Genomic DNA, 72,089 nt, shown 5'->3' on the forward strand with positions numbered 1-72,089 from the left:
TAGCCCAGTCGGGGTTGAGGTGCATGAGTCCAGTTGGCGCACTGGCTCTAGGGCGATGCTGACAGAGAGAAGGGGTGGGGGTAGGAACCAGAAATTGTATTTCTTGGAGAAAATTTTTTTCTGAAATGGCCCCCGCCTGCCTTTGTATGCTGATTCGCTTTGGCTGACCCCCTATCTTCTCTTTGACTTTGCCTGCCTGCTAGCTAGAAAGGAGAGAAGGTGGCATTGCCAGGTTGCTCAGGCAACAAAGGAAGCGTTGTGACTTCTCTCAGCGAGGGAGCTAATTGCAGACCCTCAACTGGAGACAGATGAGATGTAGTGCTGCTCAGCTTCTTTCAGTCATCTCATCAGCTTGGGAATTTACCTTGGAGTGAACGTTCTTAGGAACATCCTGGTTGCTCCTTCCCTTTACAGGGAAAGAGACATCTGCATCCCACCACACAGAAACACGGTTAGAAAGTAAACAACCATTTTTCAATGAGCTTTCAACTGTCCTCTCGAAGTGTTGCCAATTTTTAATTTGAGACTCAGATACTAATCACAGCTCAGAAAGAGCTGCGGAAATGCTCCCAAGGGCTCATTTTCAAGGCTTGGGGGGAATGCCTAGTCCCAAAGCCATTAGTCCACATGAGCTATTGCTTTGGAAAGCTTCTGAACCTTGGGAGTTCCTGAGCTATGCAATTCCTGAGCTCATCCAATTAAGCTGCAGGAAGCTCCCTGAACTAAATAAGCTACAACACAGACAGTAGGGCCAGCCGATAGCTTGGGGAGGCCCTAGGCAAGGTGGGCCCCTGATGGGCTTACCTGGAAGCATTGGCAGGTGGAAGCAAATAGTGGCAACAGAGCCTTGAGCAAAGCTAGCAGAATGGATCTAGCTTTCATTTTGCATTCCTATCATGTTAAGTATAGCAATTTAATTCACTGAAATTGTAAATGCTTGTATGCATTACTGCGTGTTTAGATTTGATTGGTTGGTAACTGAGAGTTCTCTCGAAGTTCTAATGTGATTCTCTAATGTTGGTCACATGGGAGGTATCTCGTGAAGGAGAGACCCTATTTTATGTGAAGCGAGATGACTGTGTTTTAGAATCCACTGTGAACACTGCTAAGATGAATAGAGTGTTGGAGCGCTGCTTCTCGGCTTGAAAGAAAGAGAGCAAAGCTGCAGGGGAAGGTAAAAGTGGAAATCTCTCATAGGAGCTGCAAGGCATGGCCTAACTGAGATACAGAAGACTGAGTGCTAAGCTCTGGAAAGAGAGGAATATACAGTTTGTTTGGAAGTTGGAAGAAGAGACTGTAAGCCCATGCTTGGAGAAGTATGTGAGTGCAAGTATTATGTTTTCATTCATCTATATAAGTTTCGGCAAGTAACGTTTTTGAATGTTAAAGTCTGGACATTGGTTTAATTTCCAAAGAAGGGTGTCCGTCACATACATTATTTTAGCTTCTTAGCTGCGTTTTTGCTACGCTTACTTCAACATACCATGCTAAGGAGTTATGTTAGATCAAGGACACTGTGGGAAATTTAAATGGCAACTTGTGCCAGCCCAAAAAAAAGAGAGGAAGGCTCTCTGCACCAGCCTAAGCCCCCCAGCTCTGGTCCTGTCCTGGCCATGTTCCTATCACATCCCTTTTTGGAGACTTACACCAGCATATCTTTGGCTGAGCCAAGATTGGGAACATAATGCTGACTGAGAGAAGAATCAGTCAACTGAGCTAGAGATCCACTGCATCCTAAGCTGCTCATCTGAGAGGATATTTCCATAGGATCCCCCCCCCCCCAATAGTTATACTTTCATCCAGGAAAGGATAGCGGCAGGCCCAGACAAGAAACCTGTTCAATTGGTAGGATTACAGTGAAAAGGGCCCTTTTCTGAAAGGCACAAAATGAGATGAGAATTTCTCATTCATCACAAGCAGAGCAGGAAGTCTCTTTGTGATGTTGATTCTCAACTTCGACAATAATAAGTAACTGATGTTCAGGTGGAAAATAAATCTCTCCTGAATCTATCTTGTTCTCATTTCTTTGCCAGGCTGTGGATTACTACTTTGCTGCATGCACTGCATGCAAAATAAAACATTAGAATATTTCACATAGCTGGGTACAGTGTTACTGAATGGAGCTGACTAACAATGTGTTGGGGCGAGAAATCTGTTCCAGGGAGCCGTTGACAACGGCAGGTCCCTGAGGACAATATATGACTTAGAATCCTGTATCATGCATCAGGTCTGCTAACATTTCATGTAAAGATGCCACTAATATCTGAGCCTTTATGCTTCTCAGTGCGAAAGCTGAATAGGCAGCAGGTCTGAAAATATTATTGTCAGATCCGTATGAGAGCCAAAATGTAATGACTGGCTATGCAAACTGTTGGGAACATGCCATGTGTAACAGTCCCAGTCTGTGCTATGATGCTTACAGAGACATCTGTACATTTGAATGGGGGACATGAGGTGCAGTCAAGAGTGTATAGCTATGTACATGCATTTCACAGGATAGTAATGACTGCACATCCATTTCTGTTGATAAATGTCCCAAATGCCAGTGTATGGGAAGGGCAAAATTAGGCTTTGAAGAACCCTAATTCCATAGTGGCAGGCTTCCATTAATTTGGAAGACCTACAAAATGCTTGCAAATTTTCATACCTCGAACTGAATGTGTGGTGCTTCAACTAACCCAGTCTTTTGAAATCCTTTCACTCCGAAAGTGAGTTTTTACTTCTAAAGTGTGCATTTCACCCCCAATCAAAGCTTAAGTTTTGTGCTTAAGTCTCATCCAAATGAATAGGGCATAAGTTATTTGCAACAATCTTGGTCCATTGATTTTAATGGCATTTCAACATATTCCCCCCCCCCCCCCGGATCAGGGCCAAAATTAGAAACATTTGCAATTGACCATTTATATATCTCCTGATATATATTTTTTACTGAATATCATGCACATTGCAACTCTGATAGGAAGGTGAAACTTTGGACATAGTGTAGCTGCCACTGACAAGATGATAGGAAAAGAATTGAGACCTTGTTAGTTGGTAGTTCCATATCAGAAACCTTGAAGAGCCTATGATAAATCAATTGCTGCCTGTTTCTTTGTGTGATAGAATATGCCTAACAGCCCTTGCTCAGTTAGCTCAAGTAATGGATTCCCCCCCTCCTTGACATATTGATGTGATCTAATAGCCAAATTTTAATCATCCTTAAAAGGTTCACAGTGGGGAGGTGAGGGAGATTCTGCACATCATTCAAGGAGTTGGTTCCACTGTTCATATCCAGGTACCTTTCACAAGCTATGCCCAAACATCCTTCAAGTGTTATATATCCTATCTGGCCGATGTGAGACAGATCATATACACCTGGCAGCCTTCTGGCCATTAATTGCCATGTCAAGGAGCCAACAGTGTCCCTGCCTTCCTATCATATTGACAGCATGCCATATGTGCCCTTGTGTAACATTGCTTCAAAGGTAACTGCTGGTGCATCATTCTAGGAAATACATAATTAGTATGGATGTCTTCGAGTTTTGTAAAGGTTCCATTTTGGGATGCAAAATCAACACACATACAAAATACTTAATAGGTCGCCCACACCCCGTTCTTCCCTAGCTCAGATTCTAATCCAAATCGCAAAAGAATTCACATCATACTCACTTCTCCCTCCAACAATGGAGGGAACTATTATTGTGACCTGGGGGAATCACATTTCACAGTATCCGTGGCACTGGCAATCATTGTCATACTAGCATCCTCCTGCTCTAGTTTGGGGCCAGGTGGGTGGCATAACAAAGTTCTCTGCAGGCAAATGCTTGAAGCAGAAAGCTTCTCACTCCAGACACTCTGCTGCAAGGTGTTTGGTTAGATGGAGCAGGAAGATGAGGAAGAAACTGTGATGGGACAGACCTGGAGACCCTGTAGTCAGTCATGGCAGGGTGGAGAAACAATCAGAGTGGAGAGTAAAAAGGTAGAGTACTACAGTTTAACTTCCAGATAGGACCTATCTAGGGAAGCAGTTGTGTGGTTAGAGGTTTTTTAGGCAAACAGTGTCTCAGCAGGGACTCAATACATTTCTGGTTTTGCTAACCTGATTAGGATGGCAAAACCTCTGGAAGGAAGGCAGCCCCAAGCACCTGAAAAGTAGGGATGGGGAAATCTGATAATTTTGGGTTTTTTCAGCCGAAGAAAGATGATCAATCTGCCATCTTACCTTCCTGGAAGTCTCGAACAAAGTAGTTTCAAAGGGGAGGCTCCAGCATAAAATTGCTGAATTATAATTTCTGAAGATACAGTGGTACCTCGGGTTACAGACGCTTCAGCTTACAGATGCTTCAGGTTACAGACTCCGCTAACTCAGAAATAGTACCTTGGGTTAAGAACTTTGCTTCAGGATGAGAACAGAAATCATGCAGGAGGCCCCATTAGCTAAAGTGGTGCTTCAGGTTAAGAACAGTTTCAGGTTAAGAACGGACCTCCAGAACGAATTAAGTTCTTAACCCGAGGTACTACTGTATTCAGCTCTGTCCATTTGGGTCAGAATTGAGACAATGGTTTTTCCTCTCTCACTTAACAACATTGCCAAGTTGACTGTATCACTGCTCCCTCTCCAGGAGAAGTGGTTTAAGATGTCTCGGGGGGGGGGGGGATATTTCACTTGGAGGAAGCACTTTGAATTCAGTTATCTCCAACCCCCTAGACTGCACTGTTGTTGTTGTTTAGTCGTTTAGTCGTGTCCGACTCTTCGTGACCCCATGGACCAGAGCACGTCAGGCACTTCTGTCTTCCACTGCCTCCCACAGTTTGGTCAAACTCATGCTGGTAGCTTCGCGAACACTATCCAACCATCTCCTCCTCTGACGTCCCCTTCTCCTTGTGCTTCTTGTGATCCTTGTGATCTTTCCCAACATCAGGGTCTTTTCCAGGGAGTCTTCTCTTCTCATGAGGTGGCCAAAGTATTGGAGTCTCAGCTTCAGAATTTGTCCTTCCAGTGAGCACTCAGGGCTGATTTCCTTCAGAATGGATAGGTTTGATCTTCTTGCAGTCCATGGGACTCTCAAGAGTCTCCTCCAGCACCATAATTCAAAAGCATCAATTCTTCGGCGACCAGCCTTCTTTATGGTCCAGCTTTCACTTCCATACATCACTACTGGGAAAACCATAGCTTTTACTATACGGACCTTTGTTGGCAAGGTGATGTCTCTACTTTTTAAGATGCTGTCATTGCTGTTGGAATTCTGCCTGGGTCAGAGGAATGTGCCACAAGCGTAGGCACCGGCAGATATTCCTGTCGACCTCTCTGCGTCTCCCAACCTCTGCTGATAAGCAGGCGAGGTCCGGCGATTCTTCTCAGATGTGTGAGAGGAACACACCGTTCTTCCTCTCTCCCCTTGGTGTCCCCAGGGAGGGGAAAGAAGCAGACAGAAAACTATTTACATCATTTATTTCTGCCTCTTGCATCAGTACAGAGAATCATGTCTGCACTCAACAACAGCAAGAAGAAAAACTCCTCCCAAGTACATCCAGTACGGGTCATATATATACTCACACTGAGCTAACATCCGGTGCTCAGTACAGAATGGACTGCCCCTTTGTTCCCATGGCAACAGTCACAAACATCCTGTCTGGCTTTCCAGCCACAAGCAGCTGGCTGAGCTGCTAAAGCCTTTGCTTGCTGCAGCATTGGTGCTTTATGGTAACATACTCCCCCTAAAGTATCAATGTGTGCTGCGAGCAAAGCGTCATCCAGAGAAGAAAACAAACAGTTGTTATATTTATAACATTCCCCTGTTGTTTCAGTTCCACCCTTGGAACTACCCGCCACTGGTTTAACCAATGTACCTCTCTGGTTGTGTGACTTCGCATTACCTCGGTTAACAACTCTCTGTTGTGCCTTTGTCTCTGACTCAGACACAGCTTCAATCTGTCCTTGGTCGTTTACAACAGCAACATATGCAAGGTTAGCAAACTCCTTTGAATACCTCTTGGGTGGTACACCCTTCGTTGCTCTCTCAGACCTACGTATGAGGTGCTGATCCTCTGTGCTCACTGGTTCAACCTTTAGACTCTGTCGAGAACCAGTAGCAATCAGTGGTTCTTCCTTCACCTGTGAAGGTCTATCCATTGTGTGAGATTTCCTCTCAATGACTGTGACAACTGAGCTGTCTGAGCTATCGCTGTCATCATCAGTACTACTGAACTCAATAAGATCAAACTCATCATCATCATCATCATCGTCACCTGTGGGAAATGTTTGTACAACTCGCTCTTGCTCTGGAGCACTCTCTAGGAACTTTGTGAGAATCACCTGACCAGATTCAGACAAAATTACTCTGTAGAGACCCTTTTCATAACCCACAAAAATGCCTCTGGCATTCTTTACTCCACCTGGAGCTTCTGTTCTCACATGAGACCCGAAAACCTTAAAATAGGCAACAGAAGGTTTTCTATTGAACAGCTTCTCAAAAGGAGAACATCCCAACTCTGTTGAGACCTTTCTCAGCCACACATGAAGATAGGACGCTAGCGATTCGGCCCAATATTCATGTGGCAAATGTGAACTCAGCAATTGCGCATTCATCCCCTTTTGCAATTCTTTGTTCACTTTTACACAGACCGCCCTGTTCCACGCTTCTTGCGAAACTGCCACTTTGTGGTCTATCCCTTTTCCATCCAGGAACTTCTGAAACTTCTGTAACAGAAAAACTTGTTTCTCATCTGTGAAAAGACAATCAATGTTAGCATCATGCATACTTTTAACCTTGTCACAAAATTCCTGAAACTTTTCTAAAGTTTCTTGCGGTTTCTCCATCATATAAACCCAAGAATAATTAGTGAAACAATCCACACACACAAGGTAAAATCGTGCACCGCCTCTAGATGGTTCTAGAGGACCAATCACATCAGCATACACCCGCTGAAATGCTCTGTCGACCTTCTTGGTGTTGGTCACCTTCCTGGTGCTCACACTGGTCTTGGTCACCCCTGCAAGAGAGATTTCGTTAGAAACAGAAGAATTACATTTCATGTAATCACTTTGATCAAAAGTCAACAAATACAGTCCATCTTTCTCTTTGGCAGTAAGAAACAGTTCTCCATCTTTGTAGATCTTGCAGCTTTTAGCATCATAGGACAGTTTCAGTCCTTTCTTTGCAATCTGCGACACGCTCAGCAGATTAAATCTCAGTTCTGGAACCAGGTAAACATCATTTATAGTCAAGTTCAGACTCTCAAGATACACAGTCCCAATTCCAGTCGCTTCCAGCTCCTGACCGTTGGCCTGTTTCACAGTGAAGCTTTGCTTCTTCAACGTCGAAAACAGTCCTCTGTGCGGGCACATATGAACCGTGGCGCCCGTGTCAATTATGAACGAGTTCCCAACATCTGGCGTGGCTCCTTTCGCCATCATAGCCTTTGCAGGTTTCACCTGGCACTTGGTACGGCTTTTGCCTGACGCCTGAGGCTTCGTAGAGCTGCTCTTTGTTCCTCTTGACTGGCGCGGCTTCTTACAGTTTCGCTGTAGATGCCCAGTCTGTCCACAATTGTAGCATCGGACAGCACTCAATGCTACACCATGCTCTCCAGTAGCATCAGCAGTGGGGGAATTAGAACTCTGTTCTTCCCTCCCCCTGTCCTTTTCTTCCAGTGCAGCAAGTCTGTCGTGTTCATTCAGGACCACAGCACAAACTCTTTCCGCGGTCAGCTGCGCGGCCGGTAGGGAACCAAGCTGACTGGCAACAACCTTGTAGGTGCGGCTAAGGCTGTTTATCATCATGAAGCAAAACACTTCCTCCTGAAGACGGAAATTGCGTTCCACCATCTGTTGACGCAGAAACTTCATTTCTGTCAGGTGCGCTTGAACATCTCCATCAGGCGCAAGTCTCAGATTGGTCAATTTCTCAAAATACAGCAACGCTGAAGAACCAGCATCTCTCTGATGCGTTGTACGCAGCGTGTCCCAAACCTCTTTCGCATTTTTAAATGCTGAACATGCACCAACTGATCATCTGAGACACACAGAATTATAGCAGTCCTGGCCCTTACATTCTGTGACTCCCAACCTCTGGTTGGTGCTGCAGGGATGGGGTTTTCAATTACATCAAAAAGCCTCTGATTCTGCAGCAGGGCCTTCATCTTTACAGACCAAGATGAATAATTGTCATTGGTTAAGGAAGGTGGGCAAGGCAAAGCTCCTTTCTTGGCATCCATCTTGAAGCCAAGCCTCCAGCTCACACTTTCAAACAAGCTATAAAATCCAACAGTCGTTTTTTCCTTTCTCACGCAGCAAAACTGCAAGTTGTTTATGCTTTTTTGCACCTGGCAGCTAAACTCAGGCTGCTATTGAAAAGTCCCTTTCAAGAGCACGTAAACCTTGTAGCCAAAACATTCTCTGGTTTTGTTTCGCTTTCCCAGGCTTACACTCAGAGTCCAGCCCCTTTGCCAGTAACCTTCCAGGACCGTTACCTAGCAACAATGCATTTCAATAGGACTTCTTATCTACCACAAAAATTTGTGGAATGCAGGTTTCAGCCTTCAAGCTGCAGGCCTCTTCCTCCGGAGCTTTTGTTTTCTTTGAAACGCAGCTCCGTGAACCAGGGAATTAATCTTCCTGCGTTCACACTTTTAGCCCGAAATGCAGCATACCTTGAACTTTGTTGCTCTGGAAAACACCTCTTCTTTCCACCAGCTGTCTGTGGAGCCTCTGGCTGCTTTCAGACGCTTTCTCTTCTCCCTTGGAGCAGAGGAGGACAATCCACCAGCCTCTCATGCAGATGTCCGATGAATCGCAACCATCCTCTGCTACCACTGTTGGAATTCTGCCTGGGTCAGAGGAATGTGCCACAAGCGTAGGCACCGGCAGATATTCCTGTCGACCTCTCTGCGTCTCCCAACCTCTGCTGATAAGCAGGCGAGGTCCGGCGATTCTTCTCAGATGTGTGAGAGGAACACACCGTTCTTCCTCTCTCCCCTTGGTGTCCCCAGGGAGGGGAAAGAAGCAGACAGAAAACTATTTACATCATTTATTTCTGCCTCTTGCATCAGTACAGAGAATCATGTCTGCACTCAACAACAGCAAGAAGAAAAACTCCTCCCAAGTACATCCAGTACGGGTCATATATATACTCACACTGAGCTAACATCCGGTGCTCAGTACAGAATGGACTGCCCCTTTGTTCCCATGGCAACAGTCACAAACATCCTGTCTGGCTTTCCAGCCACAAGCAGCTGGCTGAGCTGCTAAAGCCTTTGCTTGCTGCAGCATTGGTGCTTTATGGTAACAATTGCTGCACTAGAGAGATCCTAACATCAAGAAATGTGGATGCTGCAGAATTTGGTGGCATCCCTTATTCTATTAGAAACATTACCTTTGCAAAAGAGTGGTAACTAGCTTCTGCTAGTTGTTAGCCATTATCATGAGCTATCAATTTGCCTCAACATTAATTTCTAATATGCCTCTCTACACTTTAAGATATCACTTCTTGTCTTTAACCGATGTGCCGATTCTGCATTTGTATCCCATTGCACACACCTAAGATTAATAGTAGATCTTCAACCTTTTGTCATCATTGAACAATTTTAAAATAAAGCTGCTGCTTTTAAAGATCATCCTTCACTAGACAGGGAATAAAACCTTAAAACGCCTAAAGCTCCGAATTTTTCTCCAGGAAGAAAGCTGGAGGATTTTGATTTCGAAAAAAAAGTGCTGATATGTGCCAATAGAGGTAAGCTCCCTTCTAATCGCCGCAAGCATTCTTAAAGAGGAACATACTTCATCTACTTCAATAGTCTATTGTAGTCTAGCATTCCACTTTTGTGTGCTCATTAACTTGGTCTTAAATAGCAATTAGAATGGAAGGTGTAATTTGCTTTTGGACACCTGACACTGAAGCCTTAGTTGTTTCATGCCAATAAGACATTCACAAAAAGAAGTAAAAAGTTAATTTATTGTATATTTGACTCTTCTTTTTTCAAAAGCACCCTGCTAGTCATTTAGAAAGAGAAAACCCACAGCAACTCTGGTTGAAAAATGTGTCCCACTGCATGGAAATTCCCCATACAGGGTTGTAATTTGCTAAGGACAGACCACTTGAAATCAATGGACCTAGGTAAAGGTACCCCTGACTGTTAGGTCCAGTCACAGGCGACTGTGGGGGTGCGCGCTCATCTCGCTCTATAGGCCGAGGGAGCCAGCGTTTGTCCACAGACAGCTTCCGGGTCATGTGGCCAGCATGACTAAGCCGCTTCTGGAGAACCAGAGCAGCACATGGAAACACCATTTACCTTCCCGCAGGAGCGGTACCTATTTATCTACTTGCACTTGACGTGCTTTCAAACTGCTGACCTTCCGATCAGCAAACCCTAGGCTCTGTGGTTTAGACCACAGCCACCCACGTCCTATCAATGGACCTATTCATGACTAATTTACATTTTACCATTTCAGTGGGCCTGAGTCTCCTGCATGTGGCCCACAATACCCTTTCCGGTCCAGTCATGCCCATCTGCCCTACATATATGATGGCAGGTAAAAACTGCCAGTTTGCATTTCTTAGTGCAGAAAGTATTGACCTGATGTGTAGAGATCTTTCCTATTCTACGTAATCCAAGAGGGTTCTGGAAACTTCTCTGGGTGAAACAAACAAGCAGATGGTTCATGATGTTTGGGTTATTCCCAGTGCTTTTTTCCTGGGGGAACACAGGGGTACGCATGCCCCCTAAACATATTGTGAATCTTTGTACTTTTGTCCATTTACTGTATTTATTTTTCCCAATTTGAACTATAAAATGGTGATTTTCATTAGTCAAAATGAGAGTACCCCTAAGCATTTTAATTTTTTTTTAGAAAAAAAAGCACTAGTTATTACTTCAGAGAAGCTGAGTACAGCTGGCTTAAACAGGTCCGGTTATCTCTTCTTCAAGGTCATGCTGGCTATAAAAAATAAGCCAGAAGGAGCCTCGGTTTCACTTTCTTCTTCTATCTTGCTTCCTTCTGGTGTGGCATTCTGTAACATAGCATGCTTAGTGTAAGGTTTATACTTATTATAAGTTATTGTAAGTTTAAATTAAGTCTGCTGCAGCTGGATTTCTTATGGACTGTGCCAATCCTGAACGTACTGGATTTTTGACCATTATACTCATTTGCCTTCAATAGCAGTAAAGCTCTGCTGGATGAAATATTAATTGCCTCTGGTCTGTTTTTTGGGAATCCTGCAACGCCTTTATGTTTTTACTCTGCTAACTATACATCAGAATTCTACTCTGGAATCAATATTGAGTGGGGTTTCAATGGTTTCCTGGCAAAACCAGGAGTTCCCTCTTTGGATGAGCTGCTGGGGAATTGCAGAGTTAAGGTGCTTAGGTGCTGTGCTGGAGTTCTTCGGTGTCCTGAGACCCTCATCTTAGAAAACCCATTTGATAATCAGTGCAACCTAAAACATGTCTATTCAGAAATATGTTCTAAAGTTTAGTGTGGTGACAGCCACCCTTTGGAACTCCCTCCTGAGACACATCAGACAGGTGCCAGAGTGGTGTAGTGGTTAAGAGCGGTGGACTCGTAATCTGGTGAACCGGGTTCGCTTCCCCGCTCCTCCACATGCAGCTGCTGGGTGAGCTTGGGCTAGTCACACTTTTCTGAAGTCTCTCAGCCCCACTCACCTCACAGAGTGTTTGTTGTTGGGGAGGAAGGGAAAGGAGAATGTTAGCCGCTTTGAGACTCCTTAGGGTAGAGATAAAGCGGGATATCAAATCCAAACTCTTCTTCTTCTACTACTATCTTTTGAGGCATCTATAGAAGACCTTCCTTTTTCAGCAAGTGGCGTTTGCCTCCTAGGTGGGTCATAAGGAAAGGGTTAAATGAGTGTGAAGTGATTGGCCAGCGGGAACCCAAGGGGAGGAGTTAGTTAGAGTTGGAGTTGTGTGGAAGTCAGTTGAGAGTTGGGAGTTGGAGAAGGAAGAGGGAGGATAAGTCTGTGGGTTGGTCGAGTTGTGTTGTGAGAGAGTGAGAGGAACTGTTAGGTGGAGTCAGATAGATAGTTGGGATAATCAGTTTGAAGTTTTTAGGAACGTATAGGACAGTAAAGAGACAAAGATTAAGAAACTGCCAAGAAAAATTAACTGAAACTTTAAACTTGTTCACGCTTATAAAAATAAACTTGATTATTTGTTAATGTTAACAACTGTCTGGACTCTGTGTGTACCCGAGAGAAACGCGTTGGTGGCAGGGAAGAGTCAATCACAGTGGTGGCACAGGGATCAATAGACTGTCAAACATCCGGGGACCCTGTGTGATCGCCACAGCAAGCTTTTCAAGTGGAGATGCTGATCCCAGCCTGTATCTGTACAGGATTTAAAATAGCTTATAAGTATGTAATTGTTTTTAATTGTTTGCATATATTGAATTGCTTTTACATACACTTTCTACTATTGGGGGATGACCAGGAGCTCACCAAGTTAGTGGCCAAATATATTTATCTGGTATTCTGTTGTCGAAACACATTGCAGACGACTGATCTCCTTGGAGACCTAGAGATGTGACAATAGTCTGCTCTGCCTCTCCTTTATTTTTTTATTTTTATTTTTTGGTAAATGTTTTGTGCCACTGGGAATGTTGGAACTCTGTACTGTTATGTTATGGATGTTTGTATGTGATGCCAATAAAAGGTTTGATGATGATTAAGATTTTGCATTATAATCTAAAACTCAACACAAGGATCTGTTCCTTCTGCCCTCTTTCCTAGTTATCCTCCTTGCCTTAATATTTCTGCTTTCTGCCCTCCCAACCCATATTTTTCTACACATTATAGAAAAAAGGGGATGAACAATAAAGTATGATTTTTTTGTACAAAATCTAAAAACCTGGGTCTATTAATTCTTCCTTTGCTGCTGTACTCAGGAAAAAAGTTTCTGGATCTTTCTTTTTTTAAAATGAAACATAACAAAAAATTAAAATGAAGAGCTATATTCTGAAAGGCAAAATTCACCACTGTACTCACTGTGATAAGACATCTGGATAATCACCAGCTATATCACCGTATATAAATACTTGGCTTTCTCAGTAGTACCACGTTCCAAATGCCATCAAAACAACAGAAAGAGAACGATGCCTTTTAAGTATTTCAAAATGGGCTTTGTCCTGTGCTTATGTTTAACTTTCATGAACATGAAAGATTGGCAACCCCAGTTGGAGAAAGCTGGAGACTGACTGAGTACACCTCAGCTTTAATATCATGCAGCAGTAGCAAACCTCCTCAATATCGCTTATTGCTAATTTGTGATATTTTAAACTACTGGATTTTTCGCTCTATAAGACGCACCAGACCATAAGACACACCTAGTTTTAGGAGGAGGAAAACAAGAAAAAAAATATTCTGAATCTCATAAACCAGAACAACAAGAAGGATCACTGCACAGCGAAAGCAGCGATCCCTCTTGCTGTTCTGGCTTCTGGGATAGCTGCACAGCCTGCATTTGCTCCATGAGACACACACACATTTCCCCATACTTTTTAGGAGGGAAAAAGTGAGTCTTATGGAGCAAAAAATACGGTAGTTCAGTCAATAGTGAAAGAGCAACTGGGGGAGAGAGTGCTCACCTCTTTTCCATTTATTTGCTCAGAATTCCTCATGCTGGTTACCACCCATTAGGCCAGGCTTCCTCCAGATGTTTTGAGACTACAATTCCCATCATCCCTGACCATTGGTCCTGCTAGCTAGGGATCATGGGAGTTGTAGGCCAAAAAACATCTGGAAGACCGAGTTTGAAGAAGCTTGCACTAGGCAATAATGCTCTCCCTCAACCTCTGAATCTTCTTCCCCTGTGGGGAAAACTGCAGCTTAGGGCAATTTTGAACAGGTGAATGGCAAAAAGTGGGAAATAATAAACAACTCCACCTTCTTCCAATCCCATGCTCACAACTGGTAACCTTCCATGGCCGTTTCACAGTGAAAATAAACCATTGGGTGTTTGTTCACACATATTTTGCATCTTGTCGAATTTGGCACCCAAGCTGATATAGTAAAACTTCTGGGCTGGCAGGAATCAGCTGGCAGCTCATTAGAATTTCTCTAAAATGCATCAAAGTCAGTCACTCCTACTTTGTGTTTTAAGGAAAGCTTTAATGTGTCAGGCACTGGTCAATGGCTGAGCTGTTTAACAATGAACTAAGTCTGGCTGTGCATTTTTACCGGTCGATGAATGCAAGCTGAGCATCCACACAGGTCACAAACTATGATGGTAAGTGGCTTTGCCTCACTTCAATTTGTGCTCTTTCAGAGTATACACACGGCATTTGTTGAGCTCAACCAGAAACCGATGGAAAGGGAAGATTAAGTCCTGATATACATTAATTCCTCTCACACTGCATTCATGTTTCCTTCTCACAAACACAGATAATTGTCTACTTGTTACTTATGTTTGAGAGAGGATAATGTGAAGTGTGAGGAGGGTTGGTTCACAGAAGTCTGTTAGCATGACTTCCTCACAAATGACAAACATTTTGCTTTAGTGCGGTGACTTTAATCATGCTATCACAAGCTGTGGTGGTTATGCAGCATTCACAAAACTCTGTATTTATCTGGTATGCTGGCTGAGACCCTACCTGCCCGCAGACTGTCTCATCAGAATGATATATGCTCTAGTTATCTCCTGCTTGGACTACTGCAATGCGCTCTATGTGGGCCTACCTTTGCAGGTGACTCTGAAACTACAACTAATCCAAAATGTTGCAGCTAGACTGGTGACTGGTAGTGGCCGCCGAGACCATATAACACCAGCCCTAAAGGATCTTCACTGGCTCACAGTATGTTTCCGAGCACAATTCAAAGTGTTGGTGCTGACCTTTAAAGCCCTAAACGGCCTCAGCCCAGTATACCTGAAGGAGCGTCTCCACCCCCATTGCTCAGCCAGGAAGCTGAGGTCCAGTGCCAAGGACCTTCTGGCGGTTCCCTCACTGCAAGAAGCAAAGCAGGGAACTAGGCAGAGGGCCTTCTCGGCAGTGGAACCCTCCCTGTGGAACACCCCCCCCAACAGATGTCAGGGAGATAAAGAATTATGCAACTTTAGAAAACATCTGAAGGCAGCCCTGTTCAGGGAAGTTTTTAATGTCTGACATTTTATTGTTTTTTTATATATTTTGATGGAAGCCGCCCAGAGTGACTGGGGAAACCCAACCAGATGAGCGGGGTATAAACAATAAAAAATTTATTACTACTCCTACTGCTCGTACTGTTACTACAAAGTTTTGTCTTCATTCATACCTGCTGTTTCAGGGGCAAATATGTCCAAGCACTAGAACTCAATCTCTACAGAGTTCCTCCTATACAGATCAGAAGTCATGCAACAGCCCCAGCCTAGGAGAGTTTAACTAAAGGCTATGGATGCCATTGGGATGCGGGTGGTGCTGTGGGTTAAACCACAGAGCCTAGGACTTGCCGATCAGAAGGTCTGTGGTTCGAATCCCCACGACGGGGTGAGCTCCCGTTGCTCGGTCCCTGCTCCTGCCAACCTAGCAGTTTGAAAGCACGTCAAAGTGCAAGTAGATAAATTTGTACCACTCCGGTGTGAAGGTAAATGGTGTTTCTGTGTGCTGCTCTGGTTCGCCAGAAGTGGCTTAGTCATGCTGGCCACATGACCCAGAAGGTGTATGCCGGCTGCCTCGGCTTATAAAGCGAGATGAGCGCTGCAACCCCAGAGTCGGCCACGACTGGACCTAATGGTCAGGGGTACCTTTACCTTTATAGATGCCATTGGAGGAGGAGGTTGTGTGAACTAGTCCTTAGGTGGCTCCTGCTGTAATATGACTGGGGAAAGGGACGAGTTTTTAATTTCCCAAAACGTTCAGAATGGTGGCTGAAGGGTGTATGTTTTTATTTCTCAAAGAATCATTGTAGGGTTTTCAGAGAGGGGTAGAGAGGTCTAATGTGTTTGAAGTTTGAAAAGCTTTGAAAGTGCTGTAATAACTGGACCCAATCTAATAGGTTGGGGAGAGGCTGGGCAAAAAGACACATCTTTACAAGACATCTGAAGCAGCTGATGGATAGTATTTTACAAATGGCAGAAAAAAGAGCATTCCACAGAGCAAAGCAATCAGGGAAGATGGCCATGTTCTGGTCACTGCCTTGATATATTGTATATGGTATGGTTTCATGAGAAAAAATTACCAGGTGATCTAAGTAATCTTATAGCTTTACATATGTGCAGAACCCTTTTCATTATCCCCACTTTATCTTGCCTTGGTATGTTACAGTTAACAGCCAGTTTTAGTTAACAGAGTGATCGGCAGGTCAAGTTTATCTTTATTGACACTGGCTCCATTGTGGAGCATTGATTCATCTGATGGCTCAGTTCACGGGCCAAAATGCTGATCTAGCAAGAACTCTGTGGGAATAGCTATTGCAGGGGATAACACCCCAAAAGTGCAAGCTAAGGGTTAATTTAATTTTCGAGTTTTCAAGCAGTTAATGTGTAATAGCAAGCATCATTCACAATGCAGAGCTATTTGGCAGCTTTGGCTGCATCTAGAGAGTCCTGGCTCCAAACAGCAGACCCCCATGTGTCCCTATTTTCCAGGGACAATCCAGGATTCATGGAAGCCATCCCAGTTTTTGATTTGATCCTGGAATGCCCCGCTTTTCCTTAGGATATCCCTAGTTTCATCAGTTGGAGGGTATGGAGTTATCTAACCGCCGAGCCACCTGAAGGCAGCTCTGTACAGTAGAACCTCTACTTACAACCGCCTCCACTCGCGGACGTTCCAAATGGCGACCATGGCAAACCCAGAAGTAACCGGCAGGTTTGCCGCCATTCGCGCCTGCGCAGAAGCGGTGATCGCTGTTCACGCATGCGCAGGAGCAGGCAATTGCCGCCTGCGCCTGCACACAATGGCACCTCTCCCAGCGACCCATTTTGCCATAAGGACGGGCCTCCGGAATGGATTGTGGTCGTGAGTATAAATTCCACTGTATAGGGAAGGTTTTTAATGTTTAATGTTTTATTATGTTTTTATATATGTTGGAAGCTGACCAGAGTGGCTGGTGCAAAGCAGTCACATGGATGGGGTATAAACAGTAAAATTATTATTATTACAGTGGTACCTCGGGTTAAGTACTTAATTCGTTCCGGAGGTCCATTCTTAACCTGAAACTGTTCTTAACCTGAAGCACCACTTTAGCTAATGGGGCCTCCTGCTGCTGCCGCGCTGCCGGAGCACGATTTCTGTTCTTATCCTGAAGCAAAGTTCTTAACCCAAGGTAATATTTCTGGGTACCACTGTATTATTATTATTATGGAATAGGACGTCCCTATTTTCATCAGAGAAATGGTGATGGGTATGAAACAAGTCTCACCAGTGGAGTGAGTGTTGTTTAGCTGCCAGGTGGAAACAAAGAAGTGTTCCTCAGCCTGAGTTTCTGATATAAAAGGGTGAGCATATTTAGTATGTTTTGTGGTAGTGGTTTCATTTTGTTAGTCTGGTCTCACATGCTTTGCTGTCGGGCTTCTTAGTCATAGGGTCTTCTTTTGCAAACAGCTATTTGCAGCAGTCTCTCTGCTTCAGTTTTGTTCAGGCTATCGTTTTATGTCTCACTAAAAAATTTCAAGCCTTTTCCTTTCTGAATTTGGTCTATTTTATTCAACCACTTCTTCTAAGCAGCCTCAGCAAAGCAACTGCTCCCCCAAGCGGGCAGCTTCCAGAAGGTTCCACCTGACCCACTTGCCTTCATGCAGTGTGGGTTGCGCACATTGACCCTCAATGAGGCATATGAATGAAAACGGGGGCTAGTTGATAAACATGTTAATGCTCTCACCAGCTTATTCAACTTCTTTCCATTCAAAGTGATACATCGAGCGAGCAATTTGCATTCAATTAATCTGCTAATGAAGAAGTGGGAATTGCTATGGAGTGAAACTCCGCTTAATTACCTAATAAACAAGTAGGAAAACATTTCAAGTGGACTAAATGCTTCAGTTTGGTGACAGAAAGTGCTAAAGGCAAAAAGGAAATTACTTGCTTTTGTCTTTAGTGGAGAAATTGCCAGTTTTGAGCTTATATCCTTCTCCTTCTCTTTACAGCCATGCTCTTTTCCAGAAGGAGTTTAAGAAATCAGTAACCACTGGGCTGTACTCATGACTAATTTAAAAATGTAGCATCTACTGCCTGTATAAATCAACTGAAACAACACTCTTTCCCTACCTCTGTATAATTATTTGAGGAGCTGATGTATGTGTTCTTTCTAGGGATGGAATTTTCTGAAAATTTTGGTGTCAAGATTATCGACACAGATGTGCTTCTGATTTGCAACTTTCTCCTTGAGCTCTGTGAGAAGGGCTTGTATTTTTGTGTTGGTTTTTCTTTTTTACAGGTTCTGCTAAAAGCACACACACACACCCTTCATATGGTATATATGTCATTGGTGCCAACACACATTCAGGTTATGACTCCTCCCCAGCACTAGACATTAGGCAACTTTTGCATCAGGAAGGATGGAAGAACTAAGTGAAAGTGTTTATTAATTCTATAGGGCACAACCATGCATTCCAACTACCCTTATTCAATAGCTATAATTGGGGGCGTGCAGAACAGAGAAATCTTGATGAAACCCGAAACACTTCCCCCTTTAAATTTCTCCTCGAATAATCAGGGGGCAGCCCTACCACTGGCAGCTGTCTATTTTATTTTATTTTTGCAAAAAAGTTATTAGTTTTTACAATATCAACGACAAACAAAAACATAAAACAAACAAAACATAACAAACATAAATCCTAACCTTATTGAAAATAACAGTTATTTACTTTGTAAAACAACTTCCTCGTTTCCCCTTAGTTGAATTTCATTGCATATCCTTATAACGGCTTTCCAAATCCCAATGTTAATACCCTTTAAATTAAACATTAACATCTTTAAATCTTCTCCTTCTTGTATTAAACATATTATTTTGTCAGTTAACATAAGTACAGTCCTAAGCCCATTGAGTATCTGGACGCTATTTCCAGTTATTTTAGCTTAACAAATTTAGCTAAATAGTCATTAAATTTCTTCCATTCTTCATGGTGTTCCTCCTCCTTCTGGTCGCGGACTCTTCCGGTTAGATCGTCTAGCTCCATAAAATCCATCATCTTCATCTGTCATTCTTCTACTGTTGGTAATTCTTGAGTTTTCCACTTTTTAGCTAACAGAATACGAGCCACAGTTGTGGCATACAAAAATAGATTAACATCTTTCTTGGGCAATTCCGAACCTGTTATTCCAAGAAGAAAGGCCTCTGGTTTCTTTGTAAATGTATATTTCAACATTTTTTTCAATTCATTATAAATCTTTTCCCAGAAGTCTTTCACCTTGGGGCAGGTCCACCACATATGAAAGAATGTTCCTTCCTTTTCTTTGCATTTCCAACATGTATTATCACAGTTATGATACACCTTTGCTAATTTTACAGGAGTCAAATACCATCTATACATCATCTTCATAATATTTTCCTTTAACAAAGTACATGCGGTGAACTTCACCCCTTTCTTCCACAATCTTTCCCAATCCTCAAACATTATATTATGCCCTAAATCTCTTGCCCAATCTATCATCACCGATTTAACTTGTTCATCTTTTGTATGCCACTCCAGCAAAAGCTTGTACATTTTAGATAAGTTTTTACCTTCAGTATCTAACAACTCCATCTCCAACTTGGATTTTTCCAAGGCAAAACCATTTTTCTTATCCAGTTTATACAATTCGTTAATCTGGTGGTAATGTAACCAATTTAGCTTATCTTTAATTTGCTCAAATGGTCTTAATTTATAACCTTCCTCTTCCTACCATTGGCAGCTGTCTAAGGAGAAAGATCCTGAGTGGCTGAAAGTGAGCACACATGTCTGAGTCTCTCCTCCACCACCTAAAGTGCTGCTCCTTCTTCTTGTGAAGGACTTTGTTCCTTCTCCCAGTGTTAAAGTAAGATTTAACTGTCTGTCCAGTCAGCTTTTGGATATTGTGTGTTTGTGTGTGGATGCGGGTGGCGCTGTGGTCTAAACCACTGAGCCTCGTGGGCTTGCCGATTAAAAGGTTGGAGGTTTGAATCCCCGCGATGGGGTGAGCTCCAGTTGATCTGTCCCAGCTCCTGCCAACCTAGCAGTCAAAAGCACGCCAGTGCAAGTAGATAAATAGGTACCACTGTGGCAAGAAGGTAAACGGCATTTCCGTGCACTCTGGCACTCATCATGGTGTCCTGTTGCACAAGAAGCGGTTTAGTCATGCTGGCCACGTGACCCAGAAAGCTGTCTGTGGACAAACGCCAGCTCCCTCAGCCTGAAAGTGAGATAAGCACCGCAACCCCATAGTCACCTTTGACTGGACTTAACCATCCAGGGGTCCTTTACCTTGACCTACCTATTCAGCTAGAATTGGGGACATGCAGAACAGAGAAATCTTGATGAAACCCGAAACGTTTCCCCCTCTAAATTTCTCCTTGAATAATCAGGGCAGCCCTACCATTAGGGAGATTGAGACAGCTGTCTCAAGAGAAAGATGCTGAGTGGCTGAAGGTGAGTGTGCATGTCTAGGTCTCTCCTCCACCACCTAAAATGCTGCTCTTTCTTGTTGTGAAGGACTCTGTTCTACTGCCAGTGTTAAAGTAAGATTCAACTGTCTGTCCTGTCAGCTTTTGTATACTGTGTGTTGGTGTGTGTGTGTGCTACTGCCCAACTTAAGTTGGGCAACCCCCGGTCAATAAAATGCTGACCCACCATAGCCTACCTGCTTCACTGGGTGCTTGGAACCCAGTGCCTAGAGATTTCCTTTGCCATCACAATATTTCCAACAGGATAATCCTGTACTACCCCGGATCCTTGTGTCTTCTACTTCACTAGAGAAAGTTCACACGTTGTCGATTTGTTTTAGCAATGGCTAGATGAAACCAACCCATGTAACTGTTTTCCCTACCCAAACCAGATTGACATTGTGGTTCTCTCGCATCGTTTTGCTTTTCTTTCCTCCGCGTGGAAACTTTGCGTCTGCACACGACCGTCCCTGAAATAAGCTGAGGAAGCACATTCCCTTATTAACGACACATAGCACTTTAAGAGAGTTGAAATTTATAGCCTGTGTATTTATTTGCATGTGTTAGAAACATTCCTTTGGGGACAGGTATTAAGAAGTAGAACAGCTGTGGTTAAACGCACACCCTCCGCTCCATCTGTAAAGGGGGAAAACTTATTTCGAGATCTGGGCAAGTTAACCTTGCCAGGTAAGACATGATTCTGCAGCAGAACTTCTGATGCTTCTCTAACTCGTTAAAAAAGAAGACAGTTTTTGACAGACAGGAGCCCTTCCCAGGGATCCAGGTGAGTGTGTCAGGGCTCAAACTGTATAGGAGACGGGGGCATTTGTGCCTCCCTCACCACAAGGCCCTGTTCATGCTGCCTGTCAGGTGAGGAGTATCCTCTACTCCTCTGTTAGCCTCAGAGGCAAGAAGAACAAACAGTTCATATTTTATGGCTTTTTATTCAGTCATCTGGTTGCAAGATAAAAGATCCATGTCTCTACGCATAGGAGACTTTGGCTACTCTGAGCACTTCCACTTCAGTCCCCAACAACATCCTGAAAATCAACGGGAAGTCCCAGGAGCCATACCCCTTTGCATCCTTTGTTCTTGAATGTGTAGGGACCTACGAGCCCTTGATGAAGGAGGATCTTCCTGTTGGGATACTGCTAGGGAGATGGAGGCATCAGACAGGCCTCCAGTCGTCTCCGGACGATCACCGGTCTCCCGTGGAACAGCATCAGTCAATTAGCGGCACGAGCCTCAGAGACATTCCAAGACCCGTGCACACCCTTTCAGCAGAGTCTCCACAATGAAAGGATGCAGACAGGAGAGCATATTTACTGCTTTATTCAACGTAGTTCAGAACAAAGGAAAAACATGACTGCTTGCCTCCTTGTCCAGGAAAACAGCCAGAACAAAAGCTATATACAAAACGGAAGTTCCCAGCGAGAAGCTGGAAGTAAACAGGCATGTGACACACAACAGCCTGTTCCCTTTTTAAGGTGGAACGGAACTATATCCTAACACTTCCAGACTCTCCAGGGAGGTCTCTGCTGGCTGCTCTCCAGCTTCGTCCCTCCTCCACTATCTCATAGCTAGGCATTTTTTCATGCAGATGTGAAATAGCCCTGCCTCCTTCTCCTTCTGAAACTGCCGGAGACACGGAGGGCAAAACTTCCCACTCCCCCTCTTCTCCCAAGAAGAGCTAAGCAGACTGAGGGGGCCCTTCCATCTCTCCTGCCCAGACCAGTCCCTGACACTGCCCCTCACTTCCCCCTCTCCCAATCCTGGCATGTTCAGCACAAAGGTCTGAAGGAAGAGGCTACTCCCTTTCAGTTGAACACAGTTATAATCCTCACCAGGGCTAGTTTTCTATAACCCACCTTGTTCTCTTATAATGGCAATGGCACCCACCTGAGAGGTGCCAGAACTGAGTTCCGGCGAGTTCCGGCTGAAAAAAGAGCCGTGATCATCACAATGATTTGGAACCCTGCGCAAGATGACCTGTCACTTATCTGTCCGGTCCATGAGGACACATGAGAATATATGTAAGTGGAAATTAGGAGCAAACTTTTGCAAGGAAAATATACTTACATGAATTGGGTAGAACGCAAGCCTTAACTTTTTCCTTTGAAGGCAGTACTGAACGGCTGCATTCATTTCCAATCCAGCAAGCTATAGGAAATGTACATTGCCAAAGCTTGTTAAAAAGCTAATTCTCTAGGAACTCTGAAAGTAGAACTCCTGTGGCTGGAAACTCCTTGCAACACAGTGCACGGCCCAAAATGTATTAATCCTGGCCTTCGTGTTTTGATAAATAGACCAAGGAGCAGCCATTGATTAATTCTCTCCTGCCTCTCCTCCTGAACTAACAGGGCTGGAATTGAAATTCAGGAGGCTCATGCTCATGCAGATGCCTTCCAGGGTGCTGTCAAATATGGAGATTGCACACACTGGGTTTCAGCAGGTAACCAGCATAAACACGATTTTTAAAACTAACACATAATAGCCCAATGAAACCACACATTCAAAAGCCAGCACACCCAAAAATAGACTCTTCCTCACTATACGATGCTTCCCACCCTGCACAATAAGGCCTCCAGGTGCAGCTAAGGCCTTAATCTGTTTGTTTCTTTTGTATAGGGACCTGTATTTGTTTCCTCTCCAAAATGGAGGGACCCTAAACAACCAATAAAACAGGAATAACAGCTTTGTTCAGGTGTTTGGTACCCATGGAAACCAAATGTACAAAAGAAGAATGTATGGGCTAGCCATACACTACAGATGCCAATGCGAATGCCAGGCACACAAACCTGGTGGTATGTGATTGCCATCAATCTGGCAGAGGACCACACAAATATAAATGTACTAGTGTAGGGTACCCTCCATAGAAATCAGAACCCTGGTCCATCAAGGTTCACATCCCCATGGAGAGAAAAGCCCTATGTGAATACATAAATATGGCTTCCTTCAGTCTGACACTGAAACAATATTCAATAAAATACAATAAGCAGCAGTAAGGCACATGATGGCAGAAAGTGAGGAGGAATTAAAGAACCTTTCAATGAGGGTGAAAGAGGAGAGCGCAAAATATGGTCTGAAGCTCAAAATCCAAAAAACGAAGATCATGGCCACTGGTCCCATCACCTCCTGGCAAATAGAAGGGGAAGAACTGGAGGCAGTGAGAGATTTTACTTTCTTGGGCTCCATGATCACTGCAGATGGTGACAGCAGTCACGAAATTAAAAGACGCCTGCTCCTTGGGAGAAAGGCGATGGCAAACCTAGAAAGCATCTTAAAAAGCAGAGACATCACCTTACCAACAAAGGTCCGTATAGTTAAAGCCATGGTTTTCCCAGTAGTGTTGTATGGAAGTGAGAGCTGGACCATAAAGAAGGCTGATTGCCGAAGAATTAATGCTTTTGAATTATGGTGCTGGAGGAGACTCTTGAGAGTCCCATGGACTGCAAGAAGATCAAACCTCTCCATTCTTAAGGAAATCAGCCCTGAGTGCTCACTGGAAGGACAGATCGTGAAGCTGAGGCTCCAATACTTTGGCCACCTCATGAGAAGAGAAGACTCTCTTGAAAAGACACTGATGCTGGGAAAGATGGAGGGCACAAGGAGAAGGGGACGACAGAGGACGAGATGGTTGGACAGTGTTCTCGAAGCTACAAACATGAGTCTGACCAAACTGCGGGAGGGAGTGGAAGACAGAAGTGCCTGGCATGCTCTGGTCCATGGGGTCACGAAGAGTTGGACACGACTAAACGACTAAACAACAAGGCACATGCAAAAATGAAACTAAAGGAGAAGGCCAGGATTATTCAGAAAACCTGTGCAGCAGTTTAAATGAAAGGCTTGCAAGGAAAGGAACCACAGCAGTGAAAGGGTACTGGCGGAGTAACAGACAGCCTGATCAAATGAGAGTAGGGAGTTTTACATACTGGGTGCCAAGACCCTTTCATATGCTCTAAGTAAAGATGGATGAATAATTCTGTTTCCTGTCCATTTCTCTTTCACATGCAATCACCCCCAAATCCACACCATCAGTTTCTGCAGCAATCTGCAATTTTTTTAAAAAAATCTGCTCCAAAATGCCATTTTTAATTATACATTTCTAAGCATACATATTTTCTCTCAAAGTGTGCAATCCTAAGTGTGCATTTCTGAATGTGTTTTTTCTCTGAAAGTAATATTTTTGCAATATGTTTTGAGCCAACAACTGCAGTGGAGCACTGGGGAAGTGCAGAAGTTAGGGGACTTAATGCGTGAACCATCTATAGTGGTACAGTTGCTTGTTTTGTTTTGTTTTGTTTCCCATTATTCAGCTAGTATACAAGAATGGGGGGGGGGGCTCCTTTTTCTTCTACTGCAAAAAATCCAACTTTTGTGAAAGCTCTTGAATGGATTCTCAATATTTTAATTTGTGTGGCATGTATACAACCATCATCCCGGTTTCTGCTTGCAGGGAATCCAGCATTTTTAAGAGTGAATTTGTGGCTGATTGGGACACGGGTGGTGCTGTGGGTTAAACCACAGAGCCTAGGACTTGCCAGTCAGCAGGTCAGCAGTTTGAATCCCACGATGGGGTGAGCTCCCGTTGCTCGGTCCCTGCTCCTGCCAACCTAGCAGTTCGAAAGCACGTCAAAGTGCAAGTAGATAAATAGGTACCGCTCCAGCGGGAAGGTAAATGGCGTTTCTGTGTGCTGCTCTGGTTTGCCAGAAGTGGCTTAGTCATGCTGGCCACATGACCCGGAACCTGTACACCGGCTCCCTCGGCCAATAAAGCGAGATGAGTGCCACAACCCCAGAGTTGGTCACGACTGGACCTAATGGTCAGGGGTCCCTTTATCTTTACCTTGTGGCTGATTGTCTGCACCTTTGATCTTGTATCCCTCTTATAAGTTAGTGAATTTGGGCGTCTTCCTTTCCATGCTAATGGCTGGTTGTGCTCAAACTGAGAAATTATGAGGTTGTCGTCACCCCAGTTATGCACCCTCACATTTCTTCAGCCAGTCAATTTCTGGGTGGTTGTGAAAGATTGCATGTGGAAGAGAAATGGACACAGGGATAGCCCTTTCACTGCTTTCTTTAAATTATATATTTAATGCCCAGTGCTCTGGAATTTAATGCCTAGAATTTCACACATGCTATTGCAAATCTTGTTGTTGTGGCAGAAATTTGTCTGCAGGTGATGATTGTGGCCAGCTCTTTGACTCAGAACCATCATCTCTATCTGCCAATATCTTTCATATCTCTGACAGCTTGCACCACTCAGAGGGCAGTTGTGTGAAACAGACATATCCAAAACCACCTCCACCACCATCTCCATATAGAAACCAGGGTGGTGGTTCTATACATGCCACACAGGTGAAAATACAATAGCTTGGTGAAGAACAGCACAGCTGTTGTCAGACATCAGAGGATCCAACCCACATGGCAGGTTGCCAGGAACGGATAAGACACAGAAAAGTTCTTACCACTTGCTTTTTATTCAATATTCACAGAGAGTGGCTTAGAAGTGCTGCTTCTTGGAATAATGATGTTGCTCTGAGTGAGTTTCCACTCCCTCCCTCTCTCCCTTCATGTGTCATCACTACAGGCGCTGAGAAGTATCCTCTGCCTTTGAGCTCTTTGCACTCCTACTTTCAATGCCTGCCAGGTTCTGGGAGTGGGGATCTGGAATGCTTTCTAAAGACACGGTGTCTGTCAGCTGTCACCCCTCTGGCATTTCTTCTTCCTCCTCTCTCATTATTTCCCAGCTTTTCCCCTCATCCGCCTCTGAGCTGTGATCTCTCTCAAACCCCTGTTGTAATTCTGAACTGTCTTCTTCTTTTCTGGAAGGATCAGGTTGATAGCTATTTGCCCTCAAAACAATGCACTAGACATCTCTCCAAAAGCTGGAGACCTACTGGAACAATATGGAAATGGGACATTTCTACTTCTGCTGGACATAATTTGTGTCATGAAGTTCATGTTAATAAAAACGGCAACCATCCATCCCACACAGAGCAAGCCAAGTTTGATGGAACACTGGGTTTCCGCTGCTTCATAAATTTGAATCAAGCTTTGAGTGTGGGGGTGGAAGGGCTACCAGTAGCAGCCAGGAGGACCAGAATGAAAGCTTTATTTACTTGCACCCATGGGAGTGTCAATCTCCTCCTCTCTCTCTCTGTGTGTGAGTCAAATCAAGACAAAAATATATTAACACAATATTACATATTTTTAAACAACTCAAGATCAGTTTCCAAACCTATGCAAACACATAGAAGCTTTTCGCTCTTCTGAGAGCTAGAAAAAAAGAGAGGTGGGTGGAATGATAATATCAGGACACCTCAAGCAGCAAAGCACCGTTTTTATGCATTCATACCCTTTCAGGGCATTATTTAACCATATTTTGTAGCCCTTTCCAAATGTCAAACTACACCGAGTCTTAGTCCCATGCATGCTTGCTGACAAATAATGCTTTACTCAATGGGACTTAGCATATTTCCATGGAAGACAGCGTAGGACAACTCACTGAATGAGCCCCATTTAATTCCATGGCACTTGTATCTACTCCATAGCATCTAGGATTCTGCTGGAAGGCTCCTAATATGAATATCTCTAAGATACATTGAGGTGGGGGTGGGGAATCCAAGTCAATTTAGTTTCAAAGCATGAAACTTCTCTATTACTAATCTTCTTTATGCATCTGATTACAAAGCAGGAATATTTAGATTACTTTATAGTTCATCTGCATCCTCTTTTCACCACAAATAAAAAGCGTTTCCAACAGAGAAATTGCATTTGGTCATGATTTATTCCCTTTATAAATGGAGCGTATACATTAGTTTGGAAGTTACTGTATTTGTGAGGAGCTTGGTAAGATAGATTGCAAGTAATACAGGCACGGGGGGAAATTACTATGAGAATCACATCATGAACTCATGAAATAAACCCTCACATATTTTATTCAGTAACCAGTTGTTCTGATACCATTTGTAAAGAATGGCATGCAGTCAACCAAATTAAAAATAGTGGGGAAGGGGGTAATGTAGATTTTTGTGAAACTGCTTCCCCTTCATAGATAGGCAGTCCGATAGCAAGGGCAGAATGACATTGAGCGGGAGACGATATTCCTGAAAACCTTGAAGACAAATAATAAACGTTTCAATTCATTCAGCATAGAAGTTTAAATGGCAGGTGCCAAATGAGCATTTATGTATGAAGAAGAAAGCTAATTGTGGCTTTAATACATAGACAGCATAGGAATCCCAGTAAAATATTGGAATGGGGATGGGTAGACCTGCCTTGGGAAATTTTACTAATCTCACTGAAACTCTTTTAGCTTCCCTCAAAATTTCTCAGGCGTTTTGCTTGAAAGTGAAGCTCCACATTGTCATAAAATTTTGTTCTAGGCTGATATGTGACCAACACACAATCTGGCCATTCCCCAGGAAATCCTCTCATAATTCCAACTGGCTTTCCTCAGACCTCCTATTTATGTGAAGAACAACCCAACATCAAATTTCACTTTTGACACAATTGCAAGTAGCAAGTCTTTCCACATTTAAGAAGCGAGGAGGGAGGGGAAAGTATTGATACCTTCAAACAGCTACACTTCTTGGGGTTTCCTTGGAAGAAGCTATTAGAGCGAAGCCACTTTAGCACTGTAAAGGGACAAAAACGTAGCCCATAATGACTAGATTTCCTCAAATTTGATTTGATAATATGCTTTAACAAGAAGCAGGTCTGAAACCTGAAATCAGGAGGAAAGTGTTCCATTGTCCTTTAAACTTGCAAGAGAAACCAGCAATTAGCACAACGTCAATTTCTGGTCTGGAAACAACTCTTGGAATTTCAGGGCAATAGGAGACAGTTCAGGAATCAGCCCCCTTCAGAGGTTAATTGAGTAACTATGTAATTCACCCCCCCCCCTTCCCTTCCCAGAGCACCATTCAAAAGCACTCCAGTTTCATTCCTCTTCATCTGTTACACTGCTAAGAGTTTGCCTTCCGTATTCCAACTCCCTTCCTCTCTCTGTTTAAAACTTCATGCTATAGACACTGAGAAATGGGAGAGAAGCCACAATTGCCAGATTTGCTCATCCCCAAGTACCATAAATACTGCTGACTGTGAAAATGAGCATTGTGTTGCCGTGAACATTTTTAAATGACTTGCACTAAAGGCCATTTGACGCATGTCACTGTAGCAAGCCCAGGAATGTGATTAAGGGCAAAGTCAGCAGGGAACTGTTTTCAGCCCACACTGACGTTATGTTGGAGGGATACCTTATGCTCCTTCTGGAAAAGTTTTTCCACCATTGGTCCTTACCCTGCACTCAATTCTCACCTGTGGCTGCTAGAAGCTTTCAGCATGTGGTAGCAGCCACACCCAGGGAATGGCTTTGACTGGCCAGCTAAACCAGGTGAGGGTAGCCAGTGAGTCTCAAGCCAGTGTGTGAATACAGACTCTGGTGGATTGAGCGGATGAGACCAATAATGGGCCCAACGGTCAAGAAGCTGGTTTCTGCACCTGATGTAGAGCAGCGGTTCTCAACCTGTGGGTCCCCAGTTGTTGTTGGACTATAACTCCCATCATCCCTGAGCTCTGGCCTTGCTAGCTAGGGGTGATGGGAGTTGTAGTTCAACAACATCTGGGGACCCACAGGTTGAGAAAAGCTGCTGTAGAGGGAAGTGAGGGACAGGTGGGGCTCCTCCATCTGGGAAGTTAGCCCATCTAGGAGAAGGAAAACTCTGATCCTAAACCTCCACTGCTTTGTGGGATATCCTGGGAGAGACAAAGGCTAAGGAGTAAGTGCTAAACAAATCTGGAGTGGAGTCCCTAAAACGGTTGGATGACTCCTTGTAGGCCTCCTTCTGGCAACTCCTGCAGCCAAGCTGGCGCCAGAGCCATGTTGTTTGTGTCAGGAAAGGAGGGTGGCTCCACAGCTCTCTGATCAACCATTCAGATCACTACTGCTTATTACTTGCCACTCCAGTTGTGGCTGAAATAGAGCTCTGGTGATTGCTTGAACCCACCAGTGTTAGTACAGAGGTTGCAACTGTGGAGTTCATTCAGCACTCACCTCCAATTCTAATTTCACAGCCACACTGATGATACTTACTGCTATTATGCCACCTACGGCAGGAGTGATATTAAAGCCCAAATTGGTTCAAGACCCAAGCTACATGAACAAAATAGTGATAAAGTATTCTTTTCTTAAAAATTAAAATAAATCAAGCAAGCCACAGTAATTAGGGATATGTTCACAGGCTTTGTTGATGTCCATGAAATTTTCCATTTTCAGATACTGCTGAAAAATGCATATGAAATATGTTATATCTATCACATTGTCAACACCAAACTGCAGTACTGAACATCTTATCACTTGCTATCAAGACATAACAGAAGGACAGAAACATGTTTGATTTTTTTTTTAATTCAAGAAAAGTCACGGTTCCTTAAATGATGTCAGACTGAAAGATTAGGAATATAACATGAATGCATTAGTGAAATTGAAAATAATTTTGGGAAGAACAAGGAAGTGTGGTTTTCTTGTCTTGTCCTATCTTATCTTGACAATGATATTTTGAGAAATGTTGGACACCATATATTTTATAATACAGGAGTCAGAAATTCAATATGGACATTAATTTGTATAAGGTGTTTTCACTGTCAGAGTGGATTCTATCCAACTATTTTGTTCTCAAGAGTAGATCCATTTATTTCAATAGACAGACAGTCTTGCTTATGTCTACTTATTTCAATGAGCCTTCTTTGAATATGACATATCAGATACAACCCAACAGGTATCTGACTATTAGTAGTAGTAGCATGAGTTATAGTTGCAGGATTATGCATGGAGATTAAGTAGCTAAGTGGTACCTAACTTGGCATTATCCAGATGTTCTCAACTACAGCTTCCATCATGCCTGACCATTGACCATGTTGAAGCCCCCTACCAAAAGAAAACCTAATTATTTACCCAGAGTCTAGGGACAGGTTGATTTATCTGGCTAACTGTACAGAGGTAGTCAGATTTTGTACAATTTGTCATGTTCAGTGCATTTTTTCTCCATTCTGTAAATTTTCATGAAAGGGAAATGTCATGAGGTGTGCATATTTGTGTGTTCTGTTCAGCACAACTCTTTAGAAAGGTGCACTCAATTTTGATATTTAGGTAAAAAAAGCCAGCAGATACTTAGCACATCACATCTTAGATTGATATTCAATATTAGTCATATTCAGCGTAGACCTGCTGGAATTCTATGCTATGGCTAACATTGGATAGGCACCTAAGACATCACTTCCTTTTTGCTAAGTAATTTGCATATTTCATTTCATGGACACCTTATAAATTACCATCAGGAGAATCTTCCCTCATTTTGTGAAGTGACAGAGGACAGAGGGCCTTCTCGGTAGTGGCGCCTGCCCTGTGGAACACCCTCCCATCAGATGTGAAGGAAATAAGCAGCTATCTTATCTTTAAAAGATATCTGAAGGCATCCCTGTTTAGGGAAGTTTTTAATATTTAATTCTGTATTATTTTTAACACTCGATTGGAAGCTGCCCAGATTGGCTGGGGAAACTCATGGGCGAGGTATAAATAATACATTATTATTATTATTATTATTATTATTATTATTATTATTGCAAAATGCCGCTTCCTTGTCTGTGATTGCATTGCAGCTTTGCATTCAACTATGATGCTAAAGTTAGGGAAACAAAGTCTTCCCATAAACACCTGATATGGGCGCATTTAATAATACTGCACTGTGAGAAACCCTCGGCATATTTTTGTTTTGGGAATATGAAAAGCTGTACATATGGCCAAAACAGAGTTGTTTACAAAGTTTGCATGTGAATTAGAATGCGGAGACAACATAGCCATCTGTCCGGAAAGTCGTCTTTCATTTGTTTACCTCAAAGTTGATAGGCTTAGAGAACACAAGAGGGAGGAGCTACCGCAGAAGGCAGTTGCCTCTTCCCTGTAGCAATTAGGAGAGGGCTTTTTGTAAAGAATTCTCATCATAAAGCTTTACACAAATGGCTTTTCAGCCAACCACAGAAAAGACAGCATCTTTGGCAGGTTGCACTATCGCCACCTAACTGGCACTTTGGTCAGACGACTTTGGAATAATATCAACAAACGTTTGGATGGATCTTTGTCGTAAAGTAATCACACTGAAGCTCCCTACCCAAAAAAATCGAGAGGATGTGCAAACGAGGGAAAACTCATACAAGAAAGGGAAAGTATTTTTGTGGCACAGTACACCAATCGAGTGCAAGCATTGGACAATTTTCCATCTTATTTAGAGAAGAAGGGCTGTTCCATATACATGCAAATTCATGTACATGCAAGTACATCAAATCAAATCAAATCTTTATTACAGTTTTATTACAGTCAAAGACCAGTATAAGGGGGGAGAGGCACAATCTGAAAAATGATTTGAAAAACTAAAAAGAGTTAAAAGTCTATAAGGAACCTAAAGGAAGCTAGGAAAGTCTAAAAGAAGGGTTAGGAACATTAGACGGGAGTGGCAGATCATAAGAGGTTAGGATATATATATAAGACTATAGCTATCAATCTACAGAGCACTCTGATATGGGTGCTCACTATTAATCTAGTTTGTGGCACAGATCATGCAAGTACATCATTTGGTTACAGCCCAAATGGCTATACTCTAAAACACACGAGCAAGGTAGAATTCACATTTCCCCCCCAAATCTTGAGCAAACTATAGCAATTAACTGCCCCATTGGACCTCAGGTGGTGGGTAGAATCACTGTGTTTCTACTTTTCTTTGCCTCAAGTTTTCCCTTTCTACTAACAACTTGAGATCAAAATTTGGCTTTGCTCTTTCGTGAACATCTGTCTACTAACAAAATGCAATGGGTAAGGTGTTGCACAGAGGATCTGCATATAACAAAAGCCACCAAAGGTCACTTCCCACAAGGACATGCTGCCCTGCATTGCAGGATACCTATCAGCAAGAGCTTGTTGTTGTTGTTTTGTCATTTAGTCATGTCCAACTCTCCGTGACCCCATGGACCAGTGCACGCCAGGCACTCCTGTCTTCCACTGCCTCCCGCAGTTTAGTCAAACTGATGCTGGTAGCTTCGAGAACACTGTCCAACCATCTCGTCCTCCGTTGTCCCCTTCTCCTTGTGCCCTCAATCTTTCCCAACATCAGGGTCTTTTCCAGGGAGTCTTCTCTTCTCATGAGGTGGCCAAAGTATTGGAGCCTCAGTTTCACGATCTCCTTCATGGATCACTGCCTTGCTGTGGCGAACGGGCTTGAATAACTCAGAGAAGCTAGGAGCTATGCCATGCAGGGCCACCCAAGATGGACAGGTCATAGTGGAGAGTTTTGACCAAACGTGATCCACCTGGAACAGGAACCGGCAAGCCACTCCAGTATCGCTTCCAAGAAAACTCCATGGATAAAGACAACAGGCATATCAGCAAGAGCTAGTCCATCCCAAGTAATACCCTGCTGTAATTAGACTTGAAAGAAAGGCCACTATTGCAACCAACAGAAGGCTTTTTCCAAGCCTAATTGGAACAAGAAAAGGGTCATTTGGAGGGGTCATAAGCAGGGTCTGGGTAAAGGTTAAGGCTTCATTACCCCTGAAATTACCTTTCCCCCACTGCAGTTAAATTGGGAGGAACTGAATCTGTTAATTTGGGTTTCCAACTTGCCCAGTTTTAAGTGCAGCTTGTGCCATTTCTTCATTAGTCTTTGAGCTTTTATTTTATAAAAAAAGAAAAAGTCCACTTGAAATTTTGTGCACAATTTTTCTGTGCGTTTCTCCTAATATGCATTTTCTTTTTCATGTTGCTGCATGGTCTCTGAAGTGAGACCTCTGAAGCATTGTGCATTACCAACTTTATAGTGTAAAATATTAGACAGCCACAACTAAGAAGAAAGGAACCAGACAAAGACTGCACACCTCATCAAATCCTTCACTTGCGATTGAAATGCTTCTTTCACTATTGACTCCTTAGAGCCTAATCCTAAGGCATGCTATGTCAACAGAGGAGGTAATCGGATGGGGAACATGAGGAGCTGCATCAGCTCAAAGTTACAGAACATGATGATAAAGCCATATTACAACAATGCGCCAGCACAGAAGCTTAGGACTGAAGTGTCAGTTGCATTCTGTAAAATGTCAATGAAGTTAAATGCACCATACTGATTACTGCAATGAACAGCCTTCCTTCCCGCATTCTCTGTTCCTGGGCACCTGAACTCAGAGATATGCTATCATGTAATTGCTTCATATAATATGAATACAGAGAGTGAACTTTAATTAGTAGTTTAAATATATGCCAAACTGGATCATTTTGAATCCCAATTAAAATTAACAGCAGCAATTAACTCAGACTTATTAGTCACCAGCTCAAATTCCAGCTGCTGACATTTTCAAGGGAAAACTGAGCAGTGTTTGCTGAAGAGATGGCACAAAACATCATCATCAGGGGACATTATGTTAGTTATTTGTCAGAAACATGTTAAGGCCTTTCCATCTGGCTCACTGTCACTGATACAAGGGATCTACAAATCATACAGGTTGTAAAACCAGCAATAGAATAATGGGGGGGGGGGGATTTTCTGGTTGGCTTCAGATAAACAGTGAACCTAACAGATCCCTGTGTCGATGAAATTAATATTCGCCATTAACAATCCAAAGAAACCAGAAACCATGGGTTCAATTTCTGCATTTGTCAAGGTGAATAATAAGAATTCCTGGGGCAAATAACAAGTATCAGAGAGGTCTATGTTTTGCTATATATGGTTGATACTGTTACAGATTTGGGGTCTGTTGGTGCATAGCAGAAATTAATAAATGGTAGTATTTAGATAATATGTGTGATATGAAGGGAATATACAAGGTGCAGATGAATTTATGGGTTAGCACATGCAAAATGGCCTGGCTGGACTAGCCAAGTGCAAGGTTATTAATCAACAATACTGGGCCATTAAGTGCCATTGATAATGCAAAAGACCCTGCTCTGAGGAGATTTGGAAGGTTACCAGGGTAACTGGATGCAATGCCAAAGGAGGATTTTGTGCTTTTTGCAAGAAGCTGGGAATAGCTGGGGCTGAAAGGTAGGGCTGTGTTTTGCAGAGTGTGTGAAGAAGGAGGAGGAGGAGGAGGAGGAAGCCCTGAACCATCTTAGCTGCTGGCTGAAGAGGCAGCAACCAAGAGACTGGAGAACATGGTTGGCTCCTCTAGACTCAAGCTGGCTGAAGCCATGGGAGAAGCAGGGACAAACACTCTTGAGAGGACAATGCCGTAACAGCTGTAACTTCCTCCACCTACACTCAGGTTGCATACATGTGAATAAACCATACAGTGGAACCTCGAGTTACATACGCTTCAGGTTACATACGCTTCAGGTTACAGACTCCGCTAACCCAGAAATAGTGCTTCAGGTTAAGAACTTTGCTTCAGGATGAGAACAGAAATCGTGTTCCGGCGGCGTGGCAGCAGCAGGAGGCCCCATTAGCTAAAGTGGTGCTTCAGGTTAAGAACAGTTTCAGATTAAGTATGGACCTCCGGAACAAATTAAGTACTTAAACTATGGTACCACTGTATTTAAGGTAAAGGTAAAGGGACCCCTGACAGTTAGGTCCAGTTGTGGCCGACTCTGGGGTTGTGGCGCTCATCTTGCTTTATTTGCTGAGGGAGCCGGCATACAGCATGTGGCCAGTATGACTAAGCCGCTTCTGGCGAACCAGAACAGCACACGGAAACACTACCTTCCCGCTGGAGCGGTACCTATTTATCTACTTGCACTTTGACGTGCTTTCGAACTGCTAGGTCGGCAGGAGCAGGGACTGAGCAATGGGAGCTCACCCCGTTGTGGGGATTTGAACCGCCGACCTTCTGATTGGCAAGTCCTAGGCTCTGTGGTTTAACCCACCATATATATTGAAGTCAAATTCCACCGCGTCTTGATTCTCAAAGGAAACACAACCCCAGGTGAGAACCTGGTACCCCCTGGAATCTTGTGCACCACTCGGCAGAGATTGGGGGCTGGCATGCTACCTTTGTAACAATATCAATGGATTAAATCATATTAATTATATGTTATTATTTCAACAGCAGTAGTAAACAGAAGAAAGCCTCCTAATAAGAGGGCGGTATCAAAACGACTTAATATTTTGTTTAATTTTTCCTCTTCAAGGTGGAATTCGTTTTTTTGCTCAGTCAACCAACATCTGCTCCATTTTTCAGACTTCATATAAAAAAAATCCTGCTTGAAAAGCATAACCTGCTGTGTCACTTTCAAGACAAATTCAGAAGTGGATTCACAAGAATGTACCTGGTCAGGAAATATTTGTTTCGTTATGGATTTCCCCACCCCCATTTAAACTTTTGTCATTTCTTTCCTGTTTTGAGATCCAAAATATTTCCTATGTATTTCACCGAAGTACTATAAAGGAGCTGTCAATCTTTGTATAAGACAGCTAACCAAATAAAATGTGAAAACTGAAAACAAACTAACCGACAACATACATTCAAATTCAAAACACCAGTCAAATGAGATTCAAAACATCATTTAAAATCAAGGAACCTCTTTAATATTGCTGCCATGTGACAAGCTCACTTTGCTATGGTTTCAGGCACCCTAACAGGGTATAAATCAAAGCAGAATGAAGCATAGGCAGAGTCAGATGAAGGAAACCATTTTATTGCCCCAAGACAACTATTCCATATGGATTTCAGAAAAAGATTAGACAACTTCATGGACAAGTCTACCTTTTCTTTTCCTATTTATTAATGGTGCTGGCCCCACCTCCCAGCAAGAAACTTGATTACTGAGGCTGGGCGTGAACCTCCAAAAATTAACACTGAGAGGCAAGCCAGCCCTGGGAACTGTAGCACCATGCATGATCCCGCAAAGGGCATCCACAATGTAAAGTGTGAGTGCTTATTATTATTATTATTATTATTATTACTACTACTACTACTACACTTAAGTTTGACTTAGTCACATGCCATGCTTAATTAATCAGTGCTGAGTAGCCCATTGACTACTCAATAGGACGCGGGTGGACGCGGGTGGCGCTGTGGGTTAAACCACAGAGCCTAGGACTTGCCGATCAGAAGGTCGGCAGTTCGAATCCCCGCGACAGGGTGAGCTCCCATTGCTCAGTCCCTGCTCTTGCCAACCTAGCAGTTCGAAAGCACATCAAAGTGCAAGTAGATAAATAGGTACTGCTCTGGTGGGAAGGTAAACGGCATTTCCATACGCTGCTCTGGTTCGCCAGAAGTGGCTTAGTCATGCTGGCCACATGACCCGGAAGCTGTACGCCGGCTCCCTCGGCCAATAAAGTGAGATGAGCGCCACAGCCCCAGAATCGGCCACGACTGGACCTAATGGTCAGAGGTCCCTTTACCTTTACTAGCCTATTGAAGAATAGATATACAGGAGGCACATTCAAGTAGTGAGTGGTGCTTGGAAATAATACTGTTTAAAAACTAGTTCTATGCAAGAATACGGACAAAGAGTTAAGTTGCTACAGGCAATGATCACACATATAAAAAATAAAGAAGTGTTATAGGAATTGCTATAATAACCAGTGCAAAGCTAGGAGCTGATTTTTCCAGCTTGCCATCTGGAGTGGTGATTGCAAGTACAATAAATTTGCTTGGAATGACCAAGCAAGAACACATCCAAGCATTATCCACTGATAGACCAAAAGCAATCTCGTTCACTTTAAATTGTTTTTAGTATCTTCTGTTATCAGCAGCAGCTTTTCCTAAAAAGTTGGCTGGAGTTGAAACGGCCGATGAAATTGGCAAGGAAACTCAAACTACAAGACAATTAATTGCGTCGTTGAGATTTTTCTTTTAAAAAGCAACAGCAGATGGGTGATACCAAGATTTATTTGTATCCCGGACAAGAACTTAATAAACCACAAATACAATTGAGGCAAGGCAAGGGTTCCAAACAGGTCCTCCTTTTCGTTTGGTGAGATTCCAAGGAACGCAAGACGGCCGAGGCAAAATGGGCACACGCCCCTAAAAAGAGAAGTACAGATCTCAATCAGTGTGCCAGCAGCCATGGGCATGGTTTTTGAGTACAAGGCAAACCAAGCCCATCATTTCTGATATGAGTTATACTAGGAAACAGCTGGCAGCCATGTTGTCAGTTCCAAAAAGGGAGAGAGAAAAGGCAGCTTGTGCTGGCATTTAATGGCAAAGGAACAGGTTTTGTTGCTCCTAGAATGCCCAGAGATTAATGTAAATGTAATATGTTGCCAAAGCTGATAGCAAAATCTACCACGTCAAATGATTACTTCTAGTCTTGCAATAAAACAATGCCGTTAAATACATGTCGATCATTCAAATGGCCTTGGATATTAAATGCACAAGCCTTCCTCTGGTTGCTGCCAGATAACAACTATGCTCAACAAGCTGTGAAGAAAGGCTATGCTGTTTTTGGATACTTTAATTTGTTTTGGAGGAGAGGGAATTAATATAAAGGGGCAATACAGAGTTGGGAAATTGTGGATGGCATTGAAAGAGTGCGGTCCCGGTCCGTCCGTCCCCTGCAAAAGGTGAACACAGAAATGGAGGAGAAATTCTGTTTGGTTAGGATTTTATTGTGAATCCACCTAATTCGCACCACCTAAAGCAAAATGCAAAATGAAACACTGCCATCCTTTGAAATTTGCACTGCACTTGTCTGAATTTCGTGATGTTGCTTCCTGACCAAATAATGTGTACCAAATAATGGTAGGGGGAGTATGCACAAAAAAAACCATGATTCATTTATTTATATTCAGAAAGGTGTTTCAATATTGCTGAATCATAATGTATTTTATTTAATTTAATACATTAACCCAGAAAATCATGAGGCACGTGGGAAGAAAGGCTTCGTCTAGGGTGGTGCTTTCTGCAATGCATATAACCAGGGAAAAAGAAGTAGACTTTTTCTTCAAAACTTTTTCCAGGTCACCCAAGCAGCAACTTTACATCTGTGGAATACTTCAGCCATGCATATATGACACTGGATTTCTCACTTTGCTCCTGGCAGCTCAATGTGTGAAATAGTTCCTTTAAAGAGCATGGTATCGGAAATAAGCATGTTCTAAAATTCTCCTCAACTGAATTTCTCCCTAGATGTTGAAGTTCTGAATTAGCTGTCATTGTTTCCATTTGGGTCCAACCCAGTAGGAATCCTTCCGACTATGCTTTTTAATTTCTGAATTTTGTATATTGAATGCACAATTTTCATAGCTGCTGCTTCCTTCAGTCCCCTTGTGTCTTCCCACTCCCTGCATTATTCGTGTTCAACACATGGAAGAAATGAGTGTTGGGCTGAAATATTTCGCCCAAAGGTTTTTGAAAAACCGAAGGTTGGTCTGGTGCGAAATTGCCTCCAGAAAATTAATGACAAGGCGGTGGTAGGGACACACATGGATTCGTACAATATGCATCTCACCTTGAATATAGAAGGTGGCCAAAATTTTATTCCCTCCCCTCCTGCCCTTTTCCTGAAAAACAAAAAACTCCCTTGCTATCACTTGAACTGGTGGTATGCTTACTGTGGCTGTTTTCCTGGAGCAGTGCTATGTCATGTCCCAGAGATTTGGGGTGGGGCGTTACTTGCTCTCATCTTCCCCATCCCCAGAGACAGAACTTTGATGCAAATATATACACAATCATATCAAGACAGAGTAAGCAAAACAAAACACACATGCTCACGAGCTCAATTTTCCTTGTGCCAATGTGAAGAGGTAAATCATTCCTGCTGGCTGCCTCCTAAGTAACCGCCTGCTTCTGTGAACCTAAGTGTGGGTGGACAATGTGATAAATCCAAAGAAGGCTAGCAAGAAGCAGGGGAAGCTTTTAACTCCTTTCTTGAGCCTACCCTTGCTGGCTGGCATGCAAACCCTTGTTCTCCCCATGCCCCACCTCCTTCCGAAGTTGGATGCAAAGCCCCCCAAAGCACTCTGATTAAAAACTTTGCAAATGAAGGCACTCTTTATATGATTGCATGTAGGGTTGAATCAATGTAGAGGGAGGAAAAGATGCAAAGGAACCATGCCTACTCAAGGTCCATAATTAGTTTTAGAAATGCTAGCTATACCAAGAGCCGGTGTCATGAACACACCAGCTTCAAGTGAAGGTTTGCAGCTGACTGCAAAAAGCAGCCAGGAACAGAGAGGCTGGGATTTCACTCAGGCATAGGAGAGCTGACAGCTGCAGGCTTCGCCTCCTCCTGACCTTGGACTGCAAGCTGATAAGGCTGTAGCGGAGAGTGGCCGAGAACACAGCCAAAGCTTTCAGAAAGCACAAACAGGAGCAAACTGGCACAGAGACAGTGGGTCAGAACAGGAAGAGATTGGAGCTAATCCAATCAGTCCAAAGAGTCGGTGAATGGGAGGGCTGCTAGATCGGAAGCAAAACAAGAGACGCAAGGGATGCCGGTTCAATCTATTCTGCAGACACCGGAAGGAGTCTTCAGAAGGGTCATCTTGAGTGATAATGCCGTCCGGAGCGATCTGTTTGGTTTTGCAATAAATCCTCCTTTTTAATGACCTACTCTCACTGTGTATCAAGCTGGGAACCTGAACTCCTGACACCCAGCAAACCATAGGTGCATATTGGGGGAAGCCCACTCATCACGTGATCTGGAATCTTTGATCTCTTGTGGCTCAGGATGACACTTGGTAGTCCTCACTTTGTGACCCAGTCACTGTGGTAAGTGTGCAGTGGGAACAAGCCCTACTTGTGGATGTGAACCTGGGCTTTCCCCACTGAAGTCCATCTTTATGAGTGATAAAGTCTCTTTATGAGTGATAAAGGCTTTAGTCACCAGAGAAGAGGAACACACGGCAGTTTGGTTTCAGTGGAACCGATGCATGCTCAGTTCTAATACAAGATTAAAGGTTGAAATTAATGCCTTGACATTGGAAGGGTCTGTCAGGGAAATCTTTATAATGTGTTTCCAAGATGTGTACTTCAGCAGAGCAGTTTGTACTCAGGTGGGCCATTTCACTGTCCTTTAGGTCTGGGACCTCTAACCAAATTATATCGACCTGATTTAGGAATAGACAGCTCATTCACTTAGGCCCTTAATGATTTCTTTCCTGAGACTATAAATTAGAACTGGTACAAGATGACACCCTCGAGCTAGCAAATGTTAATGCTCTTTTGTAAGAGTCATGCTGAAAATTAACTATCCTGCACTTATTAATGAAGAGGAATCAGGCTGGTAAAAAAGAGATCTAAAAAACTCTATGCATATATATGGAATATATATATATATGGCAGAGACCTCTGGTCTAAGCAGCTGCAGTTCATTGAATGGTGGAATAAGATATATGAGGAAAGACCTCGAGCTTTCCACACATCATAAATGTGTAAGCTACTCTCAATTTCCATACTACTGAGAAACTCTCATTTACATCTTCTTATGACCTCAAGGGCACTGAGGTTACTTCAGTGTTGAAGGAAGGGAGAAATTCACAATTTCCTCTAAGGGATCATAAAGCCTCGCTGCCTTCTATTTTAGGGCAGAATTAGACATAACACTTAACATGTAGCTGCTATCAAAAATGGCAGCCAGAGGTTAAATTCTACCCTGTGTATTTTTACATGTTCACTCCATAGCACTGGCTGGCAGGGAAATGATGTCCAATGGCAAAGGGTGATAATAATAGTCTGGTGGGCCTGGTCCTCAGGTACCACTATGACATCAGCTGACCCCAGTACTATTTTTCTAGAAAAATAGATGCTGGAATTCACCATGAACCTTGTTCTCTTATACTGGCAACTATGCTCAACTGAGAGGTGCCAGGAACTGAGTTCCAGTGAGTTCCACCTGCAAAAAAAGTCCGGGCTGACCCAACTTCAACAATCATCCAATCCTTTCCTTTCTTCCTTCCTTCGCAACTCAGTTTGAACTCAAGACAGACTGCAAAGGAAGATCCCTGTATTCGGCAATGCAACTCCTGCTTTGGGCAAGAGCTAAATCCATTTCAGAGCTCTGATTTGGAGCTCCCCAGCAGAACCAATCCCAGTAGGGCTTCTTGCATTTGGTACCAACTTTAAAAGGTACCAAATGCAAGCCCCACTTGCCAGGGAACAATCAAAATCACACTTTTTAAAAAAAATTGGGATGGTTTGCTGAAACCTAGGCATACCAGCCAATATTCAAGCAGTCATAACCCCAATGCAAGATGTGTTCAAGGGCCACCACATGAACAACATATTACCATAATTCAACCAGGAGGTTACTAGAGTACCCATCTTTTGCTGTTGTGCTAATTAGGCTGCTTCCAACTATTGCTGCTTTGCAGGTAGAATTTAATCTTCAACCAGCAAATTCAGGTTGCTCAGTTTTTTCAGGAGAAGGGATCTACAGATACCTATGAGGCAAAGTCTCCAGTTGACTGTAGCCACTGGAAACTGAAAGTATTACTGCCAACTGCACAGCCACCTCTATATTTGTCTTTCTTAGTTCCATTGTCACACTTCTACAGTGGTACCTCGGGTTACATACGCTTCAGGTTACATACGCTTCAGGTTACAGACTCTGCTAACCCAGAAATAATACCTCGGGTTAAGAACTTTGCTTCAGGATGAGAACAGAAAATGTCCTCCAGCAGCGCGGCGGCAGCAGGAGGCCCCATTAGCTAAAGTGGTGCTTCAGGTTAAGAACAGTTTCAGGTTAAGAACGGACCTCCGGAATGAATTAAGTACTTAACCCAAGGTACCAATGTATATTAATCCTATTTCCAGCAGCACCTAACTTCTGGACTCAGAGCAGCAGAGAGAAACATGGAAGTCACTCACGGACTCCTTTGTGAACACCTTGGTGTAAATTTTGTGATCTTCTCTTCACCAAAGTATAAAACCTATGATGATAATTAGCCTTTATTGTGCATTTCAAGCAGAGTCCTTTATGTATAGTATTACCTTGCAACAGCCCTGTGAAGGAGACCCTATCATTATGGCTGTATTGCAGATTGAAGTGATGGGCTGAGGCAGAGAGCTATTTAAGACCCCTGTTGAATCTGTGGCTGAGGTGAGAAGTGGCTGCACTCTTCCCCGCCTTTAATTCTGTCCCCAACATCCAAACGGTGGAGCTGCTATTTTCAAATCCCTCTCCTGAGAGCAAGCAGCCTTTACTTTCCATTCATTGAAACAAAATACCCTCAAACATACAGTGGAAAGGCATGTTAATTACTTGCTGCACTCCGGCATATACTCCAGAAAGCAATATAGCCTCTGTCATTCATGAACGATTACCCAATTCCAACTGTACTGGAAAAGGGAGGGGGAGCAGGAAACATGTAAATCTGCATGGCTGCACACTTTGTATTTTTCGCCTTGCATAGTTTCATATTCCTATTTTTTAAAAAAAAATCTACTCAAATGTAGCACCAGAAAATATTGTGTTCTGTGAGATCTGGAGACAAGCCCTATAGGCAAGATCTGGGGGCAAGATATCCCTGGCCCTAGCTAGGAACTTAGACGATTTCCTTTTAAGCACATTGGAGGTTTAGGATTCCTGCTTCTCTATGAGTGCTTGGAAAACAAAGGGTTCCAAGCTATAGGGAACGAGGCAGAGGGCCTTCTCGGTAGTGGCACCCGCCCTGTGGAATGCCCTCCAACCAGATGTCAAAGAAAAGAACAACTACCAGACTTTTAGAAGACATCTGAAGGCAGCCCTGTTTAGGGAAGCTTTTAATGTTTGATGGACTACTGTATTTTAATATTTTGTTGGAACCGGCCCAGAGCGGCTGGGGAAACCTAGCCAGATGGGCGGGGTATAAATAATAAATTATTATATTATTATTATTCCCTGCTCAAGGAGGAGTTAATAGCGCTTTCCCTTATTCAATAGGCAAAATGCACAGGGATAGCCATATACTCTATATTTGCTGCTTCGGTGCTAAACTGGGGGGAAAATGCTGGGATAATTATTATGCAAAGGAGTCCCACCCCTAAATATGATAATCTCTATTACATTCTCCATCCAGGTTACAGAACCACCTGCCAAGATGTCAGCTATAGTCTTTACAAGCCATCTTTTTCTCCCTATGTCCTATCACTGTCCTCAGGAATTACCCTTTATCCTTCAGGAGTCAAGAATGAATAATAAAGGTTCATAGTAACATATACTCAGCAGACAGCTGACTTTGGTGTCATCACGACAGGGCAGCAATTTGCTATTACCATTTTTGTACTGTATTCACTTCCGGACACAAGTGCTTGTGAGGTCTTCTGCCACATGCGCCGAAATAACTTTGTCAGCCTTCAATATTGTACCCTGATTTTGGGGATGGTGATGGATGATACTGTTCTATCTCAGGCAACTGAAATAAATGAAAACAAACCATGGGCAGACAACCTTACCTTGAGGTTTGGCAGATCTTGAGGCTGAATACATTTCAGTAACTACAGGGGATATTTTAATTTGGGCTGGCTTTGATCTTAAGAAAATAGAACAAAACCTGTGTACAAGTCATTGTACTTGGTGGTAGAGTATGTGCATTGCAATGCAAGCATGTATACATGATGTCAGGCTTCGGGGAATCGGATGCCTCCCCCGGTGGCAGTAATTAAGCAGATCAAACGAGAGGAGCCTTCTTACCAGATAAGTTCTTTAATAATCACAGCCAGAGACAAAGGAATGCATTTCTCTCTTTAAAAATGGTGATGCTCCCAGTAAAGGTTCACTCCCTCCGTCCCCATTAATCTACGTCACTCCTACATCGGATAATCTGAGCTTGTTGCCGTAGCACTTCCTGTTCTATCACTTTCCAAGCCCATCTAGTCTCAGGCGAAGGGGGGTCAGGAATGCTGTCCAAGGACACTGAATCTGCCAGCTGTCTCTCTCCTGGTGTTCCCTCTTCTAGCTGTTCCTCACCCAGTATTTCCCAGCTTTTCCCCTCTGGACTATGCCCCTCTGCAAACCACTGTTCTAAATCAACACTGTCTTCCTGCCCTTGGGAAGGTTCAGAAAAGGGGGAGGGGCTCCCACCTTTCCTCCTCCCTGACACATGGGGTCATGTCTTCAAATTGCATGCACCCATGGAGAAGTATATGTGCATGTAAGTATAATGGGTAAGATCTTCAGTTGCACGCCGTTCTTAAACCAGGTCTGCATTCAAGTGAATGCAGCTCATTTGGATGTATTAAGGGGTGAATTCAGACTCCACTTTATGTTGCCTGGCTGGGACTGCACAAAAGGGGGGGAATTAAAACATCTGAGATTCCAAAACCCATGGCTTGTGAGGTGGCATGTGTTTGGCTGGGAATGGGGTTACAAGTTGTCCACACCTGTCCCCCAAAGCAAGGACTTCTTATGCAGAAACCCCACCATGCTTGACATTATCCTATGTCAGTGCTCACACTAATGAGTGCTATTTTTTTACCACATTGGTCTATTTTAGTTTGTTTCCAAAGCTCCTGCTACAGGCATCCTTTTTGGATCGTCAACATCCCAAAGCCCTTGTATACTTTGTTGGCTAAATGCACTTGTTGCATAGCTCCTGTTTGATGTAAACATCTCACTTGCTTCTTGGAGAGGTGCTCAAGAAGCAGCATGTGGGAGAATTAAAATGTAGCTAGTAAAGGAGAAAAGAGTCGGAGTTTTGTAGATAGCTGGCAAAGAGAAGCCCTACGAGGCTCGAAGGGCATGCCAGTTGTTTTTGGATAACTGGAGCTGTTTTTAAAGTCTGCAGTGTGGCTGGATGTTTGCTTGCTCTCCAGTGCTCAATTCATATACAGTGGTACCTCGGGTTAAGTACGTAATTCGTTCCGGAGGCCCGTTCTTAACCTGAAACTGTTCTTAACCTGAAGCACCACTTTAGCTAATGGGGCCTCCTGCTGCTGCCGCACCGCCGGAGCCTGATTTCTGTTCTTATCCTGAAGCAAAGTTCTTAACCTGAAGCACTATTTCTGGGTCAGCAGAGTCTGTAACCTGAAGCGTATGTAACCTGAAGCGTATGTAACCCGAGGTACCACTGTATTTGTAAGTAATCATATGACAGAAAAAAACCCCACTATGTGTCTCCAGTGTTCAAAGGAGAATTAATCCTGTGGAAGACTAGCCCTGAAATTTCCTGCTTTTTAATTTTCTGATATTTAGATTAAAACTATCTGCTAAGGGGAAGGGGCAGGTAAATTATGAAATTACTCATTTTTCACAAAAGAGCATTATTCAGTCATAATGGTGTTTTTTTCCTTCTTTTTCAAGGGTTTTCCCCTTATCTTTAGCAGATGAGATTTAAATCTGTAAAATCCTTGACCAACGCACTAGGCAAAATTGGCCCAAGATAAACTGCTCAGACCAAACCAGTAGAGAAAATCCTGCTTGACAAGCAATATTTAGAAGTAAGCTGTTGAATAAAAGCCCTGAGCCACACGGAGTGCAAAATCTGCAGTTAAGTTTGATTAGGTTCAAATTGCAAGATGGCCTTAAAGTGTCAATAAATCAAACCAAAATTTCACATGAGAGAGTGATTAGCAATACTTTGTTGCTATGTAAAAGTGCAAGGATGTCTGAGAGCAAGGCTACGAGGCTATAATTTTAATTAGTTATTAAGGTGTTCAAATTAATGTAAATCATGTTTGCCCTTTCCAGCTAAACAATTAGGTCTGGCAGCAGCATTAGCATTTTCATTAAATTTTGAACAAACAATAATCTGCCAAGCCTATTTTTCCCCCCTCCTATAGGAACCTGACTAGTAACCAGACAAAATTTTGCTGTTGTCAATATGTACCTAAACCTGCAAAAATTTGTACCACACCCGACTGGGTTGTCCCAGCCAACGTATATAAAAACATAATAAAGCATTAAAAATTAACACGTTTCCCTCTACAGGGCTGCCTGCAGATGTCTTCTAAAGGTTATATAGTTACTCATCTCCTTGACATCTGATGGGAGGGCATTCCACAGGGTGGGCACCAATACCGGCCAAGACTAACTAGAATGACCACAAATATTTGCTAATTTCACTGGTTGCTTTGAAAGTAGCATGCTTCAGGCAGCTAACCTAATACAGTGGTACCTCGGGTTAAGTACTTAATTTGTTCCAGAGGTCCGTTCTTAACCTGAAATTATTCTTAACCTGAAGCACCACTTTAGGTAATGGAGCCTCCTGCTGCCGCTGCGCCGCCAGAGCACGATTTCTGTTTTTATCCTGAAGGAAAGTTCTTCACCTGAAGTACTATTTCTGGGTTAGCGGAGTCTGTAACCTGAAGCGCGTGTAACCTGAAGCGTATGTAACCCGAGGTACCACTGTAACCAATAGAAGCTCAACTTTGCAGGACATTTGCACCGAAAGAACATAAAAGCTGCCTTATACTGACTATTTGTCTGTCTAGTCCTGTGTTCTCTATTCCAACAGGCAGTAGTTCACCAGAGTCTCAGGCAAATATCTTTCACAACTAGGGAGGGGAAGGAAGGGAAAATTTGATTAACTTCACATTTAAAGACAAGTATCTCTTGTGGAGGGACGCGGGTGGCACTGTGGGCTAAACCACAGAGACTAGGACTTGCCGATCAGAAGGTCGGCAGTTTGAATCCCGGTGATGGGGTGAACTCCCGTTGCTTGGTCCCTGCAGTTCGAAAGCAAGTCAAAGTGCAAGTAGATAAATAGGTACTGCTCCGGCGGGAAGGTAAACAGCGTTTCCGTGTGCTGCTCTCGTTTGCCAGAAGTGGCTTAGTCATGCTGGCCACATGACCTGGAAGCTGTACGCCGGCTCCCTCAGCCAATAAAGCGAGATGAGCGCCGCAACCCCAGAGTCGTCCGCGACTGGATCTAATGGTCAGGGGTCCCTTTACCTTTACTATCTCTTGTGGACTTCCTGAAACAACATACAAACTGAAACAGAGCTATCGTTTAAAATTCACACTTTTCTTGTGGTGCAGTTTTCCAACCAAACAGGATGTACAAAATTATTTTGTTTAAGACACTTGTATACTGCTTAATCATTAGCATTTCCATACCCTCCAACATTGCTCGGATGAAAATAGGGACATCCCATTTCACAATGATAATTTTACTACTTATACCCCACACAGCTGACTGGGTTTCCTCAGCCACTCTGGGCAGCTTCCAACATATATAAAAACATAATAAAACATTAAACATTAAAAAAAAAGCTTCCCTACACAGGATTGCCTTTGGGTGGCTTTGGGGGTCGGATAATTCCATACCCTCCAACATTTCTCCAATGAAAATAGGGACATCCTAAGGAAAAGTGGAACATTCCGGGGTCAAATCAGAAACCGGGACAGCTTCTCTAAAATAGGGATGTTCCTGGAAAATACGGACAATTGGAGGGTCTGCATTTCTAATGCCTCTGTTAAGGGAAAGATGTATCAAAAGGCATATATTAGTGAAAATAGCTTGCAAAATTGTGTATATCAAAACTGCATATCAAAATGTGTTTACTAAGAGAAATCCACACCAAAATTCTGACAAAGTTCCACAAATATTGTTATTTAATTACATTTTTTGTGGAAATGTGTGGACCTAAATTTAAGATTAGAAAAAAATGAAAAAATGAGAACCCCAAATTGACAAATTTGCCTATCCTTATTCACAACACCTGCTGTTTGATTAACCTGGGATGCTAGGGACTTACCTGGGAACCTTCTGTTTCAAAATAATTCACTTTACCACTTAGGTATCCAACAATGGCCTAGGCTTGATATTAACATGTAAACTTACCCAAAGAATAGGCATACTGAGTCAAAGAAAAAGACATTTCACAACCTGTACTTGATTTTTTACTGGGGATGTCATCTGGAGCCTGAAGATGACACAGTGTGATGCAGGTTAAAAAGCTAAAAGTTGTCTTGGCAGACAAAATTATAATGTATAAAAATAAAAGACTTCAGTGTCACCTTGTTTAAGCTAACCACTGCATTTAAAGTTGTCGTTCACTAGCATTTTAATGACTGTGCCGGCTGCAGGTTGTATGCACAAATAAGTACTTCAGCCCAAAGATCCTAAGGCAAGTTCAAAACTTTTTTGCAACTTAGAAAGTGTGCAGATACCTGCACATTCAATACAAGATATTGGGCTACTTCTTTGTACAGTGGTACCTCGGGTTAAGTACTTAATTCGTTCCGGAGGTCTGTTCTTAACCTGAAACTGTTCTTAACCTGAAGCACCACTTTAGCTAATGGGGCCTCCTGCTGCTGCCGCGCCGCCAGAGCACGATTTCTGTTCTCATCCTGAAGCAAAGTTCTTAACCTGAAGCATGATTTCTGGGTTAGTGGAGTCTGTAACCTGAAGTGTATGTAACCTGAGGTACCACTGTAATTTTTGACCTGTGTCGGAGAAGAAAAAAAGAAACCAAATCAAACCCTAAACTGAGATGTTCTGTAGCTATAACTTCATATTGTGATTCTAGGACCCGCCACCCCCTTGAGGAAAAGAAAGACACATGGACACGGTATATTAGGTTAATGGGCTAAAGAAGGCCACAACTTTATTGATTACAGCATGTGAGAGGCATTGGTTTACGCATTGGATAAAACAACAGAGCATGACTCCACCCCCTCAGGGAGGGGTGAGTCTATCAAGGGTTAACCACCAGTGGGAGGAGCCTGTTGATGCAAATACAACTGAAAGCTCCCCCTGATGTCACTGGGGGTCGTGCCATGGCCCTAGCCACCAGCAAGGGCATCGGACAGGATCCACAACCGCCAGATTCCTTAACCGGAATACCTATAAAATGGAGGGGTAGACGATGGCCACACCCTGCCCTCCAACACACAACCATATTCCAATGCCTAACCGCCAATACCCAAAAGCTGTGACCATTTGCTACGAGGTAGGTGAAAAACCAAGTGGCCGGTGCCAATTTGGAGTGGAGACTGACCAAAGATGTACAGCCTTAGTTCAACAGTTCTTTTGCGCCCAGCAGAGCTGCTGCCAACCAGGGCTGCTCCCAGTCTAACTCAGGAGTCAGGGAAAAATTATAGCAGCCCGCACGGTCCCCAAGGGAACCGAAACACAAAGGGAAAGGTTGAAAAAGAGAACCTAATACTGCCAGAGGATAAGATCAGCGCTGACCACGTGGCGCCTTAAAATGGCAGCCACTCGTCGCCATAGCAACCCCGGTAACAGCGGCCCCAGCCACCAAAGGCAGTTGGGAAAACGGCAAGGGGCAATTTGAATTTTAAAGCCGGGTGCTACAGGGACCGGGTAAGGAACAAACCCAGCTAATGACACAAACCCCACAGCAGACAAAGGTTGTGTTCTGCGGGATGGGGGTGCGGAGTAACGTCCTGAAACAAGGCAAAGGAGGGCAAAAAAGAGGGCAAGAAAGAGGCAGCGTACACATTGCTTCCCCGCATACAATCACTGCTCACTATCAAACACAGTGGTGCCTCGCAAGACGAAATTAATCCGTTCCGCGAGTCTCTTCATCTAGCGGTTTTTTCGTCTTGCGAATCAACCCTATTAGCGGCTTAGCGGATTAGCGCTATTAGCAGTTTAGCGGCTATTAAAGGCTTAGTGGCTTAGCGGCTTAGCTGCTAAAAGGCTATTAGCGGCTTAGCGGCTTAGAAAAAGGGGGGGGAGCGGAAAAAAATCTCAAGACTCGCAAGACATTTTCGTCTTGCGAAGCAAGCCCATAGGGAAATTCGTCCTGCGAAGCGCATCGAAAAACGGAAAACCCTTTCGTCTAGCGGGTTTTCCGTCTTGCGAGGCATTCGTCTTGCGGGGCACCACTGCACTGATAGACCTTCTAATAATGGAGGGGCAAAGCCATGAGCTGAAAGGTGCGGGTTTTAAAACGAACGCGACCCCTTTTTTGGACCTATCCTCAGCGCAGGCACAGCAATGAACTTTTAAAAGGACCGGGGGGGGGGGTTCCTTTAAAACTTTAAAAGGACCGGGGGGATCAAAGCCCAAAAAAACTAGAAAGGGGGGAGATACAGCCAGCCAACCCCCCCTCCTCCAAACCTCAGACACTGCTGTCGCCTCAGCCTCTCAGTAACAGTTGCTGCGTTCAGAGCTGGTGTTTAGAGCTGGCGGCGCAAGGCAGTGGGAGCTTGCTGGCTCAACCGGCGCTGATGGGGTGATCTTCTGCAGACCAGTTAGCCTAAAGCAAACTAGCTGCTAAAGATCCTCAATGCTTGCTCAGCCTGCACATGGTCGAGGAGGTCCTTCCTGGAGGTCTTAAGTCGACGTCTTGATCCAACGAGAAGCAGCAGCACAATGGCTGGGAAACGCTGCCAAGGCCACGTTTGAGTGGCTAAACCTGTCCCCCAAGCCTCCAGCCGATGGGCTGGCCACCTGGGGGTGTGGCGCAGTAGCCGGAGCAGCTGGGCAGGGGGTGGAATACCTCCTCCCAACACGGGAAATGGCTCCCGCTCACAACTCCAGTGTGGTGTAGTGGTTAAGAGTGGTAGACTCGTAATCTGGGGAACCGGGTTCGCGTCTCCGCTCCTCCACATGCAGCTGCTGGGTGACCTTGGGCTACTCACACTTCTCTGAAGTCTCTTAGCCCCACTCACCTCACAGAGTGTTTGTGGTGGGGGAGGAAGGGAAAGGAGAATGTTAGCCGCTTTGAGACTCCTTCGGGTAGTGATAAAGCAGGATATCAAATCCAAACTCTTCTTCTTCTCCTCCTCTCCTTGAGAAGGAGAGGCTTATGCAGTACATTTCCAAACACATTTCAAAGTGTTTAAAGTCCTAAATGGCTTTGGCCCTGTATACCTGAAGGAGCATCTCCACCCTCATCATTCAGCTCAGACACTGAGGTCCAGCTCCGAGGGCCTTCTGGTGGTTCCCTCAGTGAGAGAAGTGAAGTTACAGGGAACCAGGCAGAAAATCGTTTCAGTAGTCGTGCCTGCCCTGTTGGCCTCCCTCCCGTTGGATGTCAGATGTCAAAAAGTTAAACTTTTTGTAGACATCTGAAGTCAGCCCTTTTTCAAAATATTGAATGTTTTGTTTGGTTCCTTTATATTTTGTTGGAAGCTGCCCAGAGTGGCTGGGATAACCCAGTCATATGGGTAGGGTATAATAAATAAATTAGAATAATAATATTATTATTATTATAGGTAAATAAAAGGTAAAAGAACCCTGGACTGTTAAGTCCAGTCAAAGGTGAATATGGGGTTGCAGTGCTCATCTCGCTTTCAGGTCAAGAGAGCTGAAGTTTGTCCACTGACAGCTTTCTGGATCATGTGGCCAGCATGACCAAACCTCTTCCGGCACAGCGGGACACCGTGATGGAAACCAGAGTGCACAGAAACGCCATTTACCCTCCTGCCACAGCAGTACCTATTTATCTACTTGCACTGGCATGCTTTCGAGCAGCTAGGTTGGCAGGAGCAGGGACCGAGCAACAGGAGCTCACTCTGCCGTGGGGATTCGAACTGCTGACCTTCTGATCGGCAAGTCCTAGGCTCTGTGGTTTAACCACAAGAGATACTTGTCTTTAAATGTGTAGTTAATCAAATTTTTCCTACCATCCCCTCCCTAGTTGTGGTTTAGACCACAACACCACCTGTTTCCAATTATTATTATAACTTTATTTAATTATGGTTGTCCCTATCTAGTCTGAGGTCCATTCAGGAAACTTCCTAATATAACTGTGAAAAGGTTTTCATTATCCATTTGGTTATAGCTTCTCCACTTTAAAATACATAGAACTCAACACCTGTGTGGCTTGCCCAATATTGCTTACAGTTCTCACTTCTTAGGCAGTATCTGTCATGTGACAAAGAGACAAGAGAGCAGAAGCAGCAAAGCAGACTGGGAAGTGCTGGGACTGCACAGTCATTTGAGCCTACTAAAGTTATTCAGGCCTAACTGCTAACTGTTGAGTCATTCCAACATGTGACTTAGTAGCCAGCTTCTTTTTGTGTTCTCTGTAAGATGTCAGTGAGAGTCTGTCTGCCTCAGTTGTGAACAGAGTCAGTATGTAATCTCAGTCAAACTGTTTGGAACCAAGTTGTTTATGAAGAAGTTTATTTTAACTAAGTAAAGCTATTATTCTTTAAAACTCTGCATTATTAATTTACGCTGCGTGTCAGTGTCAGGAACCAAGCTACCACACTGATCTTTCCTTCCTAGCTTACCTGGCAGGTTAAGTCTAGCAAAAATAGAATTCCACTCTGGTCCAAGGCAGACATTTCCACTGATATTAATGACCAAACCCATCAAGTTCCTGAGTGGGTCAGCTGATCATATGATTGACTACACCATGTGACTAAAACTCACAAAAATTCAGCTGAGCCATACTTAAAATACACATTGCAAATAATTCTGGACACTGCACACTGAACCCACTATATCCACTAAACAAAAATGATTGATGCAACCATCTTCAATTCATCTGAACTGCATTTTTCCAATCTTGATTTTCAGTTGAAGAAAAGTTGACATAAGGTTTGTGTTGACTTGAAACTTTTATTATATTTAGAATAAACTTTCCATGTGGGATTTATTTTTTCCTAGACTTCAGAAAACAGACACACTGCTGTTTCCATCTTGCTTTTGCTCCTGAGACTACCCTCATATTTCAGTCATAAATCTGTCATGCAATCACACTGAATGTGTTAATTGATATCACATTTCCATGTCTCTGTTGCAATATTTGTTGGATGCTAATCCTTTAAAATTACTATTTGCACATTGCCATATGTGCCACATAAACACAGATATTTAAAATAGTGACTTAACTAGATTAATATCCAAAGTAAATATATTATTAAAAAATTATCTGTAGCATATGAACCATTGCACTCTTATTGTCTGAATGATTAAATGGAAGTAAGTTCCATTGAGTCCAGTGGAACGTACTACAAAGTAAGTATGCATAAGTGTCTTGCATAGGAGAGCTGATATAAAGTCCAGTTCTATGCATGTTTATTTAGAAATCCCGTACTTTTCAACAGTATTTTACACAAATAAATATGGATTAGATTGTAGCCTGGCGAAATTGGCCTGCAAAGAGCAGGGAGGATTACATGAAGACAGGTATTGTTGTATTTGAATAGTGCAGCAAGACTTTGTACAGTGTTGACCCGAGCTGGTGCGTATGTGTGTGCTGGCAGGCTGCTGGCATATATAAACAGCATGCAGTGGTGGTAATTACAAGAAGATTTATTGTCTACAGTCTTCTTCCTTTCTTTTGACAATCTTTTATTTATTTATTAATATATTTTTATTAATTTCCCCTTTTTATAATATTAATTACATATTTAGAAAACTCTTTCATTATTTGCTCATACGAGCTGTTGACTTCCGTCCATCCCGCCTCATGGTTTTCATAATTCCAATTTTACCTCATAGCATTTGTATGTTTACGTTTCCCTCCTTCATTTTACCACATATTTTTAATAAATGTAAAATGGTAATAAACATTAATGTTACAAGTCTTCTTACAACAACCCTGCTAGTGTTGTTAGTTGTTCTGCATCATCTGGACTGCTAAAGGTTCCCCATGCTTGTTCTACAAATTATTATTAATAATAATCATAGTTACTCTCCCATACTCTCCCATTTACAATCCTGTTATGTCAAGGAGCTCATGAATTTCTCAGTTTCTACTTGTAGTCAAAAGAAGCCTGTGAAAGGAACTGGTCCAAGAGGCCATGATTTGCCCAAGGCCACCTGATGAACTTCATGGCTTGGCAGGTCTCCTCAAAACAATACCAAGTATGGAACTACCTCTCAGCTTCATTTATTAAGTGTACAAATCACTTCCCGCACTGTAATGTCCCAAAGCAATTCGCAAGAATAAAATACAGTGAAACAGTAATAAATAAATAATTGCTTAAGTATATTAAGACATATAACAAGGGTGTCTCTGGACATTAAATTGAGGCTCATACAATAAAAAAAATAGTATTTAGAATATGCTGGATCCCATTATGATTGTTTGTTCTCTGAGGGCTTTTAGTCTGAAGGCTGTTTAAAGTGTTGTTGTTTTTTAAAGTTGGATAAAGGAATGGATACATGGATGGATTTTAACCTGTAACGAACTTCCCAGTTTTTACAATATGTTGTTGTTTAGTCGTTTAGTCGTGTCCGACTCTTCCTGACCCCATGGACCAAAGCACACCAGGCACTTCTGTCTTCCACTGCCTCCCGCAGTTTGGTCAAACTCATGCTGGTAGCTTCAAGAACACTATCCAACCATCTCGCCCTCTGTCGTCCCCTTCTCCTTGTGCCCTCCATCTTTCCCAACATCAGGGTCTTTTCTAGGCAGTCTTCTCTTCTCATGAGGTGGCCAAAGTATTGGAATTTCAGCTTCAGGATCTGTCCTTCCAGTGAGCACTCAGGGATGATTTCCTTCAGAATGGAGAGGTTTGATCTTCTTGCAGTCCATGGGACTCTCAAGAGTCTCCTCCAGCACCATAATTCAAAAGCATCAGTTCTTCGGCGATCAGCCTTCTTTATGGTCCAGCTCTCACTTCCATACATCACTACTGGGAAAACCATAGCTTTAACTATACAGACCTTTGTTCGCAAGGTGATGTCTCTGTTTTTTAAGATGCTGTCTAGGTTTGTCATTGCTTTCCTCCCAAGAAGCAGGGGTCTTTTAATTTCGTGACTGCTGTCACCATCCCGGTCATTGCTTTCCTCCCAAGAAGCAGGCGTCTTTTAATTTCGTGACTGCTGTCACCATCTGCAGTGATCATGGAGTCCAAGAAAGTTAAATCTCTCACTGCCTCCATTTCTTCCCCTTCTATTTGCCAGGAGGTGATGGGCCCAGTGGCCATGATCTTCGTTTTTTGGATGTTGAGCTTCAGCCCATATTTTGTGCTCTCCTCTTTCATCCTCATTAAAAGGTTCTTTAATTCCTCCTCACTTTCTGCCATCAAGGTTGTGTCATCTGCATATCTGAGGTTGTTGATATTTCTTCCGGCAATCTTAATTTCAGCTTGGGATTCATCCAGCCCAGCCTTTCGCAAGATGAATTCTGCATATAAGTTAAATAAGCAGGGAGACAATATACAGCCTTGTCGTACTCCTTTCCCAATTTTGAACCAATCAGTTGTTCCATACCCAGTTCTAACTGTAGCTTCTTGTCCCACATAGAGATTTCTCAGGAGACAGATGAGGTGATCAGGCACTCCCATTTCTTTAAGAACTTGCAATAGTTTGCTGTGGTCGACACAGTCAAAGGCTTTTGCATAGTCAATGAAGCAGAAGTAGATGTCTTTCTGGAACTCTCTAGCTTTCTCCATTATCCAGCGCATGTTTGCAATTTGGTCTCTGGTTCCTCTGCCCCTTCGAAATCCAGCTTGCACTTCTGGGTAAAGGTGAAGGTTGTCGTTGTTTAGTCATTTAGTCGTGTCCGACTCTTCGTGACTCCATGGACCAGAGCACACCAGGCACTCCTGTCTTCCACTGCCTCCCGCAGTTTGGTCAAACTCATGCTGGTAGCTTCAAGAACACTATCCAACCATCTCGCCCTCTGTCGTCCCCTTCTCCTTGTGCCCTCCATCTTTCCCAACATCAGGGTCTTTTCCAGGGAGTCTTCTCATGAGGTGGCCAAAGTATTGGAGTCTCAGCTTCAGGATCTGTCATTCCAGTGAGCACTCAGGGCTGATTTCCTTAAGAATGGATAGGTTTGATCTTCTTGCAGTCCATGGGACTCTCAAGAGTCTCCTCCAGCACCTCCAGGTGAAGGTAAACCATTTCAAAAATAGAAGTTGTTAGGTGCACAAACAGGACAGGGCAATGTTCTGGGATTTAAAATTAGGCCACAACATTATTGATTCCAGGTGTACGTTGGATTTGGCTTAGGCATTAGAGGGCTGGTGGAGGGCAGGCACATGATAGAGTCTGTCTGAGGACATTCTTTATCTGCTCCTTTTCTTTTTAATAGACGAAATAAGTCTGATGTTGGACTTAAAGGATTTCATGCAATGCCTTCTCTGCCAAAGCTGTGGATATTGCTATGGGGAAGGCAAATCCAATATTAAGTTTGTATTGAGCTTATCTGGTGCACAGGGGGCATTTCAGTTGATGCAGTGACCCTGCAAAAACATAAGTTGTTAGGTGAACAAACTGGGCAGGACAGTATTCTGGGATTTAAAATTGGGCCACAACATTTTTGATTCCAGGTGTCGGTTAGATTTGGCTTAGGCAAAAATGGGGCCAATCTGTTTACAGGCAAATGGCTTCCTGGTTCCGAAAACAGCAACCATTATAAAACTACCAGTATCCTAGGAAGCAAAAGATTAATATACAAAACCCACGGCATTACTGAATAAGGTGGGAAAGGAGGGGTGTTTTTCAGCCAACTGGGATTGGGAACAGCCAACCTGTGGGAGGGATTCAAGACTGGAGTGAAGCCCCGTCCACTTAGCCTGGCTGTATTGGCCAGAATTCAAATAAATGGATGGTGGAAAAGCCTGCCAATCCAAGTGGCTGACGTAGGAATTCCCCAGCTGCCGGCCATCTTGTCACAGTGTTGCTTCCTGGGGGTCAGAGCCTGCCACGATGGGCCACAACAGCTGCCCAGCCCATGTCTGTGTAAGCTGCCATTCTCTCTGGCCACCTCCTTGTTAGTATTTTGTGGGAGGGATTCAAGTGTACACTGGAGATTTAGGTTGGTGCAGTTAAAGTGGATTAAAGTGCTCTGTCATCCAGCTTGCTCCTTAAAGTCCAGATATAATCTAACTTCTGCATAAGCAAGCAAATCAAGATGAATGCCCAATAAGTAGTTTATCAGGCGGAGCTCACTGATCCCTACTCAAGTTGTTGACTATGCCTTCTGTCTAAGATCAATCTTCATCTGTTCTTCTTTTTTAAATAGATAACCATGTCCACTCTGTGGCTCCTTGGTCTTTTCCTATTCGCTGTGGTGAGGACCATGGTTGGCCTCACCAACTCTTGATTCCAGAGGTAGGTTGGATTTGGCTTAGGCATTGGAGGGCTGGTGGAGGGCTGGCACATGATAGAGTCGAGCCTAGGATTCATGGGTCCTCCTCAAGGCACAGGTCTACACAGATGACTATGCCTTCTGCCTTAGAACAATCTTCATGTGCTCTTCTTTTTTAATTGATGACCATGTCCACTCTGTGACCCAGTGTTGCTGTTATAGAACTCAGCAGGAAGGAGGGTGAGGACAAAGCCAGAATTAGTTGACTTTGCCTATCATTGGCAAATATCATTTGTATTTTGAAAACATATATATATAATATATTTGTGTAAAATTCCAGGTAGCTCCAAAAGGGTTCTAAGGAATCTGAAATTCCTCAAAGGCTTGAAGACTTATGATGAAGATAATATTCCACCAGCTGTAATGAAAAGAAGTAGAAAGAAGTTCAACAGCCACTTGGACTTTCAGCCAGCTGTCATAGAGAATGTATCATCCGCCTACGAAGGCTTGTGCAAAGGGTTGAGGGCCACGGAAGAGCAGGACCTTGTTGCAAAGGTGATGGCCCCAAAACACGAACGACACAGAGAAGCTGAAGGTTTGCTCCCTGTACAAATGCAGAAGCTCAATACAAACAAGCAGAACTCAAGAAGGTGATTGACCACTTCCAGGACCTGAAGGATGAAGAAATGAATACCCGGAAGAAAGAACTCAGGAACAACACTGACGTCTGCTCTGAGAAGCCGGACAGGGCTGAAAAGCTGAACAGTGGATTGGGAGGAAAGAAAGCTAGGAAGGACGGAAGCAGCACGCTTGCCAAGAATTCAGCACACTGACTTCACCAGGGGTGTCTTGTTATCTTCAGGGACGGTGGCTAATCTGGGAGCCTTTACCGTTGTGACCGTACAGAATGTCAGAAGAAACAGTGGGTTTTGTGTTAGGAGGAGAAAGTCCCATTCTCTACTGATTTCAGCCTGAGTAACACTTATGGGGAACCAGTCAAGATCTGTGCCTGGCTGATTGCCGGACTGCCCATTGATTCCTTTTCGATTGACAATGGTGAATGGAATCTGGTCACAGGTCGTGACCTCCAATACCTGAGACCAGATTCCATTCACCATTGGTCATCCTCCAATGCCTGAGACCAGATAAAATCATCCCGGCCACCCAACTCTTCATCACAGACAACATGGGGAAGATATATTTCAAAGCCCCAGAGTGGGAATGTTTTGTAGAATCCTTTGGCACGTACCACGTAAGAGAGCAAAGGTGTGGATAAAGTACTTTTTCACACAGTGCCTAGTAAAACGTTGGGATTCTCTCCCCCAAGAAATAATGATGGCCATCAACCTGGATGGCTTTAACAGTGGATTAGGCAAATTCATGGAAAACAAGGCTATCAATGGCTGCTAGCCACAATGGCCATTTTCTCCCTCCGCTATCAGGGACAGTAAATGCCTCTGAATACCAGTTGCTGGGAATCACAATATCTAGCAAACCTGCTTACAAGTGATGGTTCTTAAAATACACTTAGCATTACATTGTATATTTCTTTTTATTGAAATATTTCTTTCTTTGCATTCAGCACAGGGAAGTGATGAGATTGATGAGTTTTCCCAGAAAGAGGAAGAAAAGGCACCACTGCCACATCTCTCGCCCAACTCTTTGCCTTGGCATTTCATTCAACTTTGCTTCTGGCTTTCCCCAGTTCCTACCATAGCTTTCATTTTCAGGTCAGGGTCATGGGTTCAAGCCCCTGCATTGCATGCTGTTGAACTAGATGACCCTCTATTCCATTCTAACTCTATGATTCCTTGATTCTGTGACTTCATAATCCGTCCATTCCTGTGTAAAGTCTTCCTTGCCCTCTGCCTTCCCCTCTCTGCCCCAGATGTTAATCTTCTTGTGGTTTTAGGCCTCATCTGCGCCATATATTTAAAGCACTATGATACCTATTTACACAGTCTAAAATCCTGAGAACTGGAGTTTATTAAGGGTGCTGAGAGGTTAGTTCCTCTTCCTAGGGAACTCTGGAGCTTGCAGCTCTGTGAGGGGAAAACAGTTATTAGATTTTAGGCATATATTGACTGATTACAGAAGTCTGCTACCTTCAGTTTTATTTTAATTTTTCCCTTTTTTGTTGTAAGTTGCTGTTTATTTGTCAGGATACACACACACATCCCTTTTTGTTTATTTTGTATGGGACAGAAAGCCACAGCAGCATAGAAAGCAGTAGGATGGATAAGGCACAACTTCAAAGGAGAAGGCTATTGCTGTAGTCAGTTGGACAGGAAGAAATGACAGTATTGGATATAGAAGAAAAGAGGATGCATCAAATATGAAACATAGACTGCATGTCTGAATAATTGTTCCACCCCTGAGCTTTTGCCATAACCAGATAGTAATATTGGCTCGGCTAATTAGGCCACACAATACCTTACTGCACCAGCTCACTTGCCTTATGGATATGCTTTGCAGTATTCAAGCGTTTAGTTCCTTTAAGGCCAGAACTCAAAAGATGGAGATTCAAAGGGGGACAACATATATCTCATGCAGTGAATGGGCTGGACACATTTTAGAGGACATTCTGGGGAAGAGTAACTCAGGCCTCTTACAATGATGTTTCCACAAATACCACACAAGAAACAATTCAGCCTTAGCAGAGATCAAAGAACAGGACTCTGCATTTCTGCCTTGAGGATGAGTCAAATATGAAACATGGATTGAATAATTGTTCCACCCCTGAGCTTTTGGAGAGCCAGTGTGGTGTAATGGTTAAGAGCGGTAGTCTCGTAATCTGGGGAACCGGGTTCGCGTATCTGCTCCTCCACATGCAGCTGCTGGGTGACCTTGGGCCAGTCACACTTCTTTGAAGTCTCTCAGCCCCACTCACCTCACAGAGTGTTTGTTGTGGGGGAGGAAGGGTAAGGAGAATGTTAGCCGCTTTGAGACTCCTTAAAGGGAGTGAAAGGCGGGATATCAAATCCAAACTCTTCTTCTTCTTCTTCTGTTGCTGTAACCAGATAGTAATATTGGCTTGGCTAATTAGGCCACACAATACCTCACTGCACCAGCTCACTTGCCTTATGGATATGCTTTGCAGTATTCAAGCCTGGCGTTCTCTGGTCCATGGGGTCATGAAGAGTCGGACACGACTAAACGACTAAACAACAACAAATTCAGTCTTTTAGTTCCTTTAAGCCCAGAACTCAAAAGATGGAAATTCAAAGGGGAACAACATATATCTCATGCAGTGAATGGGCTGGACACATTTTAGAGGACGTGTGCAATGACTGACATTCTGGGGGAAAGTAACTCAGGCCTCTTAGAATGATGTTTCCACAAATACCACACAAGAAACCATTCGGCCTTAACAGAGATCAAAGAACAGGACTCTGCATTTCTGCCTTGTGGAATTCTCTGAAGGGATAAAGGAGCACCTAAGTTGCGCTTTCAAGACATCTGCAAGAAAAAGGTTTCTTACTTGAGCCAGACCCTGTTGACACAAGTGCTACCAAGAGCACAAAACACTTGGAGAAGTGTTCATAAGCTGCTGTTCCCCGCATCACTCTATTCAAAGGAAACAGCTCAGGCTGACCTGTGTTATTCCTATGGCAGCCCGAGACACCACTGTCCTGATAACCTTAGGTGGGTTATCCCATGCTTTGTCTGGAGTTTGTCTGCCCCATTGTAAGACTCAGCTGCCAGCTCAATTGGCTGCTGTACGTGGAATGGGATTGAAGAGGCACCGTTTTGTTTTGGCTTTTTGCTTCAGGCAGCAAAGTGTATTGGTCTGGCTCTGCATATTGACTGATAGAAAACTCTTCTTATTGGTAATAATGCAACTTTTGCTGCATTTGAAAGCCATTTACTCTTTTCCAACTTTCAGGCTGACAACTTATTCAGGGGCCAGTTCAGCCTTGTTTGGAATTTCTTCGCCATCATTGCAGGGTCATGGCTAAGACATCCCCCAGCCATCTCACTCTTTCCATGATGACACTGTATATTGCTTTGCTTGATAAGGATCCTGTGAGCTTCATCTTCCCGCTCGCCCACCTCCACCTTGTTGCGCCCTAAGACTGAGGGAGCAACTCTGTTAGTTCTTCCATCTCATTTGTGCCCTAGAAAGATATGGAAATGTCATGGAGGAAGCCCATGTTGAGCTGCGTCCAGCTTAAAGTGCAGAGCACACTGGTATGTGCATGGAAAGAAATGAACTGGGGAAACTTAAAACTGTAGCAAAGCACATGTGCTGCTGTTCTGGAATTTTGGTTCTGGAATTTTTCTAGTTCACCCAGAATTCAGGAAGAGTGGGATGTAGGAATGCTCCGGCACAAACCAGAAGAACAGCTGTACAAACCTATAAAATGGAAAGTTGTAATAGGTGAAGTCATCTGGCCTCCCTAGGCTAACCATTTCTCTTTACCTGTACCTATTTCCATATGAAATGCGTCTTGCACTGAAGTCCATAGGGGTATCTTCACCTACAACCTAGGTTTAGATCTACTCCAGATTCTCAATATAGTGCATCTAACAAAATGATTTTGAAAGTCCATATTCACATTGACCTTGTCATACCTCAGATATCCATGTCACCCAAACCTTAAATCATGACTCTCTAATTCCAAAATCCCCCTATTTCTTAGGATCACTCACTCCTTCATCCACGCTAAGCAATAGGTGGCAAAATACAATTTCTAATCAGGCAGTTCCAATCCTCCCCTTTGCTTTATATTTTGCAGTACTTTCATTTTATCTTGTGTTTTTTTTTTCATTGCCATAACACTTAGATAAACCCCTTTTGCCATTCTTTAAATAGTGAATCATTCGCAAGAGGTATTATTTGAAATAAAAATATCATGCTAGGCAAAACATTCATTTTTATCACTGAAATTTTGCCTAGCAATGACAATTTTAACTTTTCCCATCTTGGCATAATAATTCAAGACAGGGGTGCCAGATTACATCACAATCCAATGTGAAGTTTATATTGGGGTTATCTGGTGCACAGAGGGCATTTCAGCAAATGAGCTGCAAATAGGTAAGTTGTTAGGTGAACAGCCTAGGCGGGAAAATGTTCTGGGATTTAAAAGCTGTCTAAAAACAATGTTCATCTGCTTTTCTTTTTTCATAGATTACGATGTCGATTTTCTGGATAATTCTCTTGGTGTCAATTTCTGGCACCAAGCATGCTGAGGTAAGAAAAAAATGTGACTAGCATAGGGCTTGCCGATACGAAGGTCTGCAGTTTGAATCCCCGTGACGGGGTGAGCTCCCATTGCTCGGTCCCTGCTCCTGCCAAACTAGCAGTTCAAAAGCATGTCTAAGTGCAAGTAGATAAATAGGTACCGCTCTGGTGGGAGGCTAAACGGCGTTTCTGTATGCTGCTCTGGTTTGCCAGAAGCGGCTTAGTCATGCTGGCCACGTGCCCGGAAGCTGGACGCCACCTCCCTCAACCAGTAAAACGAGTTGAGTGCCACAACCCCAGAGTCATCCGCGACTGGACCTAACAGTCAGGGGTTCTTTTACCCTTTACCTTTAAAGGTAAAACATTTGCATTTATTGCTAAAAACGTCTAACCCCCCCCCTTTCACTGCCAGAGGAAGAGGAGTGCAGTGGGAGCACACCACCCCCGGCAGCATGATCCTGGCAGGGTGCCATTGCAGCTGCCCCCGTGCTGGGCACCCCGCCCCCACAGGCAGCGCTTCCCGCCCCCAGGACGCACGCTCCGCCCTGCCTTCTCTCTGCCCCCCGGTGCCGGAGCATGAAGCTACAGCATTGCCCCTTTTGTGGGGTCACAAGAGAGTGAGTGTGATGCAGTTAGCGTGTTAGGCCACGGGAGACCAGGGCTATCAAATCCCTACTGAGAATATATTTGATGTCATTACAGGAGGAGAGCGAGAGCGACCTGGTGGAGCGAATGCCCGCACTGGATGGTCCGTTTTTGGCTCTCCATACCGTGAAGTTGACAAATACCTCATTTGTCAACTGCATAAACGATCCATCAGGACCTGTCAAGTTGGGCATGGAAAACGTGACAAAAAAGCCAGAAAGGAAACATGATTCAACTGGAAGCGGTAATTTATTTTTTTAATCCTCTATTGGGAGGGGTTGTCATGCGTTTCTTTGTTGATACTGAACATTTTCATCGTATCACTTTATATTATATATTCAGACATTCAACCAGTAGACTTTAGTCCATTAGGGTAAGTGGGGAACTGCCCTAAAAAGCTAAGCCTCTGTTAGCCAGCCCCCATCTGCTCCTGTTCCTTCTTAGACCCAGTGTTGCTGTTATGGAACTCAGCAGCAAGGAGGGTGAGGACAAAGCCAGAATTAGTTCACTCTGCCTGTCATTGGCTCTAATTCCCCACTACTGTTGACTCTCCCGTATTCTGCCCTACAAGTCCAATGGGCATCAGCCCCTCCCCCTGCATTCAATGCAATAAAATGAACCATAGATGCAAGTGTCATTTTATGACCTTATCCATTTCCTTTGGCTTAAGAATCACCTGGATGCTCCAAAAACTATTATAGGGGAAAGAACAGGAAGGTTGAAAATCTTCCAGATTTTTTAAATGAGATATTTATATTTTGAAAACATTTTAATATATATGTATTTATTTGAAATTTCAGGTAGTTCCAAAATGGTAGTAAGGCACCTGAAATTCCTCGACTCCTTGAAGACTTCTGACAAAGAGAATTTCCTCCCAGCTGTAATGAAGAGAAGTAGAGAGAAGTTGTGGACTTTCAGCCAGGTGGACTTTCACCCAGCTTTCATAGAGCCAGCTGTATCATCTGCCTGCAAAGGCTTGTGCCAAGGAGTTGGATCCATGGAAGCGTACGACCGGGTGGCAAAGGTGGTGGCCCCAAAACATCAAGAACTCAGGAAAGAGGAAGGGTTGCTCACTCTGCTGATGCAGAAGCTCAATATGGACAGAGACGAACTAAAGAAAGTAATTGACCGTCTACGGGACCTAAACGATGAACTTGAATCACTTAATAAACGGAAAAACGAACTTGAAAAGAGGATTGAGGAATGCGCTCTGAAGCTGGAAAGGGCTGAAAAGATGAGCTTGGGAGGAAAGGAGGATAGGGGCACGGAAGCAGCAAGCTATAATCTTTCCATTATCAAGGTGTCTGACTCCACTTACTTAAGAACCTTGGAGAACGCCATCCAGTTTGGAACCCTAGTCTTGCTTGAAAATATCGGCGAGGAAGCATTGGGTGACCTCTCAGAGCCAGTGCTGCTAATGGCAACTTTCAAACAACAGGGTGTAGAGTACAGGAGACTGAGTGAGAACGTTCTTGAGTACTCAAGAAATTTCAAGTTTTTACTCGATGGATTTCTAGTGGAATACTACTTGGAGGAGTCTGACCACATCACCAAGGAGCCCATGTCTCTGGTTATGTTGAAACAGGTAGATTTTATGGAAATTTCTATCTGTTTTCATTATCTGCCATATCTGTTGCAAGCTCAGTATTATGAACAGAGACTGAGAGAGAAGGTTCTTGAGCACTCAAGCAATTTCAAGTTTTTACTCAATGGATTTCAAGTGGGATACTACTTGGAGGAGTCTGACCACGTCACCAAGGAGCCCATGTCTCTGGTTATGTTGAAACAGGTAGATTTTATGGAAATTTGTATCTGTTTTCATTATCTGCCATATCTGTTGCAAGCTCAGTATTATGAACAGAGACTGAGAGAGAACGTTATTGAGTACTCAAGCAATTTCAAGTTTTTACTCAATGGATTTCAAGTGGAATACTACTTGGAGGAGTCTGACCACGTCACCAAGCAGCCCATGTCTCTGGTTATGTTGAAACAGGTAGATTTTATGGAAATTTGTATCTGTTTTCATTATCTGCCATATCTGTTGCAAGCTCAGTATTATGAACAGAGACTGAGAGAGAACGTTATTGAGTACTCAAGCAATTTCAAGTTTTTACTCAATGGATTTCAAGTGGAATACTACTTGGAGGGGTATGACTACGTCACCAAGCAGCCCATGTCTCTGGTTATGTTGAAACAGGTAGATTTTATGGAAATTTGTATCTGTTTTCATTATCTGCCATATCTGTTGCAAGCTCAGTATTATGAACAGAGACTGAGAGAGAACGTTATTGAGTACTCAAGCAATTTCTAGTTTTTACTCAATGGATTTCAAGTGGGATACTACTTGGAGGAGTCTGACCACATCACCAAGGAGCCCATGTCTCTGGTTATGTTGAAACAGGTAGATTTTATGGAAATTTGTATCTGTTTTCATTATCTGTCTTATCTATTGCAAGCTCAATATTATGAACAGAGACTGAGAGAGAACGTTATTGAGTACTCAAGCAATTTCAAGTTTTTACTCAATGGATTTCAAGTGGAATACTACTTGGAGGAGTCTGACCACGTCACCAAGGAGCCCATGTCTCGGGTTATGTTGAAACAGGTAGATTTTATGGAAATTTGTATCTGTTTTCATTATCTGCTGTATCCTTTGCAAGCTCAGTATTATTAACATACTATTAACATACTATTATTAACATATTATTGTTGAAAGACAATAGCTGTCGACACACCAAGGCCCATGACTTCCTCCAAAGAATCCTGGGCACTTTATCTTTCAGAGCTACATTTCCCAGCACCCTTAACAAACTACAGCTCCTGATTAGTTAGAAAGCAAAATCACCTGCAGATTCTGGTACCTAGTTGCCCACTAAAATGTTGGTGCATTTTTGTTTTGATTTTTTTCCTGAATTTGAATGATTATGAAATGTGGTGAACTGAAGATTGGAACAGTAAGGAATTAATATGTAGATTATGCCCTCTCCCTTGATTGTCCTTAGATTTCAATAATGCCAAAGGAGCTTCCAGCTCTTCAGCTGAAATGGATTCAGACTTCCGCAGAAACGGAGAAATTGGTAGTCCTCTTAGAAAAAGAAACCATTGAGGTTTCGGATGCCAAGGAGCAGCTAGTGGGTGCAGATGAAAAGGAAACTAGTGAAGCTGCAGCTCTTGCCCAGGGTATTCAGGTCATTGTGCTGTGCAGCCTGGTGCTCCCTGCCCATCCTCTGCTATGCCAACTTACCTGAGATTAAGCCCCTTTGAACCCAAGAAGACTGAAAAAAATTGCACACACAGAACTGCACTGTCAGCACATGATGTGCCTTCCACAGTTGGTTTTTAATGAAAGAGCGGCAATTAAGAGGGGATGTTCACACATGATGTTGCTGAGAGGGGATTCAACCCCCTGTGGCCCCTCACCCGTTCTGATCTGCCTCCCCAAGGTTGCTATTTACCCCAGAGTTAAAAGTAATATTGAGCTAAAAATGCCCTCCTTTTGTGGGGTCACAAGTGAGTGAGTGTGATGCAGTTGAGTGTTAGGCCAGGGGAGACCAGTGTTCAAATCCACACTGAGTTCTAAAACTCACTGGGTGACCATGTTCCCATTGCACCAGGGAGTGCATTTGACAGGTGGGGAACTGCCACTGAGAGGGCCCTCAATCAATTCCAATGCAGGCACATCCAGTGGCAGCACCTGGAATAAGAAAGGAAAGGGTGGTTCTTGGAAAGTTATTGTTTCACTGGACTGTTCATCCTGACTATGTGGTATATTTGATATGATTACAGGAGGAGTGCGAGGGAGATCTTGCCGAGGCAATGCCAGCCATGAACACTCCCCTGAATGAAACTACACATTCTGGGGAAGAATAACTCAGACCTCTTACAATGACGTTTCCACAAATACCACACAAGAAACAATTCAGCTTTAACAGAGATCAAAGAACAGGACTCTGCATTTCTGCCTTGTAGAATTCTCTGAAGTAATAAAGGAGCACCTAAGTTGTGCTTTCAAGGCATCGGCAAGAAAAAGGTTTCTTACTTGAGGCAGACTCTGTTGACACAAGTGCCCCCTTCTTTCTTTTTAAATCACCCCTCCAATCTTCTCTTAGCAGAGGGCGGACGAGATGTAAAGTGGACGCCTGCCAATTTTTAATTTTAAAACCATTCTGGGCTGTAAAACTGTGCGATTGTTCTTGCTTAGGCGATCCTGAAGAAAAGAGCTTCTGGTTTTATTACTGGTCACGAGTGTGGGGTGAAAAGGAAAGACAGACGGGGGTGCGGGGGGGAATGACAGCAGTGGCCGCAAACATTTTCATCTCCCACCACGCTTAAATGCAAAGCCTGCAAGACCAGAAGCGTTTGTGGCTTGGTTTGGCGATTTTGTTGCTTTAATGCAAAGATGCAATTTAGCAGTTTCAAGTTCAGGGCCAAGGTCAAATATACAGGTTAGTATATAAAGCCTTTAACAGCTTGTCCCTAGTTTACTTGTGAGATATCCTTATCCTATATATGCCCATGCAACTGCTTGGATCTGTGGAACTGGCACTGTTACAAGTGCCACATAATATTTGATTCGCATTTGTAAGAAATAGATATTTTCACATGAAACTCCCAAGCAGGTACCTTCACTCTACACTTTTTGGAGCCTGCTAAAAACATCTATGAATGTAGAATCTTGACATACATTTTAATTTACTCCCTGCCCATTGTTGATCTTATTTATTTTTCAATGTTTTCAATAGTTGTTTCCCCTTTTTTAGATGATTTTATGGTTTTACTCTTTTTGTAAACTGCTTTGAGGTTTTCTTCCAATCAAGTGGTGTATAGATCTTGTGAAATAAATAAAAATAAATATACACCCAGATTTAGGCAAGCCCTATCAGGACCATGAACAGGTCCTGTAACCTCCAGTGGCTGCAGTTTTCTCTTGATTGTGGTTCATGGGTGGATGTTGTCTCAGCAAAGAGGTTGAGGTTGGCAAACCCTGCCCTGCAATTAGCCCTGCCTTTGCAGAGGAGCTGGCTGTGTTCTTTAAAAGGCTGTTGTCCACTTCCATAACTGCTAACATCTACAAGGCTGAAAGATGAAATCCTACTGGGGACTCATCCTAAGGCTTTGAGCCCCTGCATTGCAAGATATTGAACTAGATGACCCTATCTTCCATTCTAGCTCTATGATTCTTTGATTCTGTTAACTTCATAATGCGTCCATTCCTGTGTAAGGTCTTCCTTGCCCCCTGCCTTCCACTCTATACCCCAGATATTAATCTTCTGGTGGTTTTAGGCCCCATCTGCACCATACATTTAAAGCAATATCATACCTATTTACACAGTCATGAATTTCCCCCTCTAAAATATTGGGAACTGGAGTTTATTAAAGGTGCTGAGAGGTTAGTTCCTCTTCCTAGGGAACTCTGGAGCTTGCAGCTCTGTGAGGGGAACACAGCTATTAGATTTTGGGCGTATATTGACTGATCACAAAGTTTATTTGAGTCTGCTACTTTTATTTTATTTTTTCCCCTATTTTGTTTTATGTTGCTGTTTGATCAGTCAGGATACACACACACACACACACACACACACACACACACACACACAGATGCACAAACTCTTTTGTTTATTTTCTATGGGACAGACAGCCACAGCAGCATAGAAAGCAGTAGGATAGGTAAGGCACAACTTCAAAGGGGAAAGCTATTATCATAATCAGTTGGACAGGAAGAAATGACTGGATTGCATATAGAAGAAAGAAGACCATGAGTCAAATATGAAACATGGATTGAATAATTGTTCCACCCCTGAGCTTTTGGAGAGCCAGTGAGGTGTAGTGGTTAAGAGCGGTAGTCTCGTAATCTGGGGAACCGGATTCGCGTCCCTGCTCCTCCACATGCAGCTGCTGGGTGACCTTGGGCCAGTCACACTTCTTTGAAGTCTCTCAGCCCCACTCACCTCACAGAGTGTTTGTTGTGGGGGAGGAAGGGTAAGGAGAATGTTAGCCACTTTGAGACTCCTTAAAGGGAGTGAAAGGCGGGATATCAAATCCAAACTCTTCTTCTACTTCTTCTTCTTTTGCTGTAACCAGATAGTAGTCGGACACGACTAAACGACTAAACAACAACAAATTCAGTCTTTTAGTTCCTTTAAGCCCAGAACTCAAAAGATGGAAATTCAAAGGGGAACAACATATATCTCATGCAGTGAATGGGCTGGACACATTTTAGAGGATGTGTGCAATGACTGACATTCTGGGGGAAAGTAACTCAGGCCTCTTAGAATGATGTTTCCACAAATACCACACAAGAAACCATTCGGCCTTAACAGAGATCAAAGAACAGGACTCTGCATTTCTGCCTTGTGGAATTTTCTGAAGGGATAAAGGGGCACCTAAGTTGTGCTTCCAAGACATCTGCAAGAAAAAGGTTTCTTACTTGAGCCAGACCCTGTTGACACAAGTGCTACCAAGAGCACAAAACACTTGGAGAAGTGTTCATAAGCTGCTGTTCCCCGCATCACTCTATTCAAAGGAAACAGCTCAGGCTGACCTGTGTTATTCCTATGGCAGCCCGAGACACCACTGTCCTGATAACCTTAGGTGGGTTATCCCATGCTTTGTCTGGAGTTTGTCTGCCCCATTGTAAGACTCAGCTGCCAGCTCAATTGGCTGCTGTACGTGGAATGGGATTGAAGAGGCACCGTTTTGTTTTGGCTTTTTGCTTCAGGCAGCAAAATGTATTCGTCTGGCTCTGCATATTGACTGATAGCAAACTGTTCTTATTGATAATAATGCAACTTTTGCTGCATTTGAAAGCCATTTACTCTTTTCCAACTTTCAGGCTGACGACTTATTCATGGGGCCAGTTCAGCCTTGTTTGGAATTTCTTCGCCATCATTGCAGGGTCATGGCTAAGACGTCCCCCATCCATCTCACTCTTTCCATGATGACACTATATATTGCTTTGCTTGATAAGGATCCTGTGAGCTTCATCTTCCCGCTCGCCCACCTCCACCTTGTTGCGCCCTAAGACTGAGGGAGCAACTCTGTTAGTTCTCCCATCTCATTTCTGCCCTAGAAAGATGTTGAAATGTCATGGAGGAAGCTCATGTTGAGCTGCGTCCAGCTTAAAGTGCAGAGCACACTGGTATGTGTATGGAAAGAAATGAACTGGGGAAACTTAAAACTGTAGTAAAGCACATGTGCTGCTGTTCTGGAATTTGGTTCTGGAATTTTTCTAGTTCACCCAGAATTCAGGAAGAGTGGGATGTAGGAATGCTCTGGCACAAACCAGAAGAACAGCTGTACAAACCTATAAAATGGAAAGTTGTAATAGGTGAAGTCATCTGGCCTCCCTAGGCTAACCATTTCTCTTTACCTGTACCTATTTCCATATGAAATGCGTCTTGCACTGAAGTCCATAGGGGTATCTTCACCTACAACCTAGGTTTAGATCTACTCCAGATTCTCAATATAGTGCATCTAACAAAATGATTTTGAAAGTCCATATTCACTTTGACCTTGTCATACCACAGATATCCATGTCACCCAAACCTTAAATCATGACTCTCTAATTCCAAAATCCCCCTATTTCTTAGGATCACTCACTCCTTCATCCACGCTAAGCAATAGGTGGCAAAATACAATTTCTAATCAGGCAGTTCCAATCCTCCCCTTTGCTTTATATCTTGCAGTACTTTCATTTTAACTTGTTTTTTTTTTTTTCATTGCCATAACACTTAGATAAACCCCTTTTGCCATTCTTTAAATAGTGAATCAGTCGCAAGAGGTATTATTTGAAATAAAAATATCATGCTAGGCAAAACATTCATTTTTATCACTGAAATTTGGCCTAGCAATGACAATTTTAACTTTTCCCATCTTGGCATAATAATTCAAGACAGGGGTGCCAGATTACATCACAATCCAATGTTAAGTTTATATTGGGGTTATCTGGTGCACAGAGGGCATTTCAGCAAATGAGCTGCAAATAGGTAAGTTGTTAGGTGAACAGCCTAGGCAGGAAAGTGTTCTGGGGTTTAAAAGCTGTCTAAAAACAATGTTCATTTGCTTTTCTTTTTTCATAGATTACGATGTCGATTTTCTGGATAATTCTCTTGGTGTCAATTTCTGGCACCAAGCATGCTGAGGTAAGAAAAAAATGTGACTAGCATAGGGCTTGCCGATACGAAGGTCTGCAGTTTGAATCCCCGTGACGGGGTGAGCTCCCGTTGCTCGGTCCCTGCTCCTGCCAAACTAGCAGTTCAAAAGCATGTCTAAGTGCAAGTAGATAAATAGGTACCGCTCTGGTGGGAGGGTAAACGGCGTTTCTGTATGCTGCTCTGGTTTGCCAGAAGCGGCTTAGTCATGCTGGCCACGTGCCCGGAAGCTGGACGCCAGCTCCCTCAACCAGTAAAGCGAGTTGAGCGCCACAACCCCAGAGTCGTCCGCGACTGGACCTAACAGTCAGGGGTCCCTTTACCCTTTACCTTTAAAGGTAAAACATTTGGATTTATTGCTTAAAATGTCTAACCCCCCCCCCCTTTCACTGGCAGAGGAAGAGGAGTGCAGGGGGAGCACACCACCCCCGGCAGCATGATCCTGGCAGGGTGCCATTGCAGCTGCCCCCGTGCTGGGCACCCCGCTCCCACAGGCAGCGCTTCCTGCCCCCAGGACGCACGCCCCGCCCCGCCTTCTCTCTCTCCCCCCCCGTTGCCGGAGCATGAAGCTCCAGCATTGCCCCTTTTGTGGGGTCTCAAGAGAGTGAGTGTGATGCAGTTAAAGTGTTAGGCCGGGGGAGACCAGGGCTATCAAATCCCTACTGAGAATATATTTGATGTCACTACAGGAGGAGTGCGAGAGCGACCTGGTGGAGCGAATGCCCGCCCTGGAAGGTCCGTTTTTGGCTCTCCATACCGTGAAGT

The 72,089-nt window shown here is 43.4% G+C and overlaps 1 protein-coding gene and 1 long non-coding RNA gene across 9 annotated transcripts in view; both read left to right on the forward strand.

Moving 5' to 3' along the window:
* The first annotated feature begins 16,769 nt into the window (after positions 1-16,769).
* On the forward strand, positions 16,770-38,623 carry LOC308482126. The gene is made up of 2 exons (XR_013989062.1): positions 16,770-16,924; positions 38,364-38,623. It is a non-coding gene; the product is annotated as an uncharacterized lncRNA (long non-coding RNA).
* Positions 38,624-64,779: 26,156 nt separating this feature from the next.
* Positions 64,780-72,089, forward strand: part of LOC308481872 (uncharacterized protein) — a 29,646-nt gene continuing 22,336 nt past the window's right edge. Inside the window, exons 1-4 of one of the 8 annotated variants that reach the window (XM_081014618.1) lie at positions 64,780-64,963; positions 66,961-67,619; positions 71,253-71,315; positions 72,014-72,089. The exon at positions 72,014-72,089 is cut by the window's right edge and continues 111 nt beyond it. In XM_081014618.1, the coding sequence (XP_080870744.1) occupies positions 67,566-67,619; positions 71,253-71,315; positions 72,014-72,089 (193 nt within the window). In that variant the 5' untranslated portion in view covers positions 64,780-64,963; positions 66,961-67,565. The other 7 variants (XM_081014615.1, XM_081014620.1, XM_081014617.1 and 4 more) reach the window with 7 other exon arrangements.

The sequence above is a fragment of the Podarcis pityusensis genome (genome assembly GCF_964106645.2).
Source record: "Podarcis pityusensis genome assembly, chromosome: 7".
Classification (NCBI taxonomy): domain Eukaryota; kingdom Metazoa; phylum Chordata; class Lepidosauria; order Squamata; family Lacertidae; genus Podarcis; species Podarcis pityusensis.